Source organism: Pollicipes pollicipes, unplaced genomic scaffold (genome assembly GCF_011947565.3).
Source record: "Pollicipes pollicipes isolate AB1234 unplaced genomic scaffold, Ppol_2.1 Scaffold_4881;HRSCAF=5763_pilon_pilon_pilon, whole genome shotgun sequence".
NCBI classification, from domain to species: Eukaryota; Metazoa; Arthropoda; class Thecostraca; order Pollicipedomorpha; family Pollicipedidae; genus Pollicipes; species Pollicipes pollicipes.
The window spans coordinates 27,249,195-27,319,874 of record NW_023596576.1 but is presented as its reverse complement, the minus strand read 5'-3'; the positions used below and the strand labels follow the sequence as shown (position 1 = coordinate 27,319,874).

Genomic DNA, 70,680 nt, shown 5'->3' with positions numbered 1-70,680 from the left:
CCTTGATGGATGAGGCGAAAGCACAAAAACACTCCCAGCGAATGAGTGCAATTTACCAGCAAAACGGCATGATATCTATATCGATGAATCTGACAGGTATGCTGACGACTCACCTGACCGATACATCAATATCATGAATGTCCTGCGGCGGCTCAGTTCGATCACACCAACCGGGAGTGCGCAGCGCGACGGACGCCAAGGGGCTCCGTATCGCACAAAGACAAAGACGCCTCGGCGGCCGATAAATCGTCCAATGTCATCTAACAGGCTGCCGATAGCGTTGTGAGTCATGCGCAGGACATGCGCCGCACAGTGCACATTCGGGCACGACTGCGGGTTCACTGGGTTCATGGGCTTGGGAGCAGACGCTGGGTGGGCCATGGCGAAATTGAACAGTGAGCCTTTGGTGGTGCATGGAAAAAGTGGTCTCCAAAACCACACGCCGCATACGCTTGATGTTTCCCCTCCGCCGGCCCCTGGTTCTCTCCCGTCGGTTGGTCAGCGCCTTGTGTTGGCGTCGAGTCCCTCTGCAGCAGCCCTGAAAAGCGAGACGTTCAGCACACAGAGGGGACGCGCGGGGCGTGTTTGTTCCTGTGGGGGACCGGAAGGACCCCTTCCCACCGGCCCTGTCCTGTGAGCACTCTGTACACCTCCCGCGCCCCCTCCCCCGCTCCCACCCTCCCCAGCCTTTGTGTGCCGGCGGCGGCGGCGGTGCGTCGCTGCTCGCTCGCACGCGGCCGTCGCTCGGCTGACGTCAGTTCCTGCCGGTGTTTGCGCCGCTCCGACCGCGAACCCTGCCCGGTCGGCCCCGTCGACTCTGTGGCGACACGTGGGCGGAGGCTGGCGGCGCCGACGGGCGGCGCTGGCAAGGCTCGTCGGCCGCCCGTGCCGCCCAGCACGCGGTCTGCTCGTGCTCGCCGCGTCGCCGGCGTCACCGACGGCGTCACATCCCCGTCCGAAGTCCGCCTCGGGCTCGCCGTTCACTTCCTGTGTGTCTTCAGGCGCGCCGGGGCGCCGCGACACATCTGTAGAGACCAGAGCCGTTGACGCAGAGGAGCCCGCGCTCATCCCGGGCTGAGACACCGCCGGGCGGACCGGGGCGGCACGCATCTGACCCTTGACCTTCAGCTGACCCGTGCCCGGGCGTCATCTGCAGGGCGTCGCCGCTCTTGAGCCGGCGTCACCAGTGCTCTTCACACTCCCTCCTGGTGGCGGGCGTCGTCCCGGGAGAGCGAGCGCCCGCTCGCGTGGCAGCGGGCGGGCGCCCCGCGCCGCCGCGGGCCGGTGACGTCAGCGACGCGGCATCGGACCACACCGGCGCGGCGTCCCAGCTGGCGCGGGTGAAACGCCGCCTGCGGTGGCTCGCCGGCGGGGTGACCATGGCGCCACCGCGCCATCAGCGGCCTTCGCGCCGCACGCCCGGACGCCGCACGACGCTCGTTTGCAAAACCGGTTGGCAGGCGTTCACGTTTTTCAGGGTCGAAAAAGAGCTCTTAAGCAAGCCCGTATGGCTGGCTGCTATATTTGCACAGGGACTGATTCTGATGCCGACGAATACTTGTCGTTAAGGTGACTTGTGGCACGCTTACAAAAACGGGTAGCCGAAATGTTGTGAAGCAGGTGGGTGGGACACACCAATAGGCTAGGCATACTTCGTTGTCAGCCGGGGGTGGGGGGGGGGGGGGGGGGGGGCGGGGGGCGGAAGAGTGGGGCAGCATTTAAAGTCAATGTACAACTTGCACTTAACTCGTTCTAACGAGGCGGATGCCGGCATTTGCCATTGAACTTTGTGGTCATGGGAGCATACGGTAAGCATGTGATTACCTTAGGAAGTGAAACCCTCAAGACTCGGTCGGGTCGCTGCCCGAAATTTTGTTTTGCTCTCGGTGCAAATGCCCACAAAAATCCTGCAGGCTAGAAAATGGCGGCAATGAAAATGCATGCTTTTGTGGCGTAATTTGCATGCATTGAGTGTATTCTCAAATCCTTCGGGGCGCGAAATGGTCCTGGGAATCTGATCAAATCTGGTCACTTTAGGCGCTATTTCCAGAAATTCGTCCAATGGAAAGACACAGACTAAATCCTGAAAACAAAAGTTTACGGGCTGTTAACTTTCTTTGCTATCGGGGCCACGTGCAGTTATCAAGGGAGCGGTCACTGTCTTACCCTTGAATGCGCCCTTATTCCGTGTGTGGAGTGAATGGCATGCTTCTGTCAATGACTGTCACGGTCTGGGCGCCCGGCAAGATGTTCATGACTTCCGTGGTAATCGGCGTGATATTTTCTACGCCTACTGACCTTAGCTGGCGAATGTGCCATAAAATCGCAATGATAGCGGCGGTTTCGGCTTGTATGCATTACGTTCAGTTGAACAAACCGTAACAGGTGACAACATTGTTCAACAACCGTTAATTAGAGCACCCAGGGGCTGCATCATCAAACTATTTTATTTAATGACTGAGCTCATTATGTTAAAAATCTGTGCTTGATCAGCTTCAATGGCATCGGCTCCTATTATGACTCACGGTGCATGACATCACTATGACATTGACTCCAAGCAGTATGGTACCATGTTGAGTTGACTCCGAATCCGACTCCAGGCCATGAAGCTTTGTTCCAGATTTGATCGTGATAGAATGGATCCCAATAACCTTTGCACGGGGCGGAATCAAGGCCCGGCGGAATGGATAGCAAGCGTAAGGCAACGCATCATGCTGTGAGCATCTGGCGGCTTTTCAGGCGGGAAGCAGAGACTTTTCATCAAATTTCCTCAAGTCAATCTGGTAGCACTAATGGGTTAGCTGGTAGCAAACGCGACGCTCGCGGCGAAACGGAGAAGGGAGAGGACGGTCAGCTGCGGTGGTACGGGTCGGTTGGCTCCTCAACCCGTAGGAAAAACAAAGGACATCAAAGGTTAAAGTTTGGGGTGGGTGGTGAGGGTTCTGCTGTCTATGCTGACATGAACTGCTCGAAGCTGTTGCCCCTACTTACTGCCTACCAAGATAGAATATGGTGAGTGTGTGTGTCCGTTTGTAGAGCTGTCCCCAGTGAGGCACTAGCGTTAACAAGCATTGGTCGCATACCATTCTCACTTAAAGTGTATGGCACACCAGTAAACTGTGATTTGGTAGCAACCTGTTGAGTCTCTTGAGACTTGGCATGTCCTGTCTTATTGGTATGATGATGATCATGTCCTGCTTGCAGGTTAAGCTGATCACATGCTAAGGCACCACATCTGGGAGCCACTGTAAGCACACCATCTGGTGAAGGGGATCTGCTCCCCTTAGAAGATGGATTACATAGGAAAGTTCCTGTCAAACTTCAAAGAATTCTACAATGAAATCAACACAGCAACATTAACAGGTTTGTGTGTGCATGTGTGTTGTGGTGGACAACATCGACATGCTAGAAGCATGAGACATGCATACATGCATAGACAATCATCTAACCAGGTTTTTTAACCAACTGGCTAGACTTTTGCCCATATTATGCATTAATCCTAATGCAGCTAAGTATGCTGGTTAGGTGATGTCACGCAAAGAACATTCCCTTACAGGCGCTAGGCAGCATTGTGGAGTGTGACAGCTATCTTTGGACAATTTGTTAATAAGTTTTTCATTACAGGTGCCATAGATGTTGTGGTTGCACAGCAAGAAGATGGCTCATACATCTCATCTCCATTCCATGTTCGCTTTGGCAAGATTGGTGTCCTCAAAAGCAAGGAAAAAATTGTAAGTATTTATGGATCATTTGAATGTTCCTTTTATAGCATATACATGAAAATTTGTAATGCAAGCAAAAGGCAATTGATGTTGCTATTTAGATGAGCAAGCTTCATGTAATCTAAGTAGTTTGATGCAAGCTGCTTACATCCCTTTGACAAAATGTTGAATTATGGATTTACACATTCCATTCAAAGGACACATTTTCATAAGTGAACATGGACCCAGCATGCCTCATCTTTCACCAAACCTCTTGAAGATTTATTGTGAGATGTAGTGCCTCAGCATGTTTCTGCCCAGCCATTTCCTATTGCTGGCCCATGCCACCCACAGCCAGCCAGATGCCCCCACCCACCTCCTCCCCCTCCACAGGTGGACATCGAGATCAATGGCGAGCCCGTGGACATCCACATGAAGCTGGGCGAGTCGGGTGAGGCGTTTTTCGTCGAGCCGGTGGAGGAGGGCGAGGAGATGTCGTCGGCCGAGCTGGCCACGTCGCCGCTGCCGCAGCCGGCGCGCCAGCGGCCCGCCTTCCAGCCACTGCTGGTGGACGGCCGGCAGCTGGACAGCAGCGAGCCGTTCGGCGGCTTGCAAGACGCGGCCGAGGTGGTGGAGGGCGCTGCCGCCGCCGGCCAGGCCGTCGCCGCCGAGGTGCGCGTGAGCCTGGCCAGCATCAGCGACGGCGCCGCGCAGACCCAGCTGACGGTGGCCAGCGGCAGCTGTGACGTCACGCCGACGGCCGGCAGCCAGGCGCCGGACGCGCACGCACAGATGACGGTGACGGACGTAGCGCGCTCGCTGGATGCAGCGTCGGCGGAGGAGGAGCACACGGTGACCACTGACCTCAGCTGCAGCGTGCGGCCGCGGCCGGGTGACGCGCCGCTCACCTTCAAGGCGCGCAAGGTGGAGAAGCTGGTCAAGCTGGACGGCTCCACCATGTTCGTGCCGATCAAGAACACGGAGAAGGTGTCGGCCGGCACGCAGACGGAGCGCGAGCTCCACAGCAGCTCGAGCTCGGGCGGCTCGGCCGACTCGCGCACGCCCAGCGCCGGCGACGAGCGCGACCATGTCAAGAAGCGCAAACAGAAAAAGCGCAAGACGGCCAAGCACCGGCGCTCGCTCTCGGAGACCAAGGTGGAGGTGCGCGAGGAGAGCATCTTCGAGATGGAGGACGTCAGGCAGGAGGTGCGCGCCTCACGCGCCTCGCTCGACGAGTGGACCACGTGCAGGTCTGCCTACCCGCAGGACTGTCATCCGTTCAGCGACACGGACCTCAGTCCGGTCGGCAGGTACGGGTCCACGCGGCAGCCGGGGGGCTCGCGCCCCTGTCTCCGTGCGGGGGACCAGGCGTCCCTTCACCAGACGAAAATGATGAGCACTCTTAATGCTAGTCATAATGCATTTTTGTGTTTGCATCGTAGTATGGCATCATATTTGGTAATGTGCCGTTGGTAGTGCGGCTAGATCTATGCCTGCTGACGCATTACCTTACACTAGCGGCATAGATCAGTAACATGAATCAATAATGCCGTGTCGACCTTGACCAATACTGCCGTGTCGACCTTGACCAATACTTCCGTGTCGACTTTGACCAATACTTCTGTGTCGACGGTGACCTGTAATGCCGTGTCGACAGTGACCTATAATGCCGTGTCGGCGGTGACCTGTAATGTCATACGGCCCGTGACCAGCTGTGTGACCAGCTGTGGGCCGGCCGGCTCGGTCACGCCCCGTGCCCTGCCCCGTTTCAGCCCGCACTCGTCCCGCGCTCCGACGCCCATCAAGTCGGACACCGAGTTCGAGATCGAGCGCGAACGGCTGGTCAGCGACGAGGGCAGTCAGACGGACACCACCGTGTGGCAGTGGGGCGAACTGCCGTCGCCATCGCGCCCGCAGTTGCTGCCGCCGGCCGCCGCCGCCCCGCTGCAGCCGGCGGCGGCCGACGGCGCCGACGCGACGACGGCCGCCACCGCCGCCGCGGCCAGTGTCGCAGCTGGCGAGGAGCGCTCTGTTCTCTCTGGCATGTTCAGCTTCATGCGCAAGACGAAGAAGGCGCGGCACAACCCTGTGTCGGAGGGCATCTACCTGGACGACCTGAACCTGGAGTCGCTGGACCCGGAGGTGGCGGCACTGTACTTCCCCAGGTCGCAGTCGCTGATGACGGCCGGGGACAAGGGTGAGTCTGCCGGGCTCCGTCGGGGCTCTGCCCAGCCCGGCCGGACCACGCGCACTGCGGCCGTCCGCTGCTCTAACCTGCAGACCGGCGGCCGCCGGTGTCTGGCGAGCTCAGTGAGGCCCACAGTCTCCAACTTCGCCATATTATCTCAACGATTGTTGAGATAATTTGGCGACCTGTAGGCAGTGTGGCTATATAGCCTGTAAGCAGCGTGACTAAACCCATCGAGCATGCTTATTGGCGGCGGCGGCGTCGGCGGCGAGGAGAGGGGGGGGGGGGGGGGGAGAGAGACTTTTATCCAGTCCCGCATCCACATCAGTCACGAGCCATGCGCCCTGTACCGGGTCGAATAGAGAGCGTCACGCCCTCCCCTTCGAACCGACCGGCGGACTGAGCTGCCCCCCGCCGGCAGACGCGGCGGCCGATCACGGCCTGGACGACGACGAGGGCAACGGCTCGTCCATCCCGCACTCGCCGTCGCCGTCCAGTCCGCACAGCTCGGACGGCGCTGTCGGCGGCCGGCCGCTCGACCCCGACCTGGAGCGCCAGCTGGGCGACGTGGCCATGTCGCTATGCGGCGGCCTCGAGGGCTGCCAGGACGGCGATGTGCCCGAGAGCCTGTTCCTGCAGTGCCTGGTGACGTACGACGACCTGTGCGACGACCCGCGCCTGCTTGAGCGACCCGAGCTGGTGGTGCGCGTGGCCGGCCGCTACTACAACTGGCAGACGGCCGCGCCGCTCCTCTGCAGCGGCGTCATGTTCCGGCGCGCGCTGCCGGCCAACACCGTGCACCGGCTCGCCGAGCAGTTCATGCCCAAGAAGAAGCCGACCAAGAAGGGCGCCGGCCGCAGCTACTCGTGGTGGTCGTGGCGGCGCTCGGCGGCCACGGCGACGCGCGACGAGGGCGAGCCGCCCGCGCAGCCGGCGTCGCTCGACGAGCGCGACGCCTCCGAACCGCCGCCGCCACCGGCGGCGCCGACCGCCGAGCTGTTGAGCTCTGAACAACCGGCCGCCGGACCGGCGGCGCTGGACGAGCGGCAGGCGGAGGGGCCGCTGGTGATGGAGCCACTCACACCCGGGCCGTTGGCGCCCGAGCCGGCGGCGCCCGGGCCGCAGCGCGAGAGCGAGGCGCGCGCGCACCAGGAGTCAGTGGACCTGCGGCTGGCCGCGCAGACGGCCGAGTGCGAGACACAGACGGGCACGCCGCCCGACACTCCCGGCCGCCACTGGCCCGCCGTTGCCGGGTAAGTCGCGCGCCGCCCGCAGACTCCGCTCTTTCGGCCCCCGCAGACACCGCTCTGTCAGCCCCCGCAAACACCGCTCTGTCGACCCCGGCAGACACCGCTCTGTCTGCTGCGGCAGACGCCGCTCTATCGGCCCCAGCAGACACCGCTCTGTCGGGCCCGGCAGACATCGCTCTGTCGGCCCGGACAGACACTGCTCTGTCTGCTGCGGCAGACGCCGCTCTGTCGGCTCCCGCAGACGCCGCTCTGTCGGCCCTGGCAGACGCCGCCCTGTCGGTTCCGGCAGACACCGCTCTGTGGGCCCCGGCAGACACCGCCCTGTCGGTTCCGGCGGACGCCGCCCTGTCGGCCCCGGCAGACACCGCCCTGTCGGTTCCGGCAGACAGCGCTCCGTCGGCCCCGGCAGACATTGCTTTGTCGGGCTGTCTAGTATCAGTTACGTCTGATGTTCCTGGGGGGGGGGGGGGGGGGGGAGGGGGAGGGCGTTTGACAGCTTTGAACACTGTTTCCTTTCCACATTTAATATTTTACAGGTATATACTGTTCCAGTGAACTGAAAATGTCTGCCAGTGTCATTGGGCACGTGGTGTTTTGGTAGTGATGCTGGCTACTGGTCGGAATCCGATGCCATTTTATCGGTGATTCCTTTCAGACTATCAAACTTTGTTGGCACTGTCCCTTCTAGAAAGCAAAGTAACATTGTTGCATTATCCTGCATACCTCTTCTGACCTAATTCGCTTCTTGAGATCGCCACGGGGGCCCGCGGTCGGCTCGGGCCTGCCTTCTGGCGTCGGGAGCCGGCCGCGTCGGTGCCGTTCGGCGTGGTCACACCGCATACTGGACGTCGGCAGGGCGGCGGGCGCCGACAGCCAGCGTCACTCCGAGTCCGACGACACGGTCGAAGAGGAACTGCTCATCGGCGATGACCGCCGCTTCAAGAAGACGCTGCGCCTCTCCTCTGAGCAGATCGTGAGTGGCGCCGTGGGAGGCTGTGGCGGCTGTTCTGGGCGGCGGGTCGGGTCTGGGCGGGTGGTCTGCCGGCCCGGGCCGCGGCGGAACCCTCGCTCGCTCGCCGCCACCAGCCGCGGCCGCCCCCTGACCCGGAGTCGACAGGGCCGGGTTTTTGCGCCGGTGGCGGCTGTTGTCGCGGCCTGACTGGCAGTATGTGGGGCGCGGAGGAGGCCGCGGGTGCCCTGACGACGCCGGGCCGGCCGGGGGACGTTTTTGCCCGGGAGCCGGCGCCAGGGCTTCGGCTTCGAGACGGCGTCAGATGGCTCCGCATGCCCACGCGGCCCTTTGGACCCGGAGGTCGTCTGTATGGCGCAGGGGGACGGTGAAATGAGCGCCGGTGTAAACATCAGAGCCACGGTACGCAATTTGTACCAATCACATCGTTCTGTTCTGGTCTGTTCTGGTCGTTGGGTGGTTTTCCCGTACATGATATCAGTTGTGTTCACATTGTCGTATTGCTTGCATCCTCATTAACTGCCTCATCTTCGGAATCAAGTAGGATTGTTCTTAAGATGTTGCTTGAGGAGTGCCGTTGTGGAGGAAAAAAATAGTTTCCGGTCATTTGAGCCAAATTCTTACAAAAGCCCCCCCCCCCCCGAAAACCAAGCTTGAACGAGAGAAAACTGTTTTTTTTCGCTGTTTTAGCGGGCATCATTCCGTGTTGATGCGCCTCCCACGCAGCGGGCGGGGGTGGGTTTCTCCCAAGCACAGTTGATCTCAACTACCGCGCCCTGAGAACGCCTCCTGGGCCGAACGGGTTTAAATATTGGTACAGATGTATGACTGCCATCGCGGGATTGTTGGGCTCAGCACTACATTGCAGTCAAGCGTACACATCCGCGACTACGGTAGCTTTGGGGGCAAACTGTTTTGGGATGTTTCTTGAGTATCCCGTTTATTTTAAGAGGAAGGTAGGCGCAAAGCGTACAAAGACCGTGCTCTTTCCCGTTTTCGTAGACTGGTCTTTCTGATACGGCCGCATCTCACTTGGTACCCCGGGCTCAATTTCGTCCCATCCACCGCGGCTTATTTGATAGTGGCCCAGCGGCGCCGGCTGTGAACTCAACCGTGGCTGGAGCGTGTGCGCGTGAGAGCGGCGGCTGACCGTCGGCCGGCCCGATGCGCAGGTCCGGCTGGGCCTCCACGAGGGCCAGAACGAGGCCTTGTTCAGCGTCACCACCGCCTACCAGGGCACCTCGCGCTGCAAGTGCAACATCTTCCTCTGGCGCTACGACGACAAGATCGTCGTGTCGGACATCGACGGCACCATCACCAAGTAAGCAGGCAGGCGGGCGGGGTAGAGCTCTGACTCTGAATCTGATCTGAGTCTGGTCGGATCTCGCAGGGCCTGCCGACCGGGCGGCGGCCGGGAAACCCCGGCTGTTACCGGCGCTCCCGGCCGCCGGCGCTAGCAAGCATTGTTTTTTTATGTGGCATTCGGGCTCTTTCCGTGTTGTCAGGGCGGCGGACGTGACTCTAGCGTCGCTGTGCTGATGCCGTGTGAGCTATGTGCCGGTATAAACCGGTAGAAGACGGCTGGAAAGCCGCGGGCGCGGTGCGAGCGCTCGCCGGGTGAACAAACGGTCCGGTCGGTCCGCCGCTGATGGCCGCCAGCGGGGACCGACGCATCTCATCCGGAGGCTGCACCGACCCCGGTCGGCCGGGGAGGGAGGGGACGGGGGAGGACACACAGCTGGCGCATAACGGGCGGCCACGCGCACCGCTGACTGTGGCGGCTGTTGGACGAGCGTCGCTCCAAGGTCCTCGCGATTTCCTGTTGCCGCTCAGTCGACGCAGCTGCGGTGCGTCACGCTCTGACGTCACCGGTGCATGTGTCTGCCGCGCGGCGCGGCCTCTGTTCCCCTGGCCTCGGCCGCTGGTGTTCGGGGCTCGGCGGCGGCCGACCGGCGGCCCGCCACGCGTCCCTCTGAGCGGGGCGGACCGGGCGGCCGGCCGTGCGCCGCTGCCGTCAGCGGCGCGCCCCGCTGCTGCCGGTCGGGCGCGCCCCGAAAGCCCGGGCGGCGCCGGTCGCCGACCCCGACTGAATGGGGTCGCACACGCACGGCGCCGCCGCGTGACGCGGCCGTGGCTCTGAGCTGGGTCGCCGTGGGGATGAGACACAGGCACGACTGCGCACCACTTCTGTGAGCTCTGGAGGGCGCTGGGAGAAGGCAGGCTGTATGCTGTATGATGACACGCCTGGGCTACGGAGAGAGAGCACGCTGAGTATGCTCGGGATCACTGTGACAACCGGTATTGAGAACCGACAGCAAAACATGCGAGGATCAACCAAGGCGGACTTCTTCCCAGTTATTGTGCAGTTTGGAGCCGTGGAGTGACAGGCGAAACAAGACATTCATTTAAGGTTACAACCCGGTTTGTGTTGAATAGACCATTGTGCAGAGGTGCCTGTAAAAGGTCACGGGAACAGCGGGTTAGTGCCCTGCATCCACGCGGTCTGCACACGCGGTACAATGGCTGCTGGTTCTGTCCCGCTCCGTCCGCTTTAAAGCCCAGAGTGCTGTCGTCGTCATCCAGGGGCCGCCTCCCACCCCGGTGTGTGGTGTGGTCCGTGCCGCCGCTCCGTCAGCGGCGCGGCGTCGGGCTCGGCTGACAGCCGGCGGCCGCCTCGCGGGTCAGGCCGAGGGCCGGCCTGGCACACCCGGCGGCCGGCCACGCCCCGTCAAGGTCCCGCCGCCGACGGCACGCGGAGGTCACGTGCCGGGGGTGACGGCCGCCCGGGCGGGGGGGGGGGGGCAGGGCTGTGACCTCTGACTGTTGGTCGGACGGCGGCCGGCCAAGTTCGGACGCGCCGCTCTTGGCACGTGGTGGGCGGGGCGGACGGGCCTGTGTTTAGCGGCACGCCAGTGGAGGGACCACGTGCGCGGAGCCTGGGATTCACAGTACAGGGCTCGGTAGTGGCCGGGCGGACGCAGACGTGATTGGAGCAGTTACGCGGCTACGACGTGTGCCAGCGAGACGTGAACCGACGGGACCGGGCTGGAGGGGCCAACGCGCTGCGTACTGAAACAATGATAGGGCCGGCCAACGGTTCTGAATTCTTGACTTGTATAGAACGAGTAGTGAACGAGTTCGCTGCTCTTGTTCAGAGGAGCAGTGGTATCCAGCTTAGTCGTGCGTTAAGTTGGGTAGAACTTAAGGTATTACCAAGGTTGTTGAAGCGCCGTAAAACTAGAAATATAGGTCAACTATGTTCAAAAACTGAAGAAAATCAATCATTTTGTTATGTGTTATTGTGTTTGGTTATGAAGCTGTGGATTTGAATGCTCTCGTAATTAGAGCAGCGTTCAAGATGCTGTCATAGAGGATTTCGCTTCCATCAACGCCACAGCACCGCAAAATTGTAATAGCGTTAATAAAAAACCCGGCAAAAGTAAAGATGTCCTATAAATCGCGGGAGTTCACCACTACGTTGTACATATCTAACCTAAAAAAGCCTTTTGTTTGCTTGACACAATATTTTCTATGCGCGTTTTGATGGCTAAGGGATGCCCAGCTACACCTGCAGCACATACCCAACACAATAGTCGCGGCTTGCCATAGCAACAGCTCCTCACCTGAGCCGGGCCATATGGTCCGTGCCATCCTAGCAATGTCTCTGTCGCCGCGGCGTGCGGTGTTCCGGCCCGGTCACCAGCACCTGGCAGCGGTGTCTGGCACGTGACGACACGCCGTCGGCGCTCGAGACCTCCCTGCGCGCCTTGACGCGGCCTCTGAGTCATAGCTCTGAGTCAGGGGTTTGAGTCGGAGCCGTCGCGCGGGACTCGAACGGGTCAGCGGCCTCTGAGTCAGGGCTCTGAGTCGGAATCGCCGCGCGCGGGATTCGCCCGGGTCGGCGGCCTCTGAGTCAGAGCTCTGGGTCAGACTTGTGAGTTGCAGCCGTCGGTACACGGGACTCGACGGGTCGGTCGCCTTTAAGTCAGGGCTCTGAGTCGGAGCCGTTGGAGCACGGGACTCACGGGGTCGGCGGGCTCTGAGTCAGGGCTGCGGGCGAGCTGACGCTGTGGTCGGAGCGCCTGGCGGGCCGCGCTCGCGTCGTCAGCTCCGCGGCCCGGCCCGGCCCGGCTCGGCCGCCTGACTGGGCGGCGCCGTGCGGCCGACCCGGACTGGGACTGCGTGCCTGGGCGCCGGGTCTGCCACAGCGGGGCGGCTGGTGACAGTCGGCAGGAGCTGCCAGACCGGCGGCGGTGACACGAGCCAGCGTCACCCGCGCGCGCCGGCCGCCGCGGCCGTGCCAGAGCCGCGCTGGAGTCCCAGCCGGCCGCCGCTAACTGCCGACCGTCTGTCTGTCCACAGGTCTGACGTGCTGGGCCACATCCTGCCCATCGTGGGACAGAACTGGGCGCAGAGCGGCGTGGCTGCGCTCTACTCGAAGATCCGGGACAATGGCTACAAGTTCCTGTACCTGTCGGCCCGCGCCATCGGTCAGTGACCGGGACGGGCCCCGGACTCGCTAACACTCGTAACACTGTCCGGTTGTCGTCAGACGTGTGTGTGGATAAAGAAACCTAGTCGGTATTGAAACAAAATGACAGACAGATCCTGAGTGTCAGGTGATTTCACAACACGATAATTGGTCCGGATTCCTCGGGATCCTTCGGCAAAATAGAAGCGGTATCCTTGATCCCTGTAGATTCCCCAGCAAGTTTTAAGATGGGTACAGGGTGTTAGGAAAATCCGAATCCGTATCCCAGAAGATAATTCGGCTTATGAGGTGCTTTTGCCCAATTTAGGGAACATCAAACCTACTACAAAACACGCAACAACCTTTCCGCCAGGTACCGCTCTCTTCCAGCATTCGAAGCCAGTTTGTGTTAGATAATGTAAACGGATGTCAAGGAGCCTTTTGAAAGGCCGACACGAGACCCGCGATCCATGCACCGAAATGCATTTCCGAAAACTACTCACTGGCCGGATTACAACCAGCGCACGGTTCACACGGCTTCGTGCTGTGCGGAAATATCTCCGCTGGCTGTATCTGGCCTGCCGGAGCGTGTGTCAGCCGCAGAGCTCAGCTGTGCCGCCGGTGGCCGCAGCTGGGCCGGCCCGGCTCTGCGCTGTTGACCTGTGCGGCGCCCGGTGCCGGGTGGCGCCCCGACCCGTCCAGGCCCGGCCGATGACACGCCGTTCCGTTGCAGGCCAGGCCCCGATCACGCGCGAGTACCTGCGCTCGGTGCGCCAGGGCGACGTGCGGCTGCCGGAGGGGCCGCTGCTGCTCAGCCCCTCCTCGCTGGTCAGCGCGCTCCACAGGTGAGCAAGCCCCGCCGCTCCGCCTCCCGTCGGCGCAGGCCGGGTGGGATGCGTCAGGCCGACCTTGCCGGTCGCGAGCGGCCGGCTTTGGCTGTGGATGTTGCGGGTTTCGTGACCTGTGATTGATGGCGCAGTGCAGTGTTGCTCGTAAGCCGCTGCAGAGTGAGACATCGGGAGCGCTGGTGGAGCGAGTTCTGAGAATCCGCCGAGTCATGCCGAGTAAGACCCAATCCGGGCAGCGCATTGCGTGCTCCGTTTGGTACGCCGCAGTTTTGCATGGCTGCCGCGTGCAAGAGCCGGATATGGGCATACGTGCTGCGTACCACGCCCATGGCCGCCGCGCCGGTGCGCGCTGGGTCGCGAACGGAACAGTGAAAACCGATCTGCTGCCGCCGGTCAGCAGCGCTGATCGCTGATTGGTTGCACTGCGCGACGGGCGGCTCCGGAGCCTCGCCGCGGCGTCACCAAGGTGGAGTGCCCCTCGCTGACGTCACGGCGGTGTAGCCTCCAAACAGAGCATGTAAACAAACTCGGACAAGTGCAGAAGCGCCGGTTGTCCTCGACGGGAGTGATAACGGTCGAGCGCCGAAGGCTAAGCTGTCAGGGAATCTGAGCCCGGGCCCTGTTTTCATTCCTGTCGCGTATCTTTGTGAAGCGCTCGTGATAAGGTTATTTGCGCGATGGATTGAAGTGAACAGATTTCGTGATTATACTGCGCACGCCTCTGACAGGATTGCGCCTGTCAATGGCGGCAAAAGAGCGCATTGTCGAGTACGCCTCTTTCAGTGCTCAGTCTCGATTACGTTTTGCGCGATTTTCGTGCACCAAAACATCCAAGCTGCCACGCGGGAGTGAGCCGCTCTAGCCTGGCGTATCGCCGGTAGTGGCACCGTAGACTAAACAGTGATTAGCTTGGTCAGAGTGTCAGCTGTCGTCGACCAGCGCCGGCGCCGCAGGGCCGTCGGCCAGCTGCGGGCGGTTTTCCTCCCTCAGCGCGCCCCGGGGGTAGTGCTGGCCGGTGTCCGCGGTAACCCCAGCGGCTATCGATCCTGACATCGACCCGGCGCCGCGACCCCCCAGCTCTGGTTCGGCCGGCACTAGCGGCGGCGCGGCGCAGGGCACGCGCCGGCCCGTCCCGCGGCCGCCTCACCGACCTTGATCCTGCTCAGGCGCCGCCCGTGACGGCGCCCTTGTCTCAGCGATCGACCGTCGCCCGATACCTCGTATCGGCGACTCCGCTATCCGGCCGGATCGGCGCAAATAGTCACGGCTGGGCTTCAGGGCCGGGTACTGCGCCGCGACGGCGGCGGGGCGGGGCGGCCGCAGCCCGCGGTGTTGACACCCCCCACGCGGCGGGGAAGGGAGCGGGACTCCTGAGGCGCCCGGCTCATGCCTGCAGTGCGGAACGCCACGGTGTAGTTGTCCTAGCCTTGGCTGGCGAGCGGTGTTGCCCAAATGGAGACGGGCTTGTCATACTTTGATGGGCCATGGTCTACCCGAACTCATCGGTCTTTGCAAGCCACGGCATCATTAAGCCGAACTGAGTACGTGGCTAGGTTCGGGCAGTTAAATCAGTAAGCAGCGTATGTGTTTATTAGTGGAGAGCCATGTTTTCAACGCGCACTGGGATCGCTTCAGCTCCACATTTTCACGTCACGCTATGGCTTTCCGACGGAAAGAGGTTTGAATTTACTGATGGTTTTTACTGTAAATATGCCTTCATCTGATTTCAGCCTTCAAGCACCGAGGTTCAGTTGACATCCGGAAAACAAAGAATGAGAGCCTTTACAAACATTTAGAGGCATGGTTAAAGCTGGAATTATGTTATTGTAGCTGTATAATTTTTGATTATCTGGCTTTTTATGACAAGAAGCGGTAGCCGAAAGTTAATGCACTACATTACGTAAAAACCGTCTTGCGTTAGGTTCGCACCGATGAAAGATGGAGGATCTTCGTTAAGATGTTGTAACAAAGATGCACATTTATTGTTCCATGACGTGCGTGCGAGGATTCGTCGCACGTGATGACGCAGCCGTGTGTAGCGACTTCCACAATATATTCCACAACGTTCCCGCCTGTCACGAGCCATCCCACCGCCTTGCACGCTGCGTGCCCTTTCGACGCTCAATGCGTGGACAGTGCTGCACCGCTTCTGTGAGCGGTTAGGGCAGCGGGAACATTGGTCCTCATTCGGAGTGCCAATGTAGCGGTGTGAAGAGCGAACAGTGGAAGGAGCGAGCCTCAAATTGATGGGATTACTGCCGAAGGGACGCGCATATAGGTGTAAATGCACAGTGCGACTCATTTTGCAGCACTCAAATAACAACGATGACGCTTGGCAGCGGCTCGATGGTATTATGAAACGCCTCGCCAACTGGACCGTTTTACACCTCCCATATTTTCATGAATGGCTCAAATCAAGACGTAAAATTCTGACTTAAAATGAATCCTACGTCTGCTTTTACTTCGCATGCAGTCCATGACAATAAAGGAGTAGTAAGCATTTGACCGGTTTCCTCAGCCAGTGATCTGGAGCGTGATTTCGTCGTCGGCGACAATAAGGCCGGCCGACGTTTTGTGGAGCGCCCGGGCGTGGCTGTGGCCAGAGACTAGAGACCCTTGTATAACCGGGTAGGAAGTGCGCCACTGCCGGGCCGGTGGCGTCGCGGGGCAGCCGATGCCGCCGCCGCCGCCGCCGCCGCCGCCGGGCGCTGTGTCGGGCACGTCCTCCGCCCACCAAGAGATTTGCGCAAGGTCTGGGCCGTGGCCGTCCCGCTGTCAGCACTTGACGCAACAGACTGGTCACGTGACGCGACAGACTGGTCCTGTCGGCGGGTCGCCGATCCGTCTGCCTGTTTTCCGGCCGCTGCTGGCCGCCATACGATTGGTGGCTGATGGAGTGCAGAGCCGCTAACCCGTTTTGTGTAGCCTCTTCGTAAAAAGTCGTTGGCGTACGATGAAAACCTCGCCACGCGGATCCGTGCAGGTACCGGCTCCAGCGGGGCCGGCAGTGACCTTGGATTAGCTGGCCTGGCCTGACCCGTTTCTCCGTTTGTCTCAGCTGATCCTTACAGAAGCCCTTCGGCGTGTGATGCTGTGTGCCGCCTCCCGCTCCGGCCCGTGCCGTCTGGCACCGGCCCTGTTTGCCCGCGCGGCGCGTCTGACTGTCGTCCCTCCGCCGCCGCCGCAGGGAGGTGATCGAGAAGCGGCCCGAGGACTTCAAGATCCCGTGTCTGCGCGACATCCAGGCGCTGTTCCCCGGCCAAAGTCCGTTGTACGCCGGCTACGGCAACCGCGTCAACGACGCCTTCGCCTACCGCGCCGTCGGCATACCTTCGTCGCGCATCTTCACCATCAACCACCGGGGCGAGCTACGTCACGAGCTGACACAGACCTTCCAGTCGTCGTGAGTTCCGCCGGCCGGCCGGCCGGGCTTGCGCGCCCTGGCTGCCGAGGTGTGTTGGGTATGGGGACCGTGGCCCGGGTGACGTGGGAGCCGGGGCTTGGGCGGTGTGCGGACCGGGGCCTGGGTAGTATTGGGACGGAGGCCCGGGCGGTGTGGGGACCGGGGCCTGGGTGGTACGGGGACCGGGGCCTGAGCAGTGTGGGGACCGGGGCCTGGGCGGTATGGGGACCGGGGCCTGGGCGGTGTGGGGACCGGGGCCTGGGTGGTATGGGGACCGGGGCCTGGACAGTGTGGGGACCGGGGCCTGAGCGGTATGGGGACCGGGGCCTGGGCAATGTGGGGGCGGGGGCCTGAGCGGCGTGGGGACCGGGGCCTGGGCAGTGTGGGACCGGGGCCTGGACGATATGGGGACGAGGGCCTGAGCGGCGTGGGGACCGGGGCCTGGGCAGTGTGGGGACCGGGGCTTGGACGATATGGGGACGGGGGCCTGAGCGGCGTGGGGACGGGACCTGGGCAGTGTGGGGACCGGGGCCCTGGGATGTGGGAACCGGGGCCCGGACGATGTAGGGGCCGGAGTGGCGTTGGGGGGGGGGGGGGCAGTGGGAAACCTTCCGGACCGTGTCAGGGGTGGGGATGCATGTTCCAATATCGTCCGGTTATGAGGCTGAGGTAGAAATTTCGTGTTCCGTAAGCGGTTGGTGACTGAAGCTTGTGGTTGCGGCTGGTGACGCGAAGCTCGGCGTAAGCTGCCCTTCCGCCGATGAGCGTGGAGCTGAGACGTTCGGAAGGGTCGTCGCATCACTGCTGCTATGATATCGGACTCTGCAGGGGGGAGCCGAGCTCGATTGGCGACTGCAGCCGTGGTCGCTGGGCGCTGATATAACACCTGCTGCGCTTCTCAAGGGGCTGTGCGACAAGGCCTGTCTTGCGTCCATGTCAAAGCTGCTTGGAAGCTCTCAGTCCTGGATTCAGTCTGAAATCCGATCGCAGCTGGCGACACTGGCCAGCCGCGTGGGACGGCGCTTATTCAGTCCAGACATCTGACCACGATCAGCTTTTGACAGCATTGTAACATCACATTATGCAGACCATAGAGTTCTGCTAAAGCAGGTCGAATGATACGGCCGAGACTTGGCTCCGATCCTTTGGTATAGGTCTTCCGATCCTCTGATACGCCGGTGTGATTGGCCGGTTCCAGTCCTCGGGCGGATGTAGAACTGCGATAAAGCGTCCAACCCTCGAGGTTTCTCATCATCGTACGTGGTCAAAGTGCCTCCTCAATCTCATGGGACTGATGTGAAGCTCCTAATCTGCCGGCCATCGTCGCCCGGACGAGGCCAGCGGCAGCAAGAGTCCGGCAGCTCCCGAATGACTGCGCGCCGCGCGTCAGCGGCCGGAGGGCCTGCCGTGTTGGACCAGTCACAGCTGGTCGCCTCGGGTTCCGCATTACTATTCAGGCCACGTGCGGGCGCGTGCTCGTCGCACGCTCGGTGCTTCCGTTTGGCTCCGAGATGTTGCTCTCGTGCCGGGAAACGCCGCATTGCGCAACGAATGTGCACTATGACGTGTTATGGAGAGCGGTAGAGGCGCGAGGCGCTTCCGCAAGGTGCTGCTCGAACAAGGGAACTATTGAAATTCCATGTCAATGTACGACGTCCTAAAGTGTCGGGCGCACTTCGCTGGTCTTTCTTTTCGTTTACGTGACATGTTGGTGGCAAATGTGCATGTTTTGGATTTTCTTTTTGATAACGCATTCAAATATTTGCGGGAAGGGTAAAAAAGCAATTCGAAAACATAAAAAATGCGATATCATTAGCCACATGTCTTAATTGGCGCTAATGGAAAACAGAAATTCTCTTCCCCACTAGTGCGAGTTATAAGACCACCGGAATAAAATACTGAAGCGAATCAGGAGTAGTTCATCTGTCAGACGGCGGGGACTCGGATCTGCGGACCCTAGCTCCCGTCTTCTCCATAATATATCATTAAATGTAGCTAGACTTAGAGCCAGATTTGGTTGTTGCGCCCGAAGCACTTAAATTGACAAGAACCCCGAAGTCTTCGACGCCTCGTAGAAAGATCACTTTCTCAAGCTGAGAATAATTAGTATTCCACTGCATCCACGGATCCTTCTCCTCCTTATTACTACATCGCCTTAGTCACAAGTCTCCTTGATGTTCTTTCGCACCGCCATCACTTTTGGTTTCTATAGATCAGACTCGTGGGTCGTTTTTGAAGCGCCCCGAATACTTGCTTGTTACCGCGTTAAGCGGTGCAAAAGCGGCGTGACTGGTAGAAGCATGTATGCAGACCGTGAATGCCTCGTGCTGGCCTGTCTCGTGTATGCTAGTTCGTTTCCCCTCCCACTTTTCTATGTAGTTAAACCCTTCCAGGTGCGCTTGATATCTCCGCGAAACTCTGCCGTCGGCCACCTCTGTCGCACTGTATGCCATCTCTGGCAGAGCGCATGCGTTTGACCTCGCTCGCCGACCGCGCCTCTTCCCATTGCGCTCTGCCGGCTGCCGGGGCCGGGCGTCGCTGGGCGTGTCCGTCCGAGGTTGAGCCTTCCCACAGGCGCCGGTCTGGTTTTCAGCTACCAGTGCCAGATGGTCGAGGTGGACGTCCTGTTCCCCGCCGCGGAGAGGCGCAGAGGAGAGGTGGAAAGGTTCTATAGTCTGGATGTGCCGGACGACGACCTGGAGGACGCGGCAGCCGCCGGCCGAAGGGTCGCGTCCACCTCCATAGATATCCCCCGCCCGGCGCCGCCCGGTGAGATGCGACCTGATCTGACCGGACGTGACCTGACCTGGCCTGAGGTGGCTCGTACCGTCTCCTAACGCCGCTGACCGCCACACGACTTCGACAGAGTCCACGCGACCGGCATCGGGACGCGGGCGTTGCGAGTGGCGCGACACTAACACCGCTTGGTGGCTGAACGGGGCAGGCTGTAGTCGTAGTGGTGGCCGCTGGGTGGCGCTGCAGTTTCGGTTTCGGCAGCTTCGTGCATGTGTGCGGGAAAGTGGAGGCATGAGGGTTCGTGTCTGCTCTCCGGTGCTCCTCCGGATGACTGCTGGTGTGGGTTTTGAGTCCCAGGACGGACAAACGCACTTGTCACGATCAGGCCACGATCGGTAGCCATCGTTGGGCGACCCCTCTGAGGGGGTCTGTTTCCTTGTCACTCTGCTGGTGATGCTGTTTTCTGAATTGGCCCGTGTGGTGGCCGGACTAGGGGGGCCCTGCGCCCTCTGATATCCCAATAACTGATACACGCTAACATCTGATCTGCGATGAGCACTGTCCACGAGCTTTATCTATGCGCTGGGAGCGTGGTGAGTTGGATTTGTTAATACCTTTATGGAAAGCCTTTCGCCGACGTTCGGTGCGACGTGGCCCAAGCGCGACACCGACGCGCGGGTGACATGGGACCTTGCGTTTCAGCTATACAAATCTGACGAACATCGTGGACCACTTCTTCCCGCCGGTGGTCGAGCGAGACAGCCAGGTGGCCAACATCGACTTCAACTCGTTCGTCTTCTGGCGGGACCCCATCCCAGAGCTGTCGGAGCTGCCCCTTCTCTGAACAGGTGTGCGCTTGTGAGGTGGCACGGTAGTGACATTTGACCCACGTGCTCTGGGCCGCACGGAACATGCGTTTTCATGCGTGTGCGTCAGCAATCTTCTTTTGCCCGGTACAACCCCGCAATCGAATACACTTCTGATGAATGACAATAGTCATTCCATGCGCAGGTTGTCAAAGTTGGCTCCGCGTTAGCCAGTTATCGGTTTGCGATGTTGATCCTGTGACGTCTCCAGTTTCGCCCGCCTATGATAGAACTGTCCGGGCTATGGCGACGCGGCTGACCTCGGGTCTCGTGTGGGAGGCGGGCGGCGTCGGCTGCGGAGAGCAGCACCTAACTTGCCCATGTTGCAGGAGCTGGGCCGCCGGGCGCGCTGACCGTGCTCGCTGTGCGTGGCGCTGGTGTTGGCCGCCCTCCTGCGGCCGCTGCGTCCGGCAGCACCCCGCCCGGAGCCCCGGCGGCTCCCCGCGCCCGAGCGCCGTCACCACCGGAGGAAGAGGCCCTGGGCTCACGTCGCGTGGTGTTGTGCCGAGAGCGGGGCGCAGGTGTCGGTTGTGAGTGGTGTTTGGTTCGCTCCGGTCGGAGGGCGGCCCATGTTGTGTCGGGAGCTACGGGGCGAGCAGGCTGTGGACGCCCTTGCCGGCCGGGGCCCGCGCCGGGCAGCCCGGCCGCCGCGTGGGGCGCTCGCCGCGGGAGGGCAGGGTGGCCGAATGGGAGGCGAAGGGGTGATACAGCCCGGGCTGACTGGGACGGTCCCGTCACGGGGCACATGTAAGGATGATGGGATGGGGGACGTGCCGGGTGGGTGGGGCGATCGCACTACGGGGCGCGTCTGGGGAGGGGATCCGTTGTTGGCGTCTTCGGACAGTCCGAAGCCGGTCGAGAGCTTCCGCCGGGCTGCGTGCGTCGATGGGGACGTCCGAAGTGGTTCTCTCGCGGACACGTGGAGTAGATAGCTTTCGTATCGACGGGCTGCCGTTTAGCGTCTGTGTAGACCGTAATCGTGCGGGGCTGGTGGGGCCCGCTTTTGACCGTTTAAGCTGTTGGTGTTGTCGACGGCCCTGTTGACTCGTTATGTGGGCTGCGCCGCCGGCCGGAGTGGCTTTCATTTGGACCTGCTGGCTGTTACCGCTGCAGAGGCAGCGCTTTCATACGGCTGCCGCCGGTCCCAGTGAGATGTTCCTCACAGGAGCCCGTGAACTTTTGTCTGGACTTGGCGCGGAGCGCTCCAGGGTAATCGCTTTAGTTGGTGTAGCGGATGATTTACACATACACACACGTGTCACCTGTCTAGTCGGGACGAGGACGAGCAGCGGCGCTCGATGACGCCAGTACAATGACGGCCGGGCGGCGCTGGCGCGGCTGACACCACTGCTTCTGTCTTGCCCATTCCCGGTTTTGTTAATATTTTGTGACTTGAAATACAAGCGACGTTGCAAAATGATCCTCCCGCTTTTGCACTGCCGTGCTGCCGTGTTTGAGCCGCCGTAGGAACGTCGGGCGACATGTTCTGCGAAGCACCGCCGCACGCTGCGCGCTATATGGTGAACCAGCGCGTGGCTCGGAGAGGTGTGACGCATCGATCCAGAATGTCTCGTCAGGTTGTGTGACATCAGGGGAGACCAGTTGTAGGCAATTGTGCATCACCAGGATTGCCGGATGTTGTCCAATCACTTTACAGCACCCCCGTTTTTCGTGTCAGATTGCATAGATCAACGTCTGGAGAGGCGGGTGGCGGTCCTGGGACGGAGCACATGGTGATTACGTGGTCATTACATTATGGTGACTACATGGTGATCTGGGACGGAGCACATGGTGATTACGTGGTCATTACATTATGGTGACTACATGGTGATCTGGGACGGACCACATGGTGATTACGCGGTCATTACATTATGGTGACTACATGGTGATCTGGGACGGAGCACATGGAGATTACGTGGTCATTACATTATGGTGACTACATGGTGATCTGGGACGGAGCGCATGCTCATAATCTCGGGATACCGGGATTGTGAGAAAGTCAATGCCGGGAATCCTGGGATCCCGGGATTTGAGAGGTTTAATTCCGGGAAATCTGGGGATCTAGGGGAGGAGCAGTTTTTTTATGAGCAGTGCAACCATTCAGGCTTTTCCTTAGATATCATATGTCGTTCATGCTTTTACCATCACAAGAGTTGTCCGCTGGCATTAAATCATATTGGACGGCATTAAAAGTAAACATAAAAGCTTCACCAATCGGAAAGTTCAAAATAAGACATCTTCCGACACTACACTTGTCGAGACAGACAAAGTCTTCCGTGTTCTCCGCCCCAACCAAAGTAAGGCATGCGAATTGCATCATTATGAATGTCTTGTTAACATTTCGAGTCAGGACGCAGTAGACCTCCCCATCGTAGCCTGGCCAGCAGGATACCATTGTCCGCATTGTCATTTCAAGAAGCAGAGGGTATCAACGGCCTCGTCGCCGAGCTTCAACCGTGCGTACTATTGTGACGATATTCCCGGCAGGTTGCGAACATTTGTTCCGGCTCAATACTCGTTGGAACTACGCCATGGAGCCAACTGTAGGTCAGTGCTGTTATGCCCATCCTTCCTGAGACGGGCGAGCTCTCTTATTTTTTCCTAATGGCCTTGGCCATAAAAGAAAGTACTAAGAAAAGTCGGTCCCGGACGCACATGAACTGTGATCCGGCTTTGAAACCTCATGAGCGTCTCCGAAACTGTCTGTTGTCTCACTAGATCGGGATGGTGCAGCAATACCCATGCAACCATATGAGCTGTTGTGGTACGTGCGTGGGAGACGGCGGGTGGAAAACGAGTTCGAGCTCGGACCCTGGCAAGGTGTGGTGCGATGTCGGCAACAGTCCTCGTAAATGCACGGCGCAGCTGGTTTTTACAAGAATTCACATGGTGCGATAGCATTTTGGACGTAACACCACACGAATTCTTCATTTTTGGTTATCAAGCATTGGTAGCTTAGTTGTAGGTACTAACAGCCACACTTTTTAAGCAATGTTTTTGCACGGTGGAATATCATGGGATCCCGAAATCCCGAAAGCTTCTAATCCCGGGATTCTGGATTTATACCGTCCGAGATTCGGGTGGCCCGATCCCGGAATTATCAGTCCTAATGGTGGTCAAGACCCACAGCTGAATTATCCGCCCGGCGCTCGTAAAAGCGTTATCACTATCATTTTCAGTAGCCTATTTGTCTAGCACCCTCGCCACTGGTGCGCACTTCGATAAAATTCACACTGTACGGTCACAATGCACGGCCAAAGGGCTGACCAAACGTCTGCAATACACTAGCTGTATAGTATTAAATGTTTTCATAGCATCACTATGACAGTGCCATGGTTCATTACTTCTCTGCACGTAATCAAAAGGGATAGTGGTGGGAGTAAATGAACTCCTTTGGTCGTCGGCGATAGTCCCGGCCCGTTCGAAAGGTCATGGTTCTTTGGCGAGCCTGAGCTTGAGACCTTTCATACGGACTTACGTTTTAGATGTCTCGTCACGTTATCGAGGTGGGACGTCGTTCTCTCAGGTTTCCTCTGCAGAAAGTAGTAAAATGTGCGCTCCGTGACGCACTTGTCGCACTGTATGTGTCACGTCACCTTGTTTAACGGTCCAGAAAGTGTGAGGTGGTAAAGTTTGTGTAAGTTCTGCTGTTCGCGCATCTCGGCCCCGGCCCACTGATACACACGGTACGTCCAAAGTCACTTGAGTATTTGACACTCGTCACAGGCACTCCCCACAGTCCGTCCCGCCGGCACGTCCGTCCCCGCGCCGGCGGCTCTCAGGATCTTCTCGTTGTTACCGCCTAGTGTCTTGGCCCCCGCGGTCGCGTCCCTCGCGCCTGGGGCAGGAAGAGGGGAACGCGAGCGCCTCTAAGCGGCGCTCGCCAAACTACGTTAACATTTACTGGCTAGCACATAGGTGTTATCTAACACCTCATTACACCTTTTTTAAAACAAGAATGCCCTCATAGTTGAACTATTCATTCATGACACAATGAACATTTCCATGACATAACGAACTTTTATTCCACGAACCTAACTTAGCGTGCACAGTAAGAAAGGCCATTAAATAATATCCGGCGAGTCATTGCAACTAACCTTAAACAACATGGTACCACAAACAATACAACTACACTTCGAATTATCGTTATGTACTCAACTACCGCAGCCATGGGCTAGATTGATCTGGAGGCCGGCTGACTCGGCGCCCCGCTGTTCGCGATGACCGTTTGAAGACGGTTACCCTACAGACACTGGGATCCGGGACCTGGACGGACACTGGGATCCGGGACCTGGACGCATTCGAATAGGGACTCGAACTTGGTGGTGATTTATTGGTTGACGCCAGGATACGGAGGGACAGTGGTGACGTGGGCCGCGGGATATGTGACCTGCGCGCCGGGATCGGACATGGGGTCGGTATCGCTGCTGTCGTCGGCTCGTCAGGCAATCAGCCGCGGTTTGGGCTGGTGTGGAATTCACAGCCTCAGCCACCTCAGGCGGCACCTAGCCACGTCCGTCCCCTGCATCACTGGCAGACACAAAAAGGTGCTGCTGGTTCAGTCGGTACAGCTCTCTGCTGTCCGTCCGTGGACATTGGTACGGCCGGTGCTGGTGTGACTGAGTCGGCACCTGGCGCTGCGACTGTGCCGTCTGGCTGTGCAGTACCGCAGCTGGCGCGGTCCGGTGAGTTGATGTTGCCGACGGCGACTGCTGCTATGCAGTGTCATCGTTACGCGGCTTCAGCTGATTGAAGTGGACCACCGGTGTCCTGCGCCTGCCGTCCCACAGCCGAATGCGATAGTTAAGCTCACCTGTTTGGGCAAGCACCACCGCTGGTTTCCAGGGCCGGACGACCTTGTGATACTCGCCTCGGGCGGGCACCTTCCGGAGCAGGTACACAGGTACACCGCATCACAGGTACACCGCATCACCGGTACACCGCATCACAGGTACACCGCATCACAGGTACACCGCATCACCCGCCTGGTAACAGCACCACCGCCGGTTTCCAGGGCCGGGCGAACTTGTGATACTCGCCTCGCGCGGGCACCTTCCGGAGCAGGTACACCGCATCACCCGCCTGGTAGTGGAACGCGTTTAACTTGCGGCCGTACAGATCTCGGTTCTCGGTTTGCGACGTTGGTCGCCTCTGTGCGTTATCGCGCGAAATTAGACGCTTTTTGCACCCCCAGGTGGAGGTGATCCACGTAGGCCGGGAGTGTCTCATGCCCTGTTTCAGCGGTCGCTCAGTACCCGGTGCTAGGCCTCGGCCGGCGGTCGCGGTTCTCGGCTGGCTCAGACGCTGCTCGGGTTGTGCCTGCCGCGGCGCCGGGCGGCCGGCTGTCCCGCTCTCTGATTGGGGCCGGGGCGACGGTGTCGGGCTCCACGCCAACGATGGACCGTCATCGAGAAGGGCCAGGGCAGGTGCGCTTCCTGTGGTAGCGAGGGCGGTGTCGAACACATGCACGGCTGCTTCGCCGTCTCGAGAAAGTCACATTTCTTTGAGGGACTAGGCTGTCTGGCAGCCGACCTCTCGGGCCGGCGGTGGCATACGGGACATGCCGTCGACATCGCCACGGCCAGACCGGGGCGGTGGACCACAGTAAACTGGAACTTGCTCAGTGTTTCCAGTCACCGAGCGAGCGTACCCGGAGGATCCCTGAAGTTGAGCAGCCCTTGAAGGCTGCTGTGGGCGGTTAGCAACGCAGAGTTCCGACCCCACAAAAAGTATCGAAAGTGCGTTGCAAACATTACCACCGCTAGACGCGCTCGTTTTGTCACCGCATGGTTTTCTTAGCTTTTTGTGAGGGTAGGGCTTGCGTAGCTTTCACCCTCTCTCCTCTGTTGCACCTGGAGAAGGCAGGCCCCTATCCCACGGTCGGATGCGTCCGTGATCGGGATGAAGGGCGCTGCGCGTCTTTCAAATCGAGGCAGGACCACCGTTGGTGCCGAGGTCAGCAGCTCCTTCAGCTTGATGAATGATGCTTTAGCCTCGGGCGACCAGAGAACTGACATATGTTTTTGCGATAGGTGCGTCAGTGGTGCAGCGACCTTGGCGACGTTGGTCATGTAGCGGAGAAAGTAACCAGCCAATTCCAGGAAGCTAAGCAGCTCCTTTTTTGATCTGGGAATTGGCCAGTCCATCACTCTCTGTACGTTTTATGGATCGGGAACTATTTCGCCTTTTGAGACTCGGTGACCCAGGCACGTCACCACTGGTCGGAACAGCTGGTATTTTGCCAGGTTTAGAGTGAGATCTGCGCTGTTACGACCTGCGCGAGACCTGCGCTGCTTGAGACGCTTAAGCACTCTCCGGGCGCTGCAGGACTTGACAGACCGAGTCGCCGTGGACAACGATGCAGTCGAAATATGCCAGACATGCCTTCGGCGCCGGTCCGTCCAGCACGATGTTGAGTAACCGGACGAACGGGCTCGGTGCCCAGGGGAGACCGTGCCTACAGCGCCGCCAGGCATACGGGCCCCAGGGCAGGAGTCTTGTCACTGTCCTCCGGCACGACCTTCATCTGATTATACCCAGACTTCAGATCTAGGATGCAGAACATGGAGGAGCCAGCCAGAGACTCCAGAACGTCGTCAACTCTAACGGCCGGACAGGCCGGGACCTGGTCCTGTTCCGGGACCTGGTCCTGTTCCGGGACCTGGTTGATACTGTTCACCTTGCGCATGTCGGCACATATGCGCAGTCCGGCCACACTGCGTTTGCGAAACACCACCACTGGACTAGCCCAAGCACCACTTCTGTCTTCTAGACGACTTTTTCCACCAAGTCATCGATTTGGGCCTTCACCTCGTCTCTGAGGTTGCATGCGTCTCGGTGGCTGCCTGATGGATGGTCGGCCGTTGGAATGGTGTGCTGCACCAGCGTGGTGAGCCCCACCCGTCCGTCAAACAGATGGTGATAATTTACCAACAATGATGATGCCCGGGACCTTTCCGACTCCGTCAGCTCCGCTGGTATTTCGATCGGCGGCATGTCGGGGCGTTGCTTGCGCTGAGCCCGCGCCGCATACGTTTGCTCGATCATCTTCTCTGTGTACATATTGGAAGTCGGAGTCCAGCGATCCAATTTAGTGTTTCCCGTATACCGTCATATATTGTGACAGATTTCTGAACACTACCGGAAGGGGCTGACCGGGCTGAACCTGCACTACAGCAGGTATTGTCAGCAGGTCCGTATCTCCCTCGCCTTCGACGAAAGCTGGACCCACAAAATATTCGTCATCAGCGTAACCTTCAATTACGTATTCCACCCCTGGCGGCACGGACCAGTCCTGCCTTACTACCATGCGGCAGACCGACAGACCCTCCCGGCCGGCTACGCCCTCACTCTGTCTTTGTCTGGACGGGTCGCCTCTGCTCACGCATGGCCCGCAGTACCTGACCCACGGAGGGCAGTGACCCGGCCGGGGTTGTTTTCACAGAGTCTGGGGTCTGAGTCAGCTGATGAGCCGGCGCCGACTGGGCCGGCGGTGGAAACACGAGGCGGCGGGACGCGACACCACTCAGACAGCGGTACCTCCGTTGTCTGACTGACCTGACTAGGACCTCCGTTGACTGACTGGCCGTTGGAAAAAGCCGGGACCGAAAATGCCCTCAGCGTCTCCATTGTGGTTGCTAATGAACACTGTTAAGTGGCCATAGAACTCGGGCGGTGCAAGTGTCACAGCGGCGAGTCCTTCAAGTCTGACTGGCGTTTTCAATACTGATTCGGCTGTGATGGTTTAGGGTGTGCGACAGCATTGGGAAATTTTCTAAACATGGCGTCTGATATGAGAGAGATAGAGGAGCAGGTGTCGACGAGGCAGTAACATGACACACCGTTTATCTTGCCAGCTACCGACAGACCTGCACTGGGGGAGACACCCGAAGCGGCGATCACTGCCGTCGTGCTGGAGTCCCCCCTGCCGCGTTTCCCGAGTTCATCGTTTGACGGCAGGCTTGTCAAAGGTGGCTCGGTCATTTGCAGCCGTGACACACTGCATTTCGGTGGCGACAGTCGGCTTGTAGGTGACCGGGGCACCACACGCGTAACAGCGTCGATTGCCCGCGTGGGGGAGTACCGGCGACCGTTGCCTCGGGACGGCGCGACTCGGTCTGCTGCATCTCCAGCTGAGAGATGCGAGTTAGAATCTGGTGTAGGGTGTCGTCAAAGGCGATCGTTCCTCCGTTGTCGCTGACTGCAGCAACCGGCTCCGATGGCAGAGCTTCAGCAGCCAGCAGGTGTCGCACCTTGATTACTGCCGCGGCATAATCGGCCATTCCTGCTGCAACGCGTGCGCCGCAGGATGGAACTGGAAGGGTCTGGGGCAGACGGATGAACAGTGGGTTTTTGCTGGGACCCCTCTGCCCCAATATCACCTTCTGTGGGTTGTGCGATAGGCTGACCAGGAATACATCGAAACTGGTGGCGGCCGGGTCAAATTTCAACGCGGCCCTGGGCAGAAAGTTGTTCCTTGTTGGCTTTGCGGCTGCTGGTTCGCTGATTGCCCATCCACCGGCAGCAGTGACGAGTCGGCGTCGGCAAGGCGGAGGGCAGGTCCTGGGCGGAGGCTGCGGCTTACTGAAACGACTGAGAACGGTCTGTTCTCTGGTGGAAGTGGTCACAACACAAGACCGTTCCGCGCGCACTGGGGAAGACCCGTGGCGATGTGGCTATGGTGGAACGAGCTCTGGTAGGCGCCGTCTGTTCAGCAGCGGGTGAGGCGTAATTGCTGACAGCGCCACTATGAATGATGAGCGCCACCAGCGAGCTCGGGCGGACTGAAACAGGTTAATGACGCTCCGGCGGCAGTAGTCATCACAAACATCGCGGTGAGTGGCTGAGCTCCACTGTGGTAGAACGAAACCGGGGGAGGGGGGGGGGGGGGGGGGAGCGCAGATGGCCAGCTGACCAGAGGCATGGGCTCGAATTGTTGTAAGATATAGGCTACACCGCTACCACCAATGCGAGTTCTGCTGTTCCGCTGTCTGGCCTGCAGCGCTCTGGTGCACACAGTACGTCCAAAACCAATTCTGTATTTGACACTGGTCACAGACACTCGTCACAGTCCGTCCTCACGTCGGCAGCTCTCAGGATCTTCTCCTTGTCATCGCCTCCTGTCTTGGCCTCCGCGACCGCGTCCCTCGGACGGGGCGCCTGGGGCAACAGGAGGGGAACGCGAGCGCTCTAAGTGGCGCTCGCCAAACTACGCAAGCATTCACTGGCTAGCACATAGGTGTTCTCTAACACCTTACAGTCGTGTTTTGCAGGTACGTTATTTGTTTTATTACATGACAAACATCATGAATGCCCATGACTTTTTAAGGTAATTCAGGGTCACAAACGTATGGGATAAGATCATGAATTTGCATTAAGTTGCTGTAACATGTCGTTTTACCATGGGCGTAAGTGGCTGGTATGCGTCCGAGAAAATGTAAGAGTAATTTAAATTTCAATATCACAACCGGGGTCTTCCGAATGTGAATCCAGTGCTCTACCAACTGAGCTAACCGGAAAGGACAGCTCAGGTGGCAGAGCACCCGGCTCGCACTCAGAAGACACTGGTTCGAATACCAGCGATTCGGAGGAAAAGTTCGGATTGTCGGCCTGTGACGCCTAGATGGCTGAAAACTAACCATCATTCAGTCCTTCGCAGGACGCTAGATCACCTACCGCCGGTCGGGGAGTTAGCGGGCTAAAGCTGATGTGCATAATGACACACCAGCCGATGACGAAACTCCGGACACACATGGTCTCAATCGTTCCGTAAAGCTGTCACTGTAGCGTTACTTTGCGACGCTGAGGCAGCAAAAACGAGCATTCACCCCGGCCTGATTCAACCTTACGGATCTAGCACGGGGAGATGCTTGAATTTGCCGGGGTCAAAGAGGTAGAGCACGTCAAGAGCCACCGTCCACCGTTCTTTCCTCCTGTGCATCAGTGGTAGGCACCGCACACCTCTCTTCCCCCCCCCCCCCCCTGCGCATCAGGAGTAGCCACCACCCACTTCCCTTCCATCCCGTGCATCAGAAGTAGCCACCACCCACTTCCCTTTCATCCCGTGCATCAGGAGTAGCCACCACCCACTTCCCTTTCATCCCGTGCATCAGGAGAAGCCACTACCCACTTCACTTCCATCCCGTGAACCAGGAGTAGCCACCACCCACTTCCCCTCCCCTCCTGTGCATCAGGAGTGGCCACCACCCACTTCACTTTCATCCCGTGCATCAGGAGTAGCCACCACCCACTTCCCTTCCCTCATGCGCAGCAGGAGTGGCATCGTCGGCGGTCGCGCTCCTAATCTGGCGACAGTGGCCAAACCACCGAAGCCGGCTAGGGCCATGACATACACACGCCACCGTTTCAAGCACGTTACAGCGCGTGTTTGCCTGTGGTTACCATTCCTCAGAGTTTCGAGCGTGACCGTGACGCTGTTGGTCTGGGGAGCACGCGCCACCTCCTGCCATGCCCTGCCCACTCCAGTGTTGTCCAATACGGTCTCTCGTGACCGCGATGCGCAGCCACCGTGAGGCGGCACCACGCCTCGGCCAAAGGACCGCGTTGGAGCGCGAGTTCGAGTCCCACTTTCGCCCGAAAGCCGTCCTCCACCGGGGGTGTGACGTCACCGACGCTGGATGTGTGACGTCACGGCCAAGCGGCGGCGGCCGGCGCCGTCCGCGGCGGCAGCTATTGATCGCCCAGCATGGCTGCCGTCCGGACTGGGTCGCTGCTGCTCCTGCTGCCCTGGCTGGGGCTGGCGCTGGAGACGGGCCAGTTCTCGCTGCTGATGCCACAGGTGGTGCCGCCCAAGGTGAGGTTACGCGCCACCAGCGCCGGCGCCACCGGCGAGGGGGAAAGGGGGGGGGGCAACTCCTCGGTTCGAGCCTCGGCACAGAGTCACACGGATCGTATGTCAGTTAGGCAATGTAGGTGCTAAATTTGACTCAAATTGTTTCGTGGGCACCATCATCACAGGCTTGCAAGGGCTGAAACATGTCCCGGTAACGCCATATACGTCAAGGAAACTGTTTCAGAGCCAACCATATGCCCGCATTTCATGCGCGTCACGAGGGTCAGGTGGTTGCCGATAATGCTGTTTATCGGGTGAGAGCATTTGAAGCTCATTTTGCCCAGGTCAAGGGGTTGTTGATTGCTGGGTGTGCACCGTGCAGATGCACTTTAAAGGTCAGACGTACCTTTGAGGCATTAATTGCTGGAGGCTGGGCGTCGTTTCAAGCCTGAAATTCAAATGAGCTGAGCCCATCAAAAACACTTAGGAACAAAAGACGCATCAGGTCGTTGCGTTCGCTCCTGTCAAATTGATATGTAACTTTTTGTCAAGAGTAGAACAGAGTCTCTTTACGCTGAATATTTTTGCAGCGCGTTTGGTCTTAACACCGCCCAATGGGAGATGAGCACCACGGGTTGGTCGTATATTCTTTATGCCTTTGCTACATTCATTCCTGTATGCGGTCTAGGCACTCTAACTGTGCCACAGTGATTTAGCCCAAATCGTTAAGGCTAAAGCTAGGCGAGAAACTGGTCAAATTTCAGTCGTTTCAGTTTTTTGTAGATTAAATCTGCTTTTTTAAATCGGAATTTTCTATGCGTTTAAACAAATGTAAGGCTTGATAATTTTTGGGTTGTCCCTGGTCCTTAAACGTCATGTCAGCACAAGCTGAGCAACACATGTTTAAGCGCTTACATATATGCGGCTTGGTGTGAAGAGATGGAGAGCAAATTTTGGGCGGTTGTGGGAGATGAAGATGGCAGGAGAACTAGGGCGTTTGGAGCTGGCCTGCCCCAGGAGGCCAATATATATAATTCAGAGGGACTAGAATTCTGGCACAACAAGCGTTAGGCGGCTCTGGAATGTGGAGCTGCCAGCTTATGTCACCGTTCTCAATGGGATATTCATTTGCCCTTAATCTTCACCCGTCGCCCGTCCGTCGCCCGGTCACTCGGTCCTAATGAGGTATTCATATGCCTTTAATCTTAGATCCAGATCACCAGCTTTGGCGAAATAACTTTTTGGCCAAATATTGTTTCCTTCTGTTATAGCTGATTCCCTTGGTGCGGCTCCAAGTCGGGAACGACGGTACCAGCTGCTATCGCAGTTGATATCACTGGTGCGGCTCCACGTCGAAAACGACGGTACCAGCTGCTATCGCAGTTGATGCCACTGCACTAACGCTACACCGGCTTACGGGGAATGAGAGGAGCGAAGGAGCGAAGTGAGCCCTCTGAACGGAGAGTGCCCAGTCAACCTCATGAGTGCATTGGCTTTAAGAGCCTGGGACCGGTTTCTGCAGCCACCCAGTCACCAATTACTCGCGTCAGTTTCCAGCGACTGTAGCACTAGAGGCTAGATTGCCTTCGGAATGGGGGCAGAAACCGAACCTAACACCAGCGCGCCTGTGCCGTGGATGTCGAGTAGGCGGGGGCCGAACTTCGGTCGTCGTTAGCTGGGAGCAAAGTGATGACAGTTGGGGCCTGTCATATGACAACTGGATGCAGTTATATTGGCATCTAGGTATCGTCATATGGCAGTCGAGTTCTGTCATATGACATCTGGATGCAGCTATAATAGCGTCAAGGTACCGTCATATGACAGTCGAGTTCTATCATATGACAGACGGATGCAGTTATAATAGCGTCTAGATATCGTCATATGACAGTCGAGTTCTGTCATACGGCAGCTGGATGCAGTTATAATGAGGTCTAGGTACCGTCATATGGCAGTCGATGTTTATTATATGGCAGCCAGACGCAATAACAATGGCGTCCAGGTACCGTCATATGACAGTTGAGTTCTGTCATACGACGGCTGGATGCAGTTATAATGGCGCCTAGGTACCGTCATGTGGTAGTCGATTTCTGTCATGTAACAGCCGGATGCAGTTATAACGACGTCTAGGTACCATCCCTTAGCAGTCGAGTTCCGTGATAGGACAGCTGGATGCAATGGTAATGACGTCTAGGTACCATCATATGACAGTCGATGTTTATCATATGGCAGCCAGACGCAGTCTTAATGGTGTCCAGGTACCATCATATGACGGTCGGGGTCTATCATGTGGCAGCCGGATGCAGTGATGATGGTGTCGAGGTACCGTTATATGGCAGTCGTACGTTGTATGTGGTAGCCGGCTCCCATATCCCAATGGGAAAGTGAATGTCTGCAAATGTCTAGTGATAAATTGATCCATTATCCGTAAGAGGCCAACAATTTATGACAAGTTCTTCACACACAACACGCATTTCGAAGCATTTGTAGCAATTCAACCGAGTGTCTTAATTACCCTATCGTTTTCTGTCCATCTTTCCACTATACTCGTCTACATTTCATTGCGCTGGAAAGGATGACCAATAATTTAAACAGAGTCATGCTGACATGTTGTGCACGATGGTTGTGAGTTAGACAAGCAGACTGCTTATCATGCTGTGCTACTTACAGCAGCCTCAGTGATTTCGGAGGGAGTTCGTAACGGACGCAGCCGTCCGCCGTACATGACGACACCCGTCCTGGAGCGTGACATTGGCCGATGGAGGTCCCGGAGCGTAACATTGGCCGATGGAGACAAGCCAGCCGTCCTAGGCCGACCATCTGGCAGAGGTGGTTCCCTCTCGTCCGCGGCCCGGACGGAGCAGTGCGTCCGCCCGCGTCCGCAGCCATCCCCCTCATCCGGAGCTCCGCGGCCGTCGCCACAGACCTGACGCCAGCCTGCACCGGCGTCCTCGCTGCATTTTCTTCCCCCCCCCCCCCCCCGCCAAATATAATCCCCATGCCTTTCACGTCTCCATCCCCTAACCGGTTCAAATGTCTCCCTGCCTTCCACGTCTACAATGTTCCCCAGATCACCATGCCTCCCGTTTCTCCCATCCTCGTGACCCTCCCCCATGGCCTTCCCGCGGGGCGTATCCCGCGTGGGCGCTGCAGTCTCCGTGTCGTGTCGCTCGTGTCGTATCGCTCCTAGACGACGTGCCTCTGCCCGCGAACTGGCCCGATTTATTCGATATCGCGGCACTCGGGATAAGAGAAAATGCGGGTGGAGAAAGAGAGAATCAATGACGCCGAGCACGGCCGGTCACGACCGCGCCTGGGCAGCCGCGATCCATGAACACCAACACTCGACTGCCGTCATCGTCCCATTGTCGTCTAGCACACTCATTCGTTTCCAATTGGCGCAGTCACCGCCAGGCCAACTTTCGATCAGAGGGAAAGCTTACCGAGATAAGAGGGCTCTAGAGGCGGGACCATCACCGAGAAATGCAGGCGAAACTAAAACACAAAAAAAACATCACGAAACAAGTGACCGGCGAGATAGGCGGCGCAACAGCGTGAGCACAGCTGAAGGAAACAATCTCTGACAGCTCGGAGAAAGATGGACCAAAAATATTAATGTAGGCGGTAAGGGAAAAACATGAGGGGAGTTTTGTTTAGTCTGTGCGCCACAAATCCATACCTCCTAATCTATGTAAAGAATCGCATAAGAAGTCATTCGAGGCATAAGTCTTGAACGTACTGGACTGTTTTCTAAAGGTGGCCATGTGTGGTTACAGGTCTCTTGCCACTAACTCGGGAGCCATGAACGGGATGCAATCTCAGCGCAGGTGCCGCTCAGGAGCGCTGTGACGCCCAGCCCAAACTTTTCTACAAATCGCACGTGCGCCAACTTAGAGCGAGCTCTGCTCGTAGACAGTCGGGTTCTTTCTTTTCAAACGACCTCGAAATGGCAGTTTGCGAAAAGCTGGCTAGGTTGCCGGTAATCAGTGTGCATCGACGCACCCGGTGTCTATTACGAAACGTGTGGGGCGCCACCTGCGACCGGTGATTCAGCCACTGCCGCCGCCGGCCGGCACGAAGCGGCCGCGCGCCCGCACGGCACGGCGTACGGGATGCCAGCCTGGACGCCCTCGCGCCCGTCCGCCACGTGTTGTATTCGGGTCAAGTACTGAGTCGTTCATAAAGTGGGGAAAACTGCGTTCCCATGAGAAGCTGGGCAGTACGTCAGACGTTTTATGATGCGCCAAAAATTCCTTTTCGTCCGTTTCACGCCATATCGCCACATTTATGTGCATTGCGCACACTTGTATCATCGAAGAAAACTTCTGGCTCGGGGTGTGGCATATGAAAGCACCACCGACTTGTGTCCTCTCTATTGGCAAACGCCCATGACCTATCAGTGGGCTTGTACACAAAGGAACTTCAAGTGTTGTCAGTAGTCCAAGTAAGCGTTGTAGTCCACGTACCTTACTACTTTATTATTGCTGTAAAAATCAAGTGCGAGGATAAGTGATGCACCGTAAATACGTACTCAGCGTGCAGCAAGGTTGAGAAGTTGGCGCTGGGATGACGGTTCGCTATATAGAAAACTTGGCGGATTCCATGTTAACACGGTTCTGTGGTGGTTAGCAGTGGGTAAGTGCGCGCGGTGGGTTGTAAGGCACCTGAACAGGCATGCGGGCCGCGCTTTACCCCTGGCGCGGACGGTGAGAGCTGCCCATCCCGCTACCGGGAGCACCGTACTCTGTGACGGCCCGCTGTACCCCTGGCACGGAAGGTGAGAGCTGCCCATCCCGCTACCGGGAGCACCGTACTCTGTGACGGCCCACTGTACCCCTGGCATGGACGGTGAGAGCTGCCCATCCCGCTACCGGGAGCACCGTACTCTGTGACGGCCCACTTTACCCCTGGCATGGACGGTGAGAGCTGCCCATCCCGCTACCGGGAGCACCGTACTCTGTGACGGCCCGCTGTACCCCTGGCATGGACGGTGAGAGCTGCCCATCCCGCTACCGGGAGCACCGTACTCTGTGACGGCCCGCTGTACCCCTGGCATGGACGGTGAGAGCTGCCCATCCCGCTACCGGGAGCACCGTACTCTGTGACGGCCCACTGTACCCCTGGCATGGACGGTGAGAGCTGCCCATCCCGCTACCGGGAGCACCGTACTCTGTGACGGCCCACTGTACCCCTGGCATGGACGGTGAGAGCTGCCCATCCCGCTACCGGGAGCACCGTACTCTGTGACGGCCCGCTTTACCCCTGGCATGGACGGTGAGAGCTGCCCATCCCGCTACCGGGAGCACCGTACTCTGTGACGGCCCACTGTACCCCTGGCATGGACGGTGAGAGCTGCCCATCCCGCTACCGGGAGCACCGTACTCTGTGACGGCCCGCTTTACCCTGGCATGGACGGTGAGAGCTGCCCATCCCGCTACCGGGAGCACCGTACTCTGTGACGGCCCGCTTTACCCCTGGCATGGACGGTGAGAGCTGCCCATCCCGCTACCGGGAGCACCGTACTCTGTGACGGCCCGATGTACCCCTGGCACGGACGGTGAGAGCTGCCCATCCCGCTACCGGGAGCACCGTACTCTGTGACGGCCCGCTTTACCCCTGGCATGGACGGTGAGAGCTGCCCATCCCGCTACCGGGAGCACCGTACTCTGTGACGGCCCACTGTACCCCTGGCATGGACGGTGAGAGCTGCCCATCCCGCCACCGGGAGCACCGTACTCTGTGACGGCCCACTGTACCCCTGGCACGGACGGTGAGAGCGGCCCGTCACGCTACCGGAAGCACCGTCCTGTGGGCGTCCGCCCGGCCGGCGAGACGTCGGGTAAAAGGCAGGCGGCTCTGGGAGAGTGGCCCAAATCATCAGCGGGACGGCGCCGTAGCCAGCGGTGGCCCAGCTGGACCGGGCGAAACTGGTTCTGGCTCAACCTGCCATGGACGCCGACCGGCTGGTCCTGCCTTCGTCCTCGGCTGACGGCGTACACAAACAGGGGATGCCTTGAGCGGATTAGCCAATCATTCGTGTCAACGGCAGGGCATGTCCTGTTCGGGTCACCGTTCGGTGTCAAGTAATGGTAGGCCGGACCCCTGTGAGCAACGTTTGGGGGTCACAGCACGAGCTTCGGCCGAAACTGACATGGCCTTTGTCTTTCACAGCCGGAAACCTACTTCTGCACGTCCGTCAGACTTTTGGATGACAAGGACCAGTATATCGGTAAGATTTGAACAGATGCATCGCTACAATGGCGAGTCGTTACGTGATGCCACTGGAATCCCTTTCTCTTGGTACTCGCTGTCGGGGCATGGACAGGGTCACTTTAGTTTCAATAGGCGCGGGTCGCCTTCGCGGGCATTTACATAACATACTTCTTGAAGGTGACAGGTGTATTCAAGAAAACACATCAGTGTTTTTGAAAAACAGCAGGACAAAGCGAGTTTTTCAGACACGACAATGAGTGCTTTCACCTCGTCTTTCTACAGACTGCATTGAACTCCCCTAAGAGATACACCGCTGAAGCTGTTCCTGAAGACCTCTGATCAGCAGCAAGAAAGCATTTCATTTAATTCCAAAAAGCCGTGCAGGACTAAAGTCGTACCAATTCCACGGGTGATGACCTGACCACCGCGTTCGTCGCCGCCGCTCCCGCACAAGCACACACCAAGCGGTCTGTCGGTGCGCGCCTCCCGGGTCGGGTCGTCCGCACCGGGGCCCAATCTGACCGCCATCAGCGCGGCGTCCGCCCCGTCGCGTGGTCGGGCAGTTGGCGGACCTTCCGGGAGAGCAGAGCGGCCAGACGCCTCGGTCAGCCGGCGCGGCGAGTGTCCGACCGCTGACGCCGTGGAAAGCGTTGGCGCCAAATACCACCTGTTTGCTGTCGTGTTTGGCGGGAACGCGCTGTGCACAGCCCGCTGTTAACGGCGTTGACCTGGCCGCTGTTTACTCTGAGCACGCGGCAGTTTCCTCCGTCACGGCTGGGTGACGACAGACCACGGAGCAGTGACGCGCTCACCCCTCGGTCACGCCTCTGGGGGTTTCGCCTGCGCAAGATCGCTGAGTCCACCCCAGCCGTGCCGCCGCTGTCGGCCCATCGGACACCTGCGCCGAGGAACAGTCACGACAGATCAGCGATGCTGGGCTGCCGTTTCAGGTCATGGCGATGCTGTAGAATATGCCGCAGCCTCTTCACCAAACTCGAATCAGTCGTGAATTCTTATAAGATATTTCACTTCGGACCGTTGACATCTGATCATAAAATCAACATCAACACCGAAACTGACTTGTGACTGATCACTATTTGTTGCTGTTGCGGTGCGAATGTAAGTGCAATCATAGGTGCATCGTACTTCTGGCAATTTGCGTTCGTCTATCATATATATATATATATATATATATATATATATATATATATATACATATATATATATATATATATATATATACGATAGACGAGGACGTCGACGATAGGAGGAGGATAGACGACCTAGATAGATAGATAGATATATATATATATATATATATATATATATATATATATATATATATATATAGATATGATATGATATATATATGATATATATATATATAGATATATACATATATATATATATACATATATATATATATATATATATATATATATATATATATATATATATACATATATATATCTCTCTCTCTCTCTTTCTCTCTCTCTCTCTCTCTCTCTCCTCTCTCTCTCTCATCTCTCTCTCCTCTCTCTCTCTCTCTCTCTCTCTCTCCTCCTCTCTCCTCTCTCTCTCTCTCTCTCTCTCTCTCTCTCTCTCTCTCTCTCTCATTATCATGGCGCGAGTTCGCGTGAGCCTGCACCTGGCGACCTGGTGGGAAGGTCAGACTGTACCCTGGCCCTGCTACTGTGACGACGCTCCCATTCAAAGCCCCGCCAACGGTGACGAACGGGCCGCTGTGATAACGGTGCGAGCGATTGGTATTCAGCGGCAGCATCCAGGGGAAGAGGCGTGAGGGGACTCCGTATCGTTCACGTGGCGGTCGATGGTCGGTGGCTCACATGCGGCTGCGTCGAGGCGCTGTATTTTTGTCGACAGTTCGATAGAAGGCATCAGGGTCGCTGATGTTTCTGCCGCTTGCGGCGAAATGTCATGTTTGCGGCGCGTGGTGGTCGAGACAGCGAGAGAGCGAGTGAGCGGCTCGCAAAATGTTGAGCGTACCTGGGTGTTCATATAGATAAAGTGGACCACGTCCGCATAGGTCGGCGTTCAAAAGCTTTGTGGCGGATGTTCGCGCGTGAGCAAACGTTTTAAGCAGCATGATCTCGCTTTGGCTAAATCCTTTGACTGCACGCCACGACAGCTCGACGTTGCACACGTTCAAATGCAGTTTGCATGTATTTAGTCGCAGCCAGTGCTCTCGCGACCACAAAGCGGTAAATAATGCATTTATGATGGCCATTGTGCTCCGCAAACCCGCCTATCCTAGTGTGTCCTGGACACACAGACCTGGTGTACACCTCGCACATCACTGAATGTCGTTCTCTCCACAGCCTCCACATGCAACGTATTTTCCCTCTCTGACGCTATGACCGCATTTGGCTCCCGGTCCCGCCTGTAATGGCATACGCCCCAACTCCACCTTTCCGGCTTTACACGTTTCCCGCTGCCCCGCTTTTTCCGGAGCACGTCCTCAGAGGCGTGCGGCACGCCGCTGGGGGAGCATCACAGGGAGCAGCTCCCTGCGATGGCGGACGTCGCCGTGTTTCCCAGGAACCCGTCAGCATCGATTTATGATCCAATAACGTGCCTATTTTGCGTCATAGCCAACTTCCCAATGACAGCGTGGCGTCGGCCGATGGTTAAAAACGGCGGCCCCGGTCTGCTGCAGTGGGCTTCGAGCCGAATGCCACCCAGAACACTGCGCACCATATGCTCCTGTACGGCTGCGAGCGGCCGGGCACTGATGACGCTGTCTGGAGCTGCGGGGACATGGCCGTCAACGACCCCAGCAAGAAGTCGGGTCCCATCTGCCGCGGTGCCTCACAGGTCAGCTGGGATCAGTGGCTCTCGGTCACAGGTCAGTCAGGGTCAGCGGCTGTCGGTCACAGGTCAGTCGAGGTCAGCGCCTATCGGTCCCAGGTCAGTCGGGGTCAGCGGCTGTCGGTCACAGGTCAGTCGGGGTCAGTATCTATCGGTCACAGGTCAGCCGGGGTCAGTGGATATCGGTCACAGGTCAGTCGGGGTCAGCAGCTCTAGGTCCCAAAACAGTAGGAGTCAGTGGCCACTCACCCAGCTTTATTGTATTCCAAGAGCACGGATCCACTGCAAACAAGGTTGCGCTTTCACGATTTTTACGTGTATCATTATCCTAGTGCAGAAGATAACACACAAAGTCCCCACCGAGCGCTGGGATAGTTCCCCGCCGTGACCCGGATGCTCCGCGGCGGGCGGCCGCAGAGCGTTAGGCTTAAGTACCTGCCGCACCTCCGGGCCCGGCTGCCCCAATTACCGCGAGCTGCAGGCCACGGTCCTGCTAACCGCTGCACGCGCTGACGCCACCCTGCGGCCTCCCGGTCCACTTCTGGCCGGCCGTGTTGGCGTAGAGGATCAGGGCCCGCTTCTGGCCGGCCGTGCCGCTGTAGAGGATCAGGACCCGCCTCTGGCCGGCCGTGCCGCTGTAGAGGGTCAGGACCCGCCTCTGGCCGGCCGTGCCGCTGTAGAGGATCAGGACCCGCCTCTGGCCGGCCGTGCCGCTGTAGAGGGTCAGGACCCGCCTCTGGTCGGCCGTGCCGCTGTAGAGGGTCAGGACCCGCCTCTGGCCGGCCGTGCCGCTGTAGAGGATCAGGACCCGCCTCTGGCCGGCCGTGCCGCTGTAGAGGGTCAGGACCCGCCTCTGGCCGGCCGTGCCGCTGTAGAGGATCAGGGCCCGCCTCTGGCCGGCCGTGCCGCTGTAGAGGATCAGGGCCCGCCTCTGGCCGGCCGTGCCGCTGTAGAGGGTCAGGACCCGCCTCTGGCCGGCCGTGCCGCTGTAGAGGATCAAGACCCGTCTCTGGCCGGCGATGCTGGCGTGGAGGACCAGGATCCGTCTCTGGCCGATCATGCTGGCGTAGAGGATCAGGGCCCGCCTCTGTCCGGCAGGGTCGCTGTAGAGGATCAGGGCGCTACATATAATGAACAAGCTGCTGCCGAAGGCGTGCTGTGCTTGTTGAATACTTTGGCTCGATAACTTAAATTCATAACATTACGCACCCTTGAAGATCACTGATCTTTACACGCATTACATACGTTACATGCTTTACATGCATTACACTCCACTTGGAAGACTTGCTGGTGATCGTGGACGTCATTGTATTTCAAAGATCCATATTGCAAGGATGGGATCAGTATCGGCCATATGCAGGCTTTGAAGCAGCCAGCATTGATATTCGCGTCAACTGCATGGTCGATGTCTACCGTCGTCGTAAAGGTGACACATGTAAATGACACCGTGGCCAAATCGAGTTAGTTAGACGCATTGACCGATTCAGAGGAAATAGCGCACTTCTGAGGCGTAAATGGCAGTTTTTGCTCACGTTTTGAGAAGATACCACTCAGAGCATAAGACTGCTCATCATTTGGACAGAGCGGCACGTATTTGGCAGTGACTATCAAATATGGCAAAAACAACTCGCAATGTTGTCCTTGGAGATCGCACATATATGCGCGCAGTGAGCTTGGTTCGTCTCGTTTGGCAAGCCCTCATGGCATTCACCCCGAAAGTGAGCATGCCTACTTTTTTACTGCGGTAACGGTCTGTAAATAACCGGACATTAAATGACGGGCGACGGGGATGCACGTAGTGGTAACTGGATACCAATGGTGACTTTGTACAGCGCCGGGCGACGCTGCGATTAGATCCGCTCTCTAGACGTACCATCAGATTTACTGCACTGCTCGGGATAAGTGCCGAATAGCATGATCAACCACAAATCAATGGATGCGGTGACTGGTGTACGGTGCATACTAAGTCATGATGGAGCAGTTCTGCGGGGGAGGTGGAGAGCGAATAGAGCGCGGAATGACCAAGAATGAGCGTGCGGCCGCGCGGAAACGCTACTCCCGACCTGATTTACCGCCCCCAAACCCCTTGCCTCAAACCCTACAATTATAAATCGGGATGCAGGGAGGCTGTCAATTCCTGCGGGTGCTAACCCCGCGCGTGCTAATTCCAAGAACCCATTTCGCTATGCAGCGACATTTGTACATGTATGTTTCTTTTTCATGCTAATGGTCAAGATGTACATCTGCAGCTTTTGTGGCTATACGCAGGTGATCTATGCCTGGGCAAAGAACGCGCCGAAGCTGATTCTTCCAAAGGGCGTGGCCTTCCACGTCGGCAAGAGCACCGGCCTGAAGTACCTGACGCTGCAGGTCCACTACGCCGACGTCTCACCCTTCAAAGGTCACTTCCGACACGGGAACCGTACCATGCTGGGCTCTAGGTGATGTCGAGGGCACCAGGCACCAGACACCAGGTGGTACCAGGCCGTATGAGAAGTCCCGTCACGTGGACAAAATGCATGACCTGCACTGTCCACTGACGCAGGCTGCCACGTTTCCAGGTCATTTTACACTCACAGTTTCACTCGGAGATATTAGAGATTCGGGGGAGAGATTTAGCCCGGGCTGTTTGCTGTTGTGCACGGTCACCACGATGATACATGGAATGGACTGCGCATGCAGAAGCGCTTGTAAATTATAAATGCAGGAAGCGTGGAGCACAGCCGTTTGAAACATGTAGATCCTGGATTGACGCTCACCGAAAACACTCTGTCCGCTGTTTCCAGACGGGAAAACAAAGGATGATTCGGGAGTCTTCCTCACGTACACCGAGACACCGTGAGTATCATTTGTTTCCTGCAGCTCATTAAAGTGCGGAAGTCAGAGTTTCTCAAGCGCAGCAGTGAGCTGCGGCCTACCATGAGCTATTTTCTCCAGCGATCGAGGGCAGCGTGCCAGAGGCGTGTTGCATGCATGTTCCGCGTTGTCAAACACTAGAAGCATCCCAATAGCTGCAACGATTGAATAATCTTGCTGTCATCCCGCATATGATAAACTGAGAAATCTGGTCGCCCGACGTGAAGCCGTGATGCTGTGCTGCATTTGCTACCGTTGATGGCTTCCGTTCTGGTTTGGTAGAAGGCTTGTATTTCGCAGTGGCGAGTGTTGAGCGGCGGTGTTGCGCTGGCTCACTGTCAACCGAGCCGAGAAAAGCACGGGTCCATGGCCCTCAGGGTCTCGTGGAGGACCGTTTTTGCCCTCGCCATGAACTTTCCTCTCGACCGCACGCGACTGCAGACTCGCCAGCGTTTTCACTGTGTGAAAGTGCCGTGTCATTATCCCGGGCATGTCGCCTCTTCACCCACTCAGTTCCTATCACAGGATGCCGGTCACCGTTACGGCGCCTTCGCATGACGCTAGCCGATGGTGGCTGCATGCTTATGTGATGTGTGGGCATTAACCGCTGCGCAAGAATGCGACGAGATGGTGCGCTTATCCAGTACTACGTCGGGGCCCCCGCGTGTAAGCGACATGAAGCGAAGCAAATCATAACTGCGCTTTGTCACTCATCCCACCGGGCATGGCAAGCAGATTGGACTGGCGAGCAGCTCCCATCCCACGCGTGTGAAAAGTTTGTGTTACGTTACGTTACGCCCATGACCGTGCTGTGAGCAGCTCCTTAGACAGTGCGCAATGCGTACAGAACAAGCATGTGCAAAAAGGCCACGTGTTTTCTGTATGCGAGTAGCTGGTCCGGCTCCAAAATGCATGTGCAGTGGTAAGCGGGGAGCGAACATCGTGAGGACTTGGCTGAGCCCTGAGCCTGCGAAGTTGTTTAACAGCCTGTCAACCGTCATGGAGAATACTAGAGACGTGTCGCGCTTCAAGGCTAATCCAATTAACGGTTTGCTCTGAGGTGATCAGCCGCGCTAAACGCGCGCCACTATGCTGATTTTTGCATGATGAGCTGTTTCTTTGGATTGAAAGCCTGTTCTCTCTATCCTCTGTCTTTTCTTGATTTGGACCCATCAAAAGCCTGGAATCATTCAAGGATGTAAACACGACAAACTGAGTGACCAGAACCCGTTGAGCCAGTGCAGTGTCGAGAGTGTCACGACTCCATGCGCGACACAAGTCCGTGTGGCCTGCCGGGTCGCTTGCTGTGGCGCCTTTTTGGATGCATGGGGACCGAGGTCCTCCCGGCGTTAGCATGGCCAGTTTCGGAGGTCCTCGGAACGCGTAGGGTGCTGGAGAGTTGTTGGCACACCTTGGCAGGTCCGCGGGAAGGACCCGCGGGCCGCAGAGAGGAGAGAGAGAGAGAGAGAGAGAGAGAGAGAGAGAGAGAGAGAGAGAGAGAGAGAGAGAGAGAGAGAGAGAGAGAGAGAGAGAGAGAGAGAGAGAGAGAGAGAGAGAGAGAGAGAGAGAGAGAGAGAGAGAGAGGAGAGAGAGAGAGAGAGAGAGAGAGAGAGAGAGAGAGAGAGAGAGAGAGAGAGAGAGAGAGAGAGAGAGAGAGAGAGAGAGAGAGAGAGAGAGAGAGAGAGAGAGAGAGAGAGAGAGAGAGAGAGAGAGAGAGCTGCTACTGGACGCCGAGGCCGCTGCAGAAATAATGGCTGCTACAGTGTGTTGAAGGTCCGATCACGTGTGTATGCCGTCACCTAGACACACGTAGCATCTCCCATTTCCTTCCAGCAGCCAGTTCTCTGCACACGTGTGTGTCCTTACATACTCAGGCGGCACATACGATATTGACGGCGTGGCCCGAAACTCCACCGACATGCTGGCAAGTTAGCCTCGTGTCCTGCCTCTACCGCCCTGTAAACAGTGCTGATTTACATCAAGCTCCGCACACTGGCCTGCTTCGAGTCCGGCACATTGCCAGGCCTTTAGAGAAAGTCGGCTTAACACAGTTCGACTAGTTCGTTTTGCACAATATGCAGACCGTTTACTAAGTTGGTGGCTTATTTACAGGCAGCCGAAGGCGGCAGGCGTTCTGCTGCTCGGTACTGGCGGCTTCATCTTCCCCAACACAGTCGACTACATGGAGACGGCGTGCGACGTAGAGGAGGATAAGGTCATCCACCCGTTCGCATTCCGAACCCACACCCACGCACTGGGTAAGCTGCCGAACCCATACCCACACACTGGGGTCGGATGACGGACTCACACCCACGCTCTAGTTAAGCTACCGAACCCACGCCCACACACTGGGTCAGCTGACGAACTCACACCCACGCTCTGGTTAAGCTACCAAACCCACGCCCACACACTGGGTCAGCTGACGAACTCACCCACGCTTACCGGACCCACGCCCACACGCTGGGTCAGCTGACGGACTCACACCCACGCTCTGGTTAAGCTATCAACCAAAACTCACGCATTCAGGTCCGACGTTTTTGTCTTCCTTTGTGCGACCCACGAAGCCATCATCCGAGGAAGAGCTTTCTCCCTGTCGCGAGGATGTGAATACCCTTGGCGTGTTGTATGTCACTCTGGACCAACACCGATGACAGAACACCACCGGTACGACAAACAAACTGTATGGGTCATCTACATTGATTCAAATTCCAAAGACAAACGCTTAGCTCATTGCTGCTCCAACAACGGCCGGACCAGCTCCAGACCATCCTGCAGGTATCGCAATCAGTAATGCCAGACTAAGCAGCCACGAGGCATCGGAAGGTGTCGGCCGAGGCGCGCAGGCGGTCCGCAGAGCACACTGTCGTCACCGGTGCCGGCTCTTCCCGGGCGAGGTGGTCTCTGGCTGGGGTGCCGGCCGAGGCGCGCAGGCGGTCCGCAGGGCACACTGACGTCACCGGTGCCGGCTCTCCCCAGGCGAGGTGGTCTCTGGCTGGGCTGCCGGCCGAGGCGCGCAGGCGGTCCGCAGGGCACACTGTCGTCACCGGTGCCGGCTCTCCCCAGGCGAGGTGGTCTCCGGCTGGAAGGTGCAGCCGAAGGACGGCGGCTATCAGTGGACGCTGATCGGCAAGATGAACCCACAGCTGCCTCAGATGTTCTACCCGGTGCTGGATGACATCACACTCACCAAGGGCGACATCGTGGTACGCTCACCAGCTGTCTCCAAGTGTACCTCGCGATGTTCACATGCAGACGTTCATATGAAACACACCCGTCAACCTAGGCCTTAATGGGCGAACTGCATGCAAGGCTACACACCCGTCAACCTAGGCCTTAATGGGCGAACTACATGCAAGGCGAACATCGTGGCAGAGCTGCCAAACCGCTTCCAAAGGTGCCTCAAGACCTATTTCTGACGCCGCCCACCCGGCATACCGCCCGCTGGCGCAGGCGGCGCGCTGTCGTCGGTCAGTCCGACGCTCGGCCAGGGGTCGGTAGGCCCTGGAGATAAGCTCGGTGCTCGCGGCGCGTCGACATGCCCGGCTGACCTAAGCGTGCTTGGCAGGCTGCGCGATGCACGATGAACAACTACCGCTCCAGGATCACAAGAGTCGGGTAAGAGCCGCGCCCGCTGCGGTGGGAGAGGGGTTGTAACGTCTCCGGGGTGGGCGCCTGGGACGGGCGTGCCGCACCGGGCTGGTGGTGGGCACGCCCAAGCTTGTGTTCTGTTCACTGTGTTGCACTGGTCTTGCTTGACAGGGCTGCACTTCTGTGTAGAAAATCTGCTACTTATGAATGGTTTGGTGTTGTACGTTTGCCCTTCGTGTAAACCATGCACCGTGGTTAACCTCCCAGTTGTGGCCAACTTTGTGTGATTGTTTTGTTCGTTGGCTTGCTTTAATGTGTTGTGTCCGCCTCATGAATCAGTGCCTTGCTCGTTGCATGCCGGACACTTCGATGAATGAGGAGTGGGCATACATTTGAACCATTCCATTCCATTTGCTATGGCTCAAAACAAACACCAGCAGCATGCTAGACGTGCCCGTGGGCTCAGGGTAATGGTGCCCACGCGCGATGTCCTGCATGCTAGACGTGCCCGCGGGCTCAGGGTGATGGGGTGATGGTACTCACGCGCGGTGTCCTGCATGCTGCACTTGTCTTCACTGAGCTTGCTGCGGTCTGCTGCTGCCCTCGATTCGCAGCATCCGCAAGCAGTTTGCAACTTTCTCTCGTCACACAGCTGCACCCGCAGGTAGCAACAGACGCTCTCCTCATGGGATTCAATAGCCAGACTGCTTCAAATGAGGCCTCCCGCACGGCACCCTCCACGGGCGGAGTTCTTAATAAGACAGGCTCAGGGCAAGCCACGGCAACGCTACGGCAGACGCCAATGGTACATATGCGGGTCCGGCGCGTGGCAGAAAGCACGTCTCTCTGTGCTGTAGGTGGCGTCCGAACGCGGCAGAAGGCCGACTCGCTCGGCTTGCTCGTAGTATGCCCCCCCCCCCCCTGCGACTTGGCGCCACGTCGGCCAGGCCACTGAATTGCGTCGCGCCATTTTTATGGGTCGTTTAAGCCATCATTTGGCAATAAGGTGCGTTCTCGGCCTCGCTCCCCGGAGCTGCTTGCTGGGCTGCGTGTAGACGTCCTTCGGCGAGTCTCCGATCTAAACCCATCACGTTGTACATGTAGGCGCCTCGTGTCCCGGAGGTGTCTCCTGCGGGGTCTTTTTGCTGGTTTTACACCGCATCCGATCAGGCAAAACGAAATGCGCGAGGCATTGGAAAGCCGGCCACAGCAAGTTTTTTGAAAGTCATGCGCAGGGAATTGGAACGGGTTCTCAGTAAGCGGTTTGTCCGAGGCAGATGACGTGGCTGGACTAGGTTTTGGGTCGCCGTTCTCAGCCACCATGTCCCGATCGGCCGTTGACTTAACTGGGCTCCAAGCGTTGTACAACGGCTGTTACCCAGTGGTACTGTTCTGACAATACGGCGGAAAGCCCAAACAGGGGGAGGAAGGAAGGGACAGCTGGCCAAATAGACATTTTACCATGGATGCTACGGGGTTTCATGGGAAGCCATGGAACAAGTGTCTTTCTTAGAACACGTTTGCAGCCCAGGTGGGTCGCTGAAGTCATCCAGTGGGAAAATTGGAAACCGAAAGAAAGTCAGTTGGTGTCGTGTGTTCTTACAGCCCTGTCTACCCACATATACGCTCAGCTGATACAGACCATCTTCATGCCTATGTCTCTCGGCGATGTCATACATGCTCGCTTGTCCTCGCAAGCTTGTGTTCCATGCCGTTTCAGCGGGCCGATGCCGACTCGCTCACAACGCAGGGGGTTAATTCCATCTGTCACTGCAAACAGCTCAGCCTAACTTGGAGTCCGCTTTGATACCGACTCTAGTAGAAAGGCAGGCACGATTACGGGGTCAATCCCGATGAAGTCGATTGTGACAAAATCAACGTAGAAAATGATCCAATTCATGGTTTTCATAAAGCCGCAATACGCTGTTTAATTTGAACACAGTGCATGCAAAGCCGCGCGTCCGACCATGCATATATGTCCTGTATCAGTATATATGATAGTTAAATTGATATTTGAGTCGACTCAAGGGCCGCCTGGTCAGCTCGAACGTGGCCAACTCACGAGAAACTGCAAGGCGATCAGTTCCAGCCGGATCGAATCAGCCTTCAGTTCCGGGGTGGATTCTTACTTCATCTGCGCAGACATCGAATTGTCTTGGAAATAAACTTCGATGGCGCGTCCGAATCCTCGATTGAATTTGTAGCTTTGTATCGCGGCAGAATCCCGAAATCTGCCCCGTAAAAAACCGCCCGCCTGCAAAAGGAGAACTCAGATAAAAAGGAACGTTCAAATTGCGCTTTCCAAGAAGCTATCTAGCATCTGAACATTTTAAGGCCACGCTATACCACACATTCACTGCCTTCATGTCAGAGTGCTTTGCGCTTTCAATTCACTGCATGGAATCTATGCTATCTGAATGGCTCGGTCGGAACAAGCTTTCAATTCACTTTTGACACTCGCGAGCCATGTTCTCCCAGCATGGACTCGTAATCCACCGCAATCTCTGACGTTGGCCAGGCCAGCGGACAAGACGGCACAAAGCCCAACGGACCTCCGGGCCGGTGGCGAAGGCTCATCTGACGAGCGCGTCCCTCTGACCTTGCAGTGCCACCGCCGATGACGAGATGTGCAATTTCTATATGATGTATTGGACGGAGCTGAGGCCGCTGAAGAAGGGCGTTTGCTTTACACTCGGGCCACCCTACTATTACTGGCATAAGAACGGTCGGCGACAGTTTACCAATGTGCCAACGCTGGCCTCCGCCTCCGAGATGACGGCCGGCGAGATGCGCCACTACCTCGGCCTCCCGTGACCCGATCTGACCCGACCCGACCTGAGGTTCGTGGAAGGCGTGCCAGGCTGTGCCCGGAGCTTTCGACCGCGGTGGTGAGGGATCCACAGCCGACGCTGGGCCCCACAGCGGGCCGGCGGGCAGGGCACTGATGCCGATCCGGGGACGTTTGTGTCCCGGGCTGGCTTTTTGTCACTGGAGGACGGAAACTGCTGATGCTTCGTGCTTATCTGTGTTTTGCACAATGTTCGCATGTGTTGCGCATGACTTGAGTATTTGTCGATCAGTGTCGATGTCAGAGGCTGACAGCAGCCCCACATTTGGATGTGCCCAGGTCACGCGTGATCTCCTATGTTTGCATTTTGTGACCTCACCGCTTCTGTATCACGTGGACATTAATGTGCACGCTCCAGCAACACACGCCTTGAAAACATGCACATCCCAAAAACACACCGCGTCACCAAAGGCATCGGTTCTCTTAGGTGTGTCCACCACGGCACGCGTAGAATAATGGGCTGCAGCCTGAATTCTGGCCAAGAAATCATCCCATAGCTGCCTGATTATGAAAAATTGGGTTTATTGTAGAAAGTGGCCTCTCAAGTCTCTCATATATCGCCCATCATTTGCGCGGGATAGCAAATACTATCTTGGCCCAAGTATGTTTATCAAACGCTTATTTGGTGCTGTTCTTGCATTTGCGACATTTGGCAGGCGTGGTACACTTAGCGCTGTTTTTGTTACGTATTTTGAAGCTGACGGATTAGCACAGCCCATGGAACGAACAAATGTGACCTTCATAAACCAAGAGGTGGACAGCGCGGCCAGCTAATTATCTAAGGAGACATTACACAGCGAATATAGAACTTTAAAGTGGAGTCTGTCTTTACGTCAGTTTTGCCCGCTGTCGTGCTGTGCCAAGGGCATCCAACTCAAACATTTGGAGAACGTTGACAGGGATGTCCGTCACTGTCAATGATTTTGTGGCCATAGTCACGTCCTCTTCATCAGCGGGTCTGATGGCTGGCTGCGTTGAGTTCCTCCAACGCAATATGAAGGACCGGCTGGCTGCGCCTTCTAAAAGCTGGAGTTGAAAACGGTCCTTATATAACCTACTTTTAAAGTGTGAATAGCATGCTGTGATGACCGTTTAAAAACCCACGTGCCATTAAAAAACCCATCATTGTTTAAAAACCCGTGCATCGTTTAAAAAAAACATGCCCCGTTTAATGGCGCAATTACCGTTTAACGCACCCTGTCCCCGTTACACCTTAACACCAAACCTCACCCCATGACCCCAGATGTTAAACACTACGCGGACCTTGTACTCAACCCACGAGGCGTGATGCCGCTGCGCAGATTGCACGGCTGCAAGCCGTTGTCACTATGCGGGGACCGAGCATCCATCTCATAAGGTATTCGTTACATTGACGTCGATGTTGCAGCGCTACAGCCGACGACGAAATGTGCAACTTCTACATGATGTACTGGACAGAGCAGTCGGTGCTGTCCAAGGGCTACTGCTTTAGCTGGGGCCCGCCTCTCTCCTACTGGCACCGGCTGCCGATGGGGTTCATGAAGCTCTTCTCGTTTCCGTGGCTGGGAGGGATCCCAGACAAGAAGCGCGCCTCGGAAATTGATGGCAATGAGCTACGGTCTTACATGTTCGGCCAAATGAGGAGTGAATAAGGCTCTGGATAGGGGTAAACCAAGACTCCAAAGACCTGTTGCTGGAGCTGTTCCAAGTTGCTACGATTGTTACGGTTGAATATTATGGGGTTGCTATTACCGTTTAATACGATACAAGGCTGTTTTTACATGACATTCAGCAGTTGTCTGTTATGCATCTATTGGACTATCGACAGGCAGTGCGATGGTTCGCACCGTGTTGGTTAGGGACAGTGCCACGTTCTTTGGCATGACCACCCGTCGGTTTTGTTATGTGATTACAGTAATGAAGATTATCGGCAGGGCCAGGATTATTTGGAAGCTGCACAACTACATGTATCAGAAATATGACCGGCCCAGTGTATAGGTGCACGTTTGTTTGTTTACGTGCACAACTGTTTAATTGTTGGCGCCTGTGTTTTCTGTTCGAACATTTTATTACTCAGTTTATATTTTCCGTTGCGTTATGTTGGTGTTCGTTTGTACCGCTCCAATAGCTGAGGAGAGGTTTTTGTTTTGTTTTCTCCGTGTGCCTTTCTGTTGTACTATGCTGGTGTTGATTTGCACCGCTTTACTAGCTGAGAAGCAAGTTTTGTTGGTTTTTCCGTACGCTTTTCCTTTGTCCTGTGCTGGTGTTTACTTGTGCCGTCTCAGTCGTGGAGAAACAGTTTTGTTGCTTTCTCCGTACGCCTTTATGTTGCGTTTCGCATGCTGACTACACTGTTAAAGTTCGTTGTGTTTCTTTTCTTATTGGAGCAAGTTATGCATGAGACACTACACGCAAATGGCCAGACATGACCGCCATCCTAGCGCAGGTCTGCGGGGTCCCGCCCCAACGGCACAATTGCCGAACCAAGGCTTAAGGGGTCACAGCAGCGTCGCGGTCCTGAGCACCATGTCTCACCGCGAGACTGCACGACAGATGCGTGCGCCCCCGCTCGCGAACCGCTGCGCGCTTGAGACGACAGCTTCTGGCGCCATTATCGCTGCGAGGCGGCAGGCATGGACGGCGCACAGGCACGGCGCGGTCCACGTTAGCCGTACGTGCCTCAGGGCGCACAGGCACGGCGCGGTCCACGTTAGCCGTACGTGCCTCAGGGCGCACAGGCACGGCGCGGTCCACGTCAGCCGTATGTGCCTCAGGGCGCACAGGCACGGCGCGGTCCACGTCAGCCGTACGTGCCTCAGGGTGCACAGGCACGGCGCGGTCCACGTCAGCCGTACGTGCCTCAGGGCGCACAGGCACGGCGCGGTCCACGTCAGCCGTATGTGCCTCAGGGTGCACAGGCACGGCGCGGTCCACGTCAGCCGTACGTGCCTCAGGGCGCACAGGCACGGCGCGGTCCACGTTAGCCGTACGTGCCTCAGGGCGCACAGGCACGGCGCGGTCCACGTCAGCCGTACGTGCCTCAGGGCGCACAGGCACGGCGCGGTCCACGTCAGCCGTACGTGCCTCAGGGCGCACAGGCACGGCGCGGTCCACGTCAGCCGTATGTGCCTCAGGGCGCACAGGCACGGCGCGGTCCACGTCAGCCGTATGTGCCTCAGGGCGCACAGGCACGGCGCGGTCCACGTCAGCCGTACGTGCCTCAGGGCGCACAGGCACGGCGCGGTCCACGTCAGCCGTACGTGCCTCAGGGCGCACAGGCACGGCGCGGTCCACGTTAGCCGTACGTGCCTCAGGGCGCACAGGCACGGCGCGGTCCACGTCAGCCGTATGTGCCTCAGGGCGCACAGGCACGGCGCGGTCCACGTCAGCCGTATGTGCCTCAGGGTGCACAGGCACGGCGCGGTCCACGTCAGCCGTACGTGCCTCAGGGCGCACAGGCACGGCGCGGTCCACGTCAGCCGTATGTGCCTCAGGGCGCACAGGCACGGCGCGGTCCACGTCAGCCGTATGTGCCTCAGGGCGCACAGGCACGGCGCGGTCCACGTCAGCCGTACGTGCCTCAGGGCGCACAGGCACGGCGCGGTCCACGTCAGCCGTACGTGCCTCAGGGCGCACAGGCACGGCGCGGTCCACGTTAGCCGTACGTGCCTCAGGGCGCACAGGCACGGCGCGGTCCACGTTAGCCGTACGTGCCTCAGGGCGCACAGGCACGGCGCGGTCCACGTCAGCCGTATGTGCCTCAGGGCGCACAGGCACGGCGCGGTCCACGTCAGCCGTATGTGCCTCAGGGTGCACAGGCACGGCGCGGTCCACGTCAGCCGTACGTGCCTCAGGGCGCACAGGCACGGCGCGGTCCACGTCAGCCGTATGTGCCTCAGGGCGTGGCGTCAAGGCCGGGCGAGCGAGGCGATCGTAGACGTCAGAGTTATCAGTCCTCGGGTAGATGACACGCTAGTCGAAGCTAGTGAAGACAAACAGACGCTTTTCGAAACACGTAAAACGGGCCCAATCCAGGCGTTGGAAAGTCCGCCTATCATGCGAGTTCAGCAGGGAGGGTTTCAACCAAAACTAAAAGTTTCAATCGTGCAGCGTTTGTGTGATAATTGACGTGTCAGAATGCTTGAAAAATGTCTGCTGTATGTCAGGCCAGCTCTGACAATTTCAGCTATCGCAATCGATGACTGGAATTATTTACGGTTTGGTGAATGCGGTCAAAGAATTGCGAAAGACGCGAATGTTGAGGACGGATATTGAAATTATTGAAATATTGATAAAAGTATAAAGACGAAAGTAAAAGACGTCAATATTATGGACGGCAAACGGTGCACGGTCCAGTTTCACTCGGCTCAAGCCGCATGGTGCTGCATTCGTGTTTAGTTTTGAAAAGTGACGTCAGCTGCCTCTTGGAAAAAAGTTGAAAATTCGTTTTCTGAAAAAACAGACCGACCCAAAGTTTTCACCCAAACACACATTTGCACACACCGACTGCACACACTGAACCCGGCTTTCGCCATCCGTTCTCTTCTCTGTTAACGCTGCGGCCATGCTGTGGCGACGGATCTCGTGTTACTGCGGCGAAACTCTTCAGCATATAGGTGTGGTTTCCATCCACGATCCAAAACTTTTTGATAATTAGCCAAATTTTTCCTTTTTGATCAAATAATCAATGCTGTTCATGTCATGTTCTCCTTTCAATGTTGCGGGACTTGTAGACAAATGGTTCAAAATGAGACAGCGCAAATGCTAAGGAATCAAGCCTCTTGCTTTGCAATCAATCTTTGAACCGTATGAAGGCTAGGTCGGTGATGATACAAATACTGACCTCTAGAATGTAAGGACAGGGCCAGACCAGGCCGCCCAAATCAATAAGCAACAAAATCCAATTGCCTTCTAGGAAATTAATTGGGTCCAGAAGCATACTACTCGACATTCTTCCTCCCCTCCCGTCTGCCCCCTCAATACTGCCTGCGCGATCGACCATCGTATGACCTTCCTCCAGTGCGGTCATCATTTGCATGGTGTGACCCGAGGCTGGTGGCCGATAATAAAGCGTGAAGGCTCAACAGCAAATGTACATTCCTGCCAAGCACCTCAACGTGCATTTTAACGCGCGCCCTGGGTGGCCGGCTTGATACGCTTCGCTCGGGTCGGGGTCAATTTGGCCCGCTGAGATCTAAGGAATCAAGAAAGCTCAAGACACGAAATTCACAGGGTGTATTGACCTGTACGTGAAATCACTTATGTCAAAGTTTGAGGTTCCTGTGTCATAAACTTGGGCTCAAATAAGGTCAAACAAGGTCAAATTCCAAGTTGGTCTTCAAAGTGCCCCAGAACCTAGACAACTGTTTCTAAGCAAAATATCCCATGCGCATTTAAGGTCAGTGACCTTGCTTGACCTCGTAAAGGTCATAGTGACCAAAATCATACACTGCTCTGCTCTGGACTGCCCTGAGTTTTGCATTTACATAAACAACAAAGATTACGCTACATAGTATTTTTCGAAAAACCAAATGCTGACCTGGGTCATTTTAGGTCAATGCACTATTCTGACCTCTAAAAATTTAATGGAAGATGTATAATGTGGCTCCTGCTATTTATACATTTGAAATGAACACCAGAAACTGACCCATACAGCGAGCCGTAGAGTAATAAAACAGGTTGTTTTGACCTTGGTCTGACCTTCATACCTAACCTTAGGTCAATGTAACTTGCTCATTTGATATTTGTGTTGCCTAAGAAAGGATCTCAGAGATGTATGGCTTTGTCTAGCACTCAGTTGATGCATCAGGTTGAACGATTCCCTGGAAATCGACTTCGCTGAAACCATGGTCTGACTTTGATCTGCCATAGGTCAGTGACCTTACACGGCAATGTACATTTTTGATACCAAGCGATGCGCTATTCAACTATCTTCAGCTCTGCAAAATTCTACGCCGAGCCGTTCGGAAGCCATTCTGGAAAACCTTCGGGGGGGGGGGGGGAATTTGACCGCACCGGAGCGCGTGTTAAAGGAAATGTTTCACATTTAAAGATATTGAGGCAAGCATTAAGTATGATGGGAAAAGCGCACTTGATAAAGATATTGTTGTGAAGGTCTTGTTAACTCATGAAGAATACACACTAAATTTTTGGCGTTACGTCAAATGTGAGTTTACCTGAGTTCACGCAAGGTTAAAAACGATCGTTTTGATAGATGCTCTTAAAAGCTATGTCATCACGTCAAGAGAGGTATTGAAGACACGGAAATAAGCATTAGGACTTTGGGGAGCCCATTCCAACCATTTCTGTTCGCACACAATGGTCAGGTCAGATTAGGTCACCGTTTAAAACTGGTCTTCCAGTAGCATACAGGAACGATATTTTTGACAATGTGGTTCTGACTTAAGTTATTTCGTTAGGTGCAGTTGTTTAAAACAATGTATTCTAGTCTCAGAAATATATTTTTATGCTGTCCTGGAAGGTCATCTGCGGTCACGTTAGGTCAGATTTATTAACTTTTTATAAACAATTTATAAATCGTTGTATGTGGCCAGGATCATGCATTTTCGTGGTCACAAATAGTTTGTCGCACATATCCAGGCACTTAAGAACACAAAGCGGTCGTCTACATGATGCATAGTCCCTTCGACAATTGGCAATGCATTTGTAGTAAAGTGAAGAACAGGCACGTTGGTGCATGAAATCATACGCTATCATCTTCACAAACACGACAAGCAGGTGGTTACACGCTTTGCACTGATTCATCTGGCCTCTCTGCTACTGACAACATAGGTCACTAACTTTGGATGACCTCATATGATATTGCATGCCCTTACGTGATCTATTATGGCCTCATCATGCATGGGGACGATATCGCAACATGTTTTCAGTGCAGTGTTGGAATTCTACGTCCAAAATCCAAAATCATTCAATGAAACCGCCTATTTTGAAATTGGCATGTGTTCTGCAGAGGGTATCCATACAGATTTGCCGAGTTCATGTGCTTTGTGATCATATGGCAGTTGTGCATATGAGTTGGTACTCTTTACCTTGTATACAAACATCAACACTACACAAAATGCGTAAAAATAAGCATTATTCATGAAAAATATCAAAAATTTACCTAACTTCAGGTCACTGATCTCGCCTTTTCGTCAAAATCTCAAGCATGTGACTGTCGGTACTATCATGTTCTATTACTCTAGAAAATCTGAACAAATGGCAAATGACCCGCAAAAAAAGATGCGTGGTAACAATTTTTAGAGGTTGACCTCTTTAACCTGGGCTAGGTGAATGATCTTGATAGAACAAAACTTCAGCTTGGCACAAAGAATGCCAAATTGATAGATTAATAGATGCTGAAAATTTCGTGTTCCCACAAGCGTTCGTTTTTTACCTGTGCTCGAAAAACCGTCGGGGAAGCCGACTTCCTCATTCCCCTGCCGGGTGCGGGATAGCATTCAAACTGAATGCGGGAAGCCGGATTACACTGTGGCACTGCTGTGCTCTGGACTGATAGGATAGCTCCATCAGTACTAAAATCATATGCAATTCGAGAAGAGATATACACAAGGTTCTTTCTCATTCAGATTATGTATGTACTTACTTCTCTACAGGCATAGGCCTTTTTGGTGCGACCAGTTCTAAGCAGTTAATAGAGTTCTTGGCAAATCGTTACGTTAATGACGGAAATCCTTTTTCATCATAGACGAGCACATTTCTGCAGAAGAAAATGTGTCATGACTTAAAAAGAGCGGAAATTTGGCATATAAAACTTAGCACACACTGCATTTCATGACCATAAACTACGTCCTATAAACATCGTGCGCGTGCCTTACGACACCAATACATGTACATTTTCACAAATTATTCAGTAGGCTTTTTAAATTGTTTCGCACAGTTAGATTTGACAATACTGCTGGAAGTCCGTGAGGTGCAGAGACTCCTTACAAAGCCTTGTATACGGACAGCTGGCCAGAGGGACTCAAGGATGGATGGCCTTGTGTGTTGTAGTCGCACGTATAAACCATCACCGACATAGAATAATTGTTCGAAAGATTGTCTTCGTGCCTGGTGTGCCAGTATGTACACTACCTATTTGTGTCACTGAGTTATGATACGTTGTGACAAGTATATTGTGTCAATAGGTGTATTGCTAATTGCAATGCACCAGATGATGGTGATCATCTGAGCAATTATTCCATCTGTGAACAATTATTCTATCATTTCAATCCTTCCGCAAAGCCGTCTTTCGAACCGAACCGAATACGCGAACCGTCTGTCGTGTTCAGCTCCCACAGTCAGCTGTGGGTTGCAATCAAAGCGTTGAAAAACTACGCAGGCTGCTAAGTGCATTTGCGAGGAACATTATGCATACAGATGAGACAGTACTGATGCCTTTATTTCTCTTAGGATAAACAGGAGAAGGTAAACATAAGTGTGATATTTTGGCTACATACCTTTTTCGAAACGAATATCGGTAGTTAACTCAAAATTTTCACAATGGCCAATAGGCAATTGTCAATTTACTACTGATATTTGCTTCGATAAGGGCATGCAGCCAAAACATCAGGCATGTCCCTCCATCCTCCCGTTTATTCTACAAGGAATAAGGGTATTTATACTGTCACATCTATACAACGAAAAACTATCCAAAGTTGCATAGAAATATTCACAGGCAGATCTCGACAACGAAGGCTAAAAATCTGACAGTAGCACCAGTTTCATTACAGGATAATTCGGTTTATTGCCCTCGTTAGTGATGTTTTTGAACACATTACCGACAGCGTTTATTTCTCCGATCATCGTCAGGTCTTGGTTGGAACTGGGAAAGACCAGACGAGTGTCGAAGAAGCAACTGGCCCAAACATGATGTGCAAACTAACACTACAAAAGAGGGCACTCCCCTAACAATAATCTCATCTGTAGTAACCCCCTGCCTCAATCATCCAGCAAGGCCGCGCCATATTTCCACCGCGCAGTCCACGGTCACCGCATGTCAGCTACAACTGGAGCCTGACCAGACAGGCAGCGGCAGCACCAGACGCCATATTCTCACGGTTTCCCGCCGCGTCACGTAACGGGACCGTACTCAGGTTCGCCGCCCTGTGCGCCCTGCGCGTGCCCGGCCAGCCGTGAGTCGGATTTTCACCGCCCGTGATACAGAGGGTGGGCGGAAAATCTACGTTTGGCGCGGAGTGACAATGGCGCCAAAACGGGTGTTATTTGCGGAAAGCGTCGTAATCACGCCATTTTGGAAGAGTGATGGTGCGCTCACCGCTACTATTGTGCTCTGGCTCGGACGTGACTGGGTGGTGTTCGGTCAAACGGTGTAAGGGCATCACAGCCATCTCCAAAATGCACTCGTGGATCTACCGATAGACGGTAGGAAAAGCTTAAAAGAAACAGGTTGTTTTGAATGGAAGGATGCAGGCGATGTTTGTTTCCATATTTGCGCGCTGTTTTTTGCCCGTTCTGCTATAAAAAGAGAGCTCAGGTCGAGCAGATATGTGTTCGAGCTCAGATCGAGCAGATATGTGTTAGAGCTCAGGTCGAGCAGATATGTATTAGAGCTCAGGTCGAGCAGATATGTGTTAGAGCTCAGGTCGAGCAGATATGTGTTAGACAGCGACTGGGACTAATCGTAGAATGGCAGAAAAGAACGCAAACGCTAGACCAATCCACTACTGATAGTCTTATTCCTCGTAGAATATCCAGGAGAATGGAGTGATGGAAATATTGATATGCCGGCTACATGCCTTTCTCAAAACCAATATCCGTAGAAAATCCAAAATTACCTGCCGATCCCACTCGATTTTTCAGTTGCCTTTTTTAAACAGTGAGCTACAATTGTTACAGGTCACCAATATTGAGAGGATTGAACAAGCGCAGTTGCCAGCTATTACTATGACATGATGATGATGATTTGGGGTTTTAGGGCGCATCGACTGCTATAGGTCGTGCAACGCCCATCTATTACTATGACACAGTACATATTAAACTAATAATTAAAATACGCGAAATATACGTGTACATGGAAACGAAGTCAAGTGGAAACGAACTCAAGTAAACAGCTATCAGGCATTAAGTATCATTCACACATGTAAGCGATTTCAAGTAAAAAGGTATCACACATCACGCATCACATAAAAATGCAAATGGTTTCAATTGAACAGGCATCGCACATCACGTGTCAGGCATCACTCATGCATGGACACGATTTTAAGGTTGCGCGCATCACACATCAAGACACTAATCACATTCGCATAATTGGCCAGGATGAGTCCTGTACATTGAGGTCTGGTCGCCTCCTCTTTACAAGAATAGATTCACTTTTTTCCTGTCTGAATGGTCCTGTACTCTGTAGATGACTTTGAGTTCTAAAAGACGTATAGCAGCGTGCCTCCCTGAATTTCAGCCTGAGCTTGTTTTGTCAAAAAATGGTCGCCGAAAGCGGCATTTCCTGTTTCGCTTTTAACGTCCCGAAGGCGTTCATTATATCTCAAACAAATGTGGCGCAGGGGTTTCCCGACGAAGGCTATGCTCCCCATATTTTGTCCACACAGTTTACACTTGATTTCGTAAGCCATGCTCTTTGCGTGCAAACCCTCGGAACCCGGACTTGCATTAATGACACCTATTGCCCCCTGGGCACTTGGGCTTCGAAATAGATGTCATCGCAGGCTTTTTCAGCTCATTGTTGTTCTCTCCACCTACGCGTACGCGCAGTTTTGATTTTCTAGCCACATGTTTTCTTTTCTAAAACAAGTGCTCCTCTATGTAAGGTAGTGTTAAGATTCCATCACCCGACAGGGCGGGTCTCGTTCCCTACCACACATTCCACCACGAGTACGCGGGGGAATGGGTGAAAATTTCAGCAGATTTCGCAAAGTTTAATTTGCTTCGAAATATCAAGTTCAGAGAGCACAATTTTCGATAGCTGCATGGGTGATAAAAGATAAAGCTAGGTTTAGGTTATTTAATGCGTTGAAAATGTGCTGTCAAAAACTGACGGCTTACCACCATCTATAATTATGAAATTACTTTGGAAAGATACTGAAGGGGGCTCTAAAATTTGGCCAGGTAGTGTCCAAGCGCCTCAATAGAAGCGCCATCACCGGGTTGTTCATGCAAACGCATCTGGCCAGTGGTGTCAGATTTGGGCTGAACGAGCTACCTTCTCACCTTCCGCTTGTTGGAGGGAATGGGTGGTGGACACGATCAGATTCCAGGTCCTGGCACACTGCCTGGAGCTGATAAGCGCGTTCCTCGCGCGCCTAGTCCTGGTGCGTAGACGAGACGCCTTCCTGAATGCATTGTGAGACTATCAGTTGGTCTGGACGCAGAGGCCCTGGAGCAGCTTTATGTGTGTCGATGCCAATAGCATGACGTCTGGCTCGTCCGCTGCTATCGACACGTTTGGTACTATTGCTGTCTTCTCCGCCTCCGGTATTTGGTAAATATGTCATTCTCTGGTATCGTGTTGCATGTCTGTATCGTAGGTCATTAGTTCATACGTGCATTACATCCGCTTCATGATACATACATGCATCGAAATTATTAGAATATGCATCGAAATTATTAGAATATGCATCTAAATTTTTAGCACATGCACCGAATTACACACACATGCACCGAATTACACACACATGCACCGAATTACACACACATGCACCGAAAGTATTAGCATATGCGTCGAAATCATTAGCTTTCTCGGCGTTGTAATTTTCCTGCGTCTGACATACCTCTCACATGCGGGCAAATGTGTCATCTTTGAGGCTACACCCTGAGATCTCGAGAACTAAGATAGCCAGAGACACCAAATTCACAGAGTGTGTTGACATGTACATGAACTCCCTTAGGTCAAAGTTTGAGGTTCGTAAGTCATGAGCTTAGGGCCAAATAAGGTCAAAAAAGTCAAATCCCAGGTTGGTCTCCGAAGTGCCCCCAGAGCCTAGATGTGACCTAAGAAAGGGTCACATGCTCATTTAAGGTCAGTGACCTAGTTTGACCTCTTAAAGGTCTTGGTGACCAAAATCATACAAGACTGCTTTGAGTTTTGCATTAGAATAAGCGACAAATAATAGGCTAGGCAGTATGTTTCTAAAAGCAAAATGTTGATCTGGGTCATTTTAGGTCAATGACCTATTCTGACCTCTAAGAAGTTCATGGAAGATGTATAATGCGTTTCTTGCTATCAATAAATTTGAAATGAGCACCAGAAACTACCCCATACAGCAGGCCCTAAAGTGAAAATACAGGTTGGTTTTAACCTTGGTCTGACCTGCATACCTGACCTTAGGTCAACGTAATATGCTCATTCAATTGCTGTGTTGCCTAAGAAAGCATCTCAGAGATGTATGGCTTCGTCTAACACTCCGTTGTTGGATCACATTAAACGATTCCCTAGAAATTGCCTTCGCTGAAACCGTGGCCTGACTTTGATCCGCTATCGATCAGCGGCCTTACAAGGTACACCTCAATTTGTGATGTCAGACGATCCGCTATTCAATTATCTACAGCTATGCAAAATTCGGAGCGGCTACGCCGCGCCGTTTGGAAACAATTCTGGAAAAACCTTCGGGGGTTTGATTTGACCCCTACCCGAGCGCACGTTAATCTTCCACTAACCTGCTCGCCTAATCTCGATGCGTTATGGACGTTATCGCTGTGATCAAACTAAAGGAGTGGTGGCGTCTGCGTGAAATGTGATCAGAAGCCGTCAGATTATTACCAGTCAGTATGTCAGAATTGCATGATTATGTTTTCGACGCATGTTTTTCGAATACAGAACAAGTATGGCGGTATTCCCTGCCATATCTCGACAACCTATATTATTTCATTTTTCTATAAAAGCTAGCTTGTCATGTTGGCCAAACAAGGCAAAATAACATTTTTGTGGCCTCGCCACACCCTTCCACATCTGCACAGAGTAAAGGGAGTTCATATCAAAATGTTATTGTAAGTTGCCAAGAAACGTGAAATCGTATGACACGAATCAGTGCTCACGACCATTGTCTTAAAGGAGGTGTTCCACACCTGTATGAGGCTTTCAACCGAAATAGCCATCTTGACGATCTTTCTGTGTTGTTCACAATCCTGCCGTTCTTAAAAGCTAAACCGGTCTAGTTTCTGAGCAGCATGCCTGCGGCAATGGCGAAAGGTATATCGGAGAGAGCATCTCAGAGTCACCTCGGCACTCATGACGTCATAAAACGTCATTCAAATTCTGCCATTCCATAAGCCATGTGGCGATCAAGACCAATAAAAATATAATTGTCCACGGGTTCACATCTGACGTTCGCGAGCGCGAATTCCAGATATAACGGCCGTCAATTGGCTATCAATCAATGTTGTGCAAGGCACGGTGACATAATTAAATCATAACGCATTGAGGAACATATTTAATAAACAGAGAATTGCACTGTCTAAAAACAGTCTTCTCTTCTTAAAAAGTAAACCAATAATGATAAGTTAGCCTGTTTCATCATATCTGCCGCTTGTTTAAATATCTTCAAATGCAAAACATTTCCTCTTTTAAGTAGATTAAAAGAAGCACCGAGGTAGTTTTTTGAGTGAACACTCCTGCTTAACTATCTGCGATGTCACATATTCAATATCCGGGAAATATGGGAGATTTAAAGTGTCGGTCAAGACAAAAAACTTGTCAAACTTTAAATTCAACGTCAAGCTTATCAGATACCCACACACAGGTGAACAATACAGTAACAGAAGGTTGTATGATATTTAGAGTAGAATGGCAGACAACTGGGTCGATGATACGGCTTGGTGATCAAACAAGAAACAAGGCACTTACATGAGGGATGTTAATGTACTTCAAACCCAGAAACGACGGATTACATTCAAACACGGTGAGTCCTTTAGGAGGCAAGAACATTGCATGGGTATTATAAGCCCATGAGCAGCACTAGCGCCATACATAAATTAAGTCTTGGTACCAGCAGCGCCACTTAAGTTTGCGTGGGAGCGCCCGTGGAAAGAAACTTGCATTTCAAAGCCAGGGCACTGAACTCTGAAAGCACACCTGGCTTACGAGAAAACACATGTTTTTCCTGAAACTAAGCGCTTTTCCGCCGTCATTATCTCCCCATTCAGCCTAAAGACTGCCTCTGAAAAGTTATTTTCCTATGGGCTTACAATGCTGGACTTGCCGAGGATCCCCGCTGTGGCGTCACGACGGGGTTGTCAGATATACTTGGACGCCTGTGTTTCGATAAAGGCATGTAGCTGAAAAATCAATCTGTCCGTCTCTCCATTCTTCTGAATGTTTTACGGGGGATAATGTTATCAGTCATGTCGCATTCATATGCATAATGTTCTTCGCAAACGCACTTAATAACACTCTAGAACCAAGGTGTTGCGTTGTTCTTCTCTTCTCCAGCGGGGTGCTTTTCATCTGTTATGAGCATATTCTCAACATAAGTATGGTTGAGTGCTGCAAGGTTGTAAAGTCCTGAAACAAAGACAATTTTCCCACAACGAGTTACAAAATTACCTGGTTACTGCAATGAGCCATAGTTCGCTAGCCAAGTATATGGGTCTTTTCCATATAGGCAATGCTTTTTGAAAACGTCGCTTTAAGTAAGTCCTGGGAGCACAAATGTGGACTATTGCCAGAAAAAGAGCTCTGCATTCATCATGCCGAATTTGGCAACACTCACGGGCATCTAGAACCACGTCTGCATCCCTACTCGGCAAAACCTTGCACGCAACCCGTCTAACAATTTGTAGAAAGATGGACCAATACAACTCTGTGCACTTAGATACCAAGTAGAAGCAGGTTAAAATCTGCGTTCTTTCTATCCCGGACGCACTAACTCTGCGGTTTACAGCATCGGGTATATTTGCACGCGCAGCGGGGACAGCGCCGCTGGGTGTGCAAGGTCGTCGGACAGCGCGGAAGAACACATCTTCGTGCCCAACCTAAACTTTAAGGAGACCCTTCGAAAGCAATGTTAGGTATGGTGTACAGACGCCCTTCGAAGGCCATGTTAGGTATGGTGTACAGGTCGGGCAGCAGGCGCGGCCACGAACAGCGACGTAACGGCGTAATGGCCGAGGGCAGATAGAAAACCACAGTTATAAAAGAATGTGCACGGTCGGGGGTAATCATGCTGCACGAGATCCGTGTAATGAACCAGAGGAGGTCCTAAAAACGTAATGCTCTTAGGTGGCTGGGAGCAGCGATACGACAGCGGGCCCATGTTCCGGACTAGAGGACGCACAGCGGCGCATGCCACTGAAGATAAGACCCATATCACGGGCGAGAGGACGCGCAGCGGCGCGTGCCATGGACGAGAGGACGCACAGAGGGTCCATATCACGGACGAGAGGGCCCACAGCGGGTCCATGTCACGGACGAGAGGACGCACAGCGGGTCCATGTCACGGACGGGAGGATGCCGCAGCACTGTACAGCGAACGGCTCACTCACGCGGGCAAGCTGGTATCTACACAACAGAAGGCTCTCGGCCTCATAGCTTATAACGAGGACCCCCGAGCCAGCAAAGGATCTCCTTAACATGGCACTGGGTGTTCTGATCTCGAGCATCAGCTACCCTACTCATAAATGTGGCGTCATGATCCAGAAAACGGGACTCTTGATAAAGCGAGTGGTCTTCTGCACCCGATTCGCTATCTCTTGCCCAGTCATGGAAGCCCCCTTGATCCGTATTTTGGTTTTCTATGGGCAGTTACAATGCCCTTAGCTTGGGAAAAGGGGCCTCTCAGTTTTTGTGGGGGAGGGGGAAAAGACACATTCTTGCTTCTCCCACCAGCTGCGCCGCCCCTGTGCATGGGTGTAACCACGTCTCTGAGATCGGGTGAATAACCCAGGACTGAAGGGGACAAGCTGAAATCTGGCAGGAAACCTGGCCTGAAACTTGGCATGAAAAAAACATGAAAAACGTGTTCTCTACAGTCTGAGGCTGGATGATGCAAAAACACGTTTTGTGGAAATTGGAGGTGGGAGGCATGTTTCCCAAGCCTTCGAGCTGTTACACCCATGTGCATGTGTGTAGTCCTTCCACTTAATTCTGCACGCGCTTAGCATAACACAGTGATGTCCTATTGTTTGGCAAATAAATGGCAAAACAGGAAGGGCCCGGGGCAGCAAAGGCTAGTATGTTGAGAGGCCATTAGCGAGAGCGGACTGCCTGTACGCATGAGGCCTATGAAAACCGGTCCGCTCAGCCTTCAAAAGGTTCACGGCGCCGCCGCTGACGCTGGGGCCGCCAGGCACGTCCCAAGATCTATTCTTCCTCCGCCTGTGTGCAGGTAAGTGTCTCACTCACCGTGCGCTGCTCACCGCACCCTGCTTGTACGGCATGGCCAGTCACGCAAGCATCTTTTCAGCAACACGGGCAGGGACGAGATGTGCAACTTCTACCTGATGTACTGGTCGGAAGATGGCGCGCTGAACATGCCCAACTGCTTCCGGGAGGGGCCACCACAACTCTACTGGACCAGCATGGGCTTGGACAACATCCCCGACTACGAGGCGTCGCATCTGCCGCTGAAATTCAAAGAACTGGTTCGCCAGCATGGCCACCAACACCACGGCTAAATAGATTACTCCGCAGTTCGATGCGGGCGATGGTATCAGTGGGATCTCCGCCACATAACAGGCAATTAACCCTTTGTACTCAAAATTGAAAAAGGCGCATGCCTCTATAGGTTTCATGTTACCAAGAGGCGTGGTCTCGGATGTATTATGTTAATTTGAAAAGGTAAGATTTTCTGGAAAATTGGATCTTTGACTTGTCATATGGGGTCAATTATTGACCTAACAATTCTTGTCTGCTGAGCTCTATACGCATTGTTTTCAAAACGCCAGGGGAGTCGCATCAACCCCTTATCAGTCCGCATTTTGAAAAACGGCGAGTAAGGGCGAGGGTCAATGCCCATTCACGTCCTTCCGAAATCAAGGAAAATTTGCTAGTTTAGTTTAAGGCTGGCACAGTTTAGGACGTTGGCATTGTGACGGGTAATGCCTTTTGGTATCGTAAAGAGACCGCAATTTTTTGTTTTTTTCAAAGAGCACCGAACCTGATTTTATATCTGATATGGGACCAGGCATCTTGTACTTATCTCTTGCCGGTTAGAAAACAACTGGCAACGTCTTTTTGGTGACAACACTGATGTCCTCGAATTACTCGCAGCTTGCACTTCACCGTAGTGATATGCCCCTGGTAAAAACAGTGGTGGTAGGATTGAATGCTTTAAATAATGAAATAGGGTGCTTAAGACCGTACAGATTCTTCCAGTGCATCAGTGAACCGTGTAGCTGATCATTTGTTGTTAGTTAATGTTAAAGTAATACCTCTTGTTCTGCCCAATGTCGAGGATTATCAAATGTGTCATCGTGCTACTGTTGCCATGTGTCCATGCTCGGGTACTGTTATTCTACTGACTCTTTCACAGCAGGTGCATGATTTGCTGCCATCACGGACAGGAGCGCAGCACTAAGCTGAAAGTAGACGTAGCCATTCGCTGCTGCAAGATGTATATTTTTCTGTGGTTCTAGTCTAAAATTTATATCTGTGAACACATTTATCGCTAAGAACGGACGGATGCAGCGGTAACCCTATTTTTCTAGCCCGTACTGATGTGGAGCATAGCGTCCGGCGGTGCACGGCGTGTGTTTGTGGGTAGGTATCTCCATATTCTGTGTGGTAATTCAACCCAAAATCTGCAATGCCACGGTTAGTTTCCTTTATTAAATGGTGAGTTATCTACGCTAAGAAAATGTTTGGAACGTTTCATCTGTCACTGCATGCATTGAAAACATTTTTTAAAATAAAAACTAGAGCATGCGGTCAATTGTATCAACAAATTGCTGATGTAATATTTGCACCCATTATATTTTATACAGTTATCTGCACGACATGCAGCTTACGATAAGATATCTAATTTAATGATAGGTAGTGAACAAGTGTTGATGCCATGTAACACAATGCTTATACGCATGTCTGTGTTTGATGACACAAAGCCGGAAACCGAAAAGGTGTATGGTATGGTTACATAAAGGGCTTACCGTTCAACAATGATGCATGTTACTCGTTGAACATGGTGTTCTATCTAACAATGTATCATAATTTACTATCAATTTATTCTCAAATATACGATAGCAAAAATGCATCCATGTACTCTGACCAACAGCTAGGTGTGCGCTGTTACTGATAGCTCTCATGCAAACGACCTGAACCAACCAAGTACCAAGGAGCACCACTCAATTTGAAGGAATTCCATAAAGAAACATTGCCGACTTTTTTACAGGGATCGTCGAGCTGGACAAAGCTGAACGTGATCACAATCAACTTAACTTGTTTAGAAGGATCTCACCTACGATCTCAATAGACGAATTTCATTTAAACGCAACTTGTTGGTTGTCAGACCTCAACGTGTCTTGCAATGTCATGACGTTACCACCGCATCGCATCAGCGCCACCCTTGGCCAGATGCCAACTGGCCGTCACAGATGAGCCACATCAGCCTGGGTTCCAGGTCACCCTTGGCCAGATGCCAACTGGCCGTCACAGATGAGCCACGTCAGCCTGGGCTCCAGGTCGTGAACTCACATATATTCCACTTGCCGGAGCGTTTGGTTCTGTACCAACTGAGCTGCAGTGATGGATATCATACCACCAGCGATGCAGAAATAGAAACAGCGGTACTCTGCGTTTGGCCCGAAATAAAGTATTCTGAGCTCAGCTTCTCAGACGGAGGAACATCCCGTTATGCCGCCAGAGAAAAAGAAAACTTTTAGTCTTCGATGATTGCAGGTCAGTGGGACTATTCCCACTTTTGAAATGTTGCTTCGATCTGCAGTGCTGAAATGGTGCAGCGTATGGACTGACGTAATGCTCACATAAGAGCGTACCAACCTCCAATAGCGCCGCGCTAAAAGCGTAACTGCAAAGTTGTGCGACAGCAGAAAGGCGAACAGCGGCCAAAACTTATGTTGTTTATGCAACAAGCGAGCATGCAGTAACTTTTTTGCAAATGTGACGAAAAAAGTGCTTTCCGTGCGCATACTTCTATGTCCTGAATCACCTGTGTTCCTGTGTCTTGAAAATAGATCTATTATTATTCTGGATGGCTGAAGCGGAGGCCTGCTGCCTCAGGATCAGTAGTAATGACTCGAATTAAGGTAAGGAATTGGAATAACGAATGAATTTATTGACATATTTTCTAGATTTTTCTTCTCTGAAGTTGGAAATAAATGTGATTCCCAAAATGCATCTGTGAAGTGCTGACGCGTTAAAGGCTGTACAGGCAATACAGGCACTTCTGCAGTCGTTTTTTTGGCTAACCTTGCCGTAACGCTATCGCCTGTGTGTTGTCATGTCTCGAGGTTAGGTTAGAAGCGGAGACCACAGAGATCGGCTGTGACAGACGACGGGACACTCCTCACTTGCTGAAAGTGGCAAGACGCATCCATTATACTGACATTGTTTTAGTAAAGGTTCCAATGACACCGATGCCCAATCATTCTTAGGCCCCACGTGTTTCGCCACTGGATTGGCGGAAGGTATCAGGGACAGCTCCAGAAGCGGATCGGGATAAGAAGGCCAAGGAGGAGCAATTCCGCATCACCGTAAGAAGAAATATGAAAAGGAATGTTCCACATACGAACATATTGGAGCAAGAATCAGATGGGATGAACTAATCAATACGTCATTGTTTGATTGCGTCACGAGAGTCTGTATGACGTTGGAGTACTGCCAAACTAGCCGTTGAAAATTATCACCTTACTTGTAGCACTTCAAACTGGGCAAGAGACGGTAGCGCGGGCTGGAGGTATTTGCTGAACCAAACATTGTCATGTGCTTGTGTTTTGGCCATTTCTCGTGGTGCTCTTGCATATCTATCCATGAGTTTAAGATGTTTACTTGTATTGACATACTCTGTTATTGCGTAATTCTTAAGCCGTTTGGTTGCAAGTCTGATTTTTGTAGTAACAAGTAAGTAAAGAAACCACGTCCATCTTCTTATATGAAGCGTGAAACGTGCTTTGCATCTGACTCTCTTTCCTGCTTCATCCTGTATCCTCACGCCGCCCCGCGTGCCCGGGGCAGGCAGCATGTGTCAACTACGAGCGGGTCGCGAGGTCCCCTGGAGGGGAGCCACTACCGGGCGCTCAGCACATACCCCGCAGAGCGCCTCCGCGCGGGCCTAGCTCAGAGGTTGGCCCCCCCATGGCTCAGAAATTAGAGGGTTCTGGGTTTTCCGAGGGACAGGGCTGTGAACTGCACCTGATGATATCCGAATTGCCAATTTTAGCTCAAACCCTCGCACAAGTGTGGAATACTCCCTTTAAGCCAATATTTAATGAAAATAAGTGATGCAAATAAACGATCAGGTCACACAATGCTCTATGCTGGAAAACTGCGACATCAAGACCACGAAAAGTTGGAGGCCGTAATGCAACAAAGGAACATCTGTCATGCACTGCCGTTATCCATGACTCCAAGGCACCTAAATTCGATGTTCAGCAGTCCCCAAGAAAAGAAATAGATAACTGATGCGAAAACAAAGCGTGTGATCACGACTCGACGCCTAACGGACGAAAACTTAACAAGGTGATTACTCGTAACGGAGGCTATCCTCTCTCCCACACCAAAACCCCCGCGGGAGCCGCCCGCGGGAAGAATGGGAGGGCCTCAGGGGAATGGCCGTATACCCAAATCATGTGTAAATCTAGAAATATAACGTCCAGGTCGCGGCAACATGTAGACACTGGCTGTAAGTTGATGTTGTTGCATGCACTGTTTATGCACCGCATGCACTGACCTAAAAGCATTTGCTTTAGAACCAAAACCAGCGAGTGGAGTGTTCGGGCAGGAGCGAGAGATCAGTAAACCAGTCATGTGATTTAATTTGTGTTGTCCAAACGCAAAGCTGTGTCATACACTTCGGTACACCTACCAGGTGGCAATATAACCCTGTCCACGACGAGAGACAAGAATAGGCATACTTATTCCACTCGTTTTGGTGTTTTGCCTTGTCCGAGAAATCACAAGTTGACTTATCCTCAGTGGTAAATGGACGTAATAGGGTTGAAAAACAACATGCGAAAACAGCGCACAGGGCATACGTTCGTGCGAATCCAAGAATGTTGATGT

The 70,680-nt window shown here is 54.7% G+C and overlaps 2 protein-coding genes across 7 annotated transcripts in view; both read left to right on the top strand.

The window, feature by feature from the left end:
• Window positions 1–21,853, top strand: part of Lpin (phosphatidate phosphatase LPIN) — a 28,494-nt gene extending 6,641 nt beyond the window's left edge. Inside the window, exons 1-13 of one of the 4 annotated variants that reach the window (XM_037224760.1) lie at window positions 1,748–2,913; window positions 3,205–3,363; window positions 3,625–3,731; window positions 4,095–5,011; window positions 5,474–5,898; window positions 6,311–7,142; window positions 7,995–8,112; window positions 9,282–9,430; window positions 12,472–12,599; window positions 13,314–13,425; window positions 16,616–16,831; window positions 19,425–19,600; window positions 20,270–20,410. In XM_037224760.1, the coding sequence (XP_037080655.1) occupies window positions 3,291–3,363; window positions 3,625–3,731; window positions 4,095–5,011; window positions 5,474–5,898; window positions 6,311–7,142; window positions 7,995–8,112; window positions 9,282–9,430; window positions 12,472–12,599; window positions 13,314–13,425; window positions 16,616–16,831; window positions 19,425–19,600; window positions 20,270–20,283 (3,267 nt within the window). In that variant the 5' untranslated portion in view covers window positions 1,748–2,913; window positions 3,205–3,290 and the 3' untranslated portion in view covers window positions 20,284–20,410. The other 3 variants (XM_037224759.1, XM_037224761.1, XM_037224758.1) reach the window with 3 other exon arrangements.
• Window positions 21,854–31,137: 9,284 nt separating this feature from the next.
• On the top strand, window positions 31,138–67,691 carry LOC119101422 (peptidylglycine alpha-hydroxylating monooxygenase). Of its 3 annotated transcripts, XM_037224757.1 has the most exons (10): window positions 31,138–31,246; window positions 37,394–37,451; window positions 40,113–40,270; window positions 42,533–42,665; window positions 43,051–43,102; window positions 45,233–45,378; window positions 46,184–46,323; window positions 46,686–46,735; window positions 49,315–49,548; window positions 50,944–51,030. In XM_037224757.1, exons 1-9 carry the CDS (start codon window positions 31,139–31,141, stop codon window positions 49,520–49,522), a joined length of 1,053 nt encoding a protein of 350 aa, XP_037080652.1. In that variant the 5' UTR covers window position 31,138; the 3' UTR covers window positions 49,523–49,548; window positions 50,944–51,030. The 3 variants fall into 3 exon arrangements, with proteins under 3 accessions (XP_037080652.1, XP_037080651.1, XP_037080650.1); XM_037224756.1 differs by lacking the exons at window positions 49,315–49,548; window positions 50,944–51,030 and adding an exon at window positions 65,909–67,691; XM_037224755.1 differs by lacking the exon at window positions 49,315–49,548 and having other exon boundaries at window positions 50,944–51,899.
• The last annotated feature ends 2,989 nt before the right edge of the window (window positions 67,692–70,680 follow it).

Bases quoted from the DNA above. Each gene is read 5' to 3' on its own strand.
- LOC119101422 (XM_037224755.1), top strand. From the start codon at position 31,139: ATGGCTGCCGTCCGGACTGGGTCGCTGCTGCTCCTGCTGCCCTGGCTG. The intron at 46,324-46,685 runs GTACGCTCACCA...CGTGCTTGGCAG, and splicing joins TCACCAAGGGCGACATCGTG to GCTGCGCGATGCACGATGAA. The intron at 46,736-50,943 runs GTAAGAGCCGCG...TCGATGTTGCAG, and splicing joins TCCAGGATCACAAGAGTCGG to CGCTACAGCCGACGACGAAA.